The following is a 72,089-nucleotide window of genomic DNA, read 5'->3' as shown; positions in this document are numbered from 1 at the left end:
TTCCGCTTCCAGTGACCAGTCTGTTTGCAGTAGAAGCACTCAGTCTCAAGCTTAGGTCCAGACTTGGGTTTCTTCTCCTGAGCAGAAACTTGTTTGTTGTTCTTCTTGAAGTTCCCCTTCTTCTTCCCTTTACCCTTTTTCTTCAAACTGGTGGTCTTGTTGACCATCAACACTTGATGCTCCTTCTTGATTTCTACCTCCGTTGCCTTTAGCATTGCGAAGAGCTCGGGAATTGTCTTATTCATCCCTTGCAAATTATAGTTCATCACGAAGCTCTTGTAGCTTGGTGGCAGTGATTGAAGAACTATGTCAATGACACTATCAACAGGAAGATTAATTCCCAGTTGAGTCAACTGATTATGATACCCAGACATTTTGAGTATATGTTCACTGACAGAACTATTCTCCTCCATCTTGCAGCTATAGAACTTATTATAGACTTCATATCTCTCAATCCGGGCATTTGCTTGAAATATTAACTTCAACTCCTGGAACATCTCATTATGCTCCATGACATTCAAAACATTGTTGAAGTCCCGGTTCTAAGCCGTAAAGCATGGCACACTAAACTACGAGTAGTCATCAGCTTTACTCTGCCATACGTTCTTAACATCATCAGCAGCATCTGCAGTAGGCCTGGCACCCAGCGGTGCTTCCAGGACATAATTCTTCTGTGTAGCAATGAGGGTAATCCTCAAGTTACAGACCTAGTCTGTGTAATTGCTACCATCATCTTTCAACTTTGCTTTCTCAAAGAACGCATTAAAATTCAACGGAACAACAGCACGGGCCATCTATCTACAATCAACATAGACAAGCAAACTACTATCAGGTACTAAGTTCATGATAAATTTAAGTTCAATTAATCATATTACTTAAGAACTCCCACTTAGATAGACATCCCTCTAATCATCTAAGTGATCACGTGATCCATATCAACTAAACCATGTCCGATAATCATGTGAGATGGAGTAGTTTACAATGGTGAACTTTCGGTCTCAGTGTTCCAAGGCCATATCTGCATATGCTAGGCTCGTCAAGTTTAACCCGAGTATTCTGCGTGTGGAAAACTGGCTTGCACCCGTTGTAGATGAACGTAGAGCTTATCACACCCGGTCATCACGTGGTGTCTCGGCACGACGAACTTTGGCAACGGTGCATACTCAGGGAGAACACTTTTATCTTGAAATTTAGTGAGAGATCATCTTATAATGCTACCGTCAATCAAAGCAAAATAAGATGCATAAAAGATAAACGTCACATGCAATCAATATAAGTGATATGATATGGCCATCATCATCTTGTGCTTGTGATCTCCATCTCTCAAGCACTGTCATGATCACCATCGTCACCGGCGCGACACCTTGATCTCCATTGTAGCATCGTTGTCATCTCGCCAACTATTGCTTCTATGACTATCGCTACCGCTTAGTGATAAAGTAAAGCAATTACAGGGCGATTGCATTGCATACAATAAAGCGACAACCATATGGCTCCTGCCAGTTGCCGATAACTCTGTTACAAAACATGATCATCTCATACAATATATATAGCATCATGTATTGACCATATCACATCACAACATGCCCTATTAAAACAAGTTAGACGTCCTCTACTTTGTTGTTGCAAGTTTTACGTGGCTGCTATGGGCTTAGCAAGAACCGTTCTTACCTATGCATCAAAACCACAACGATAGTTCGTCAAGTTAGTGATGTTTTAACCTTCTCAAGGACCGGGCGTAGCCACACTCGGTTCAACTAAAGTTGGAGAAACTGACACCCGCCAGCCACCATGTGCAAAGCACGTCGGTAGAACTAGTCTCGCGTAAGCGTACGCGTAATGTCGGTCCGGGCCACTTCATCCAACAATACCGCCGAACCAAAGTGTGACATGCTGGTAAGCAGTATGACTTGTATCGCCCACAACTCACTTGTGTTCTACTCGTGCATATAACATCTATGCATAAAACCTGGCTCGGATGCCACTGTTGGGGAACGTAGTAATTTCAAAAAAAAATCCTACGCACACACAGGATCATGGTGATACATAGCAATGAGAGGGGAGAGTGTGTCCATGTACCCTCGTAGACCGAAAGCAGAAGCGTTAGCACAACGCGGTTGATGTAGTCGTACGTCTTCATGATCCGACCGATCCAAGTACCGAACGTACGGCACCTCCGAGTTTAGCACACGTTCAGCTCGATGATGTCCTGCTAACTCCGATCCAGCAGAGCTTCATGGGAGAGTTCCGTCGGCACGACAGCATGATGACGGTGATGATGTTGCTACCGACGCAGGGCTTCGCCTAAGCACCGCTACGATATACCCGAGGTGGAAAATGGTGGAGGGGGCACCGCACACAACAGGAATAGATCAACATATCAACTTGTTTGTTCTAGGGTGCCCCCTGCCCCCATATATAAAGGAGCAAGGGGGAGGCGGCCGGCCAGGAGGAGGGCGTGCCAAGGGGGAGTCGAGTAGGACTCCTCCTTTTCCTTGTTGGAGTATGAGAGGGGAGGAAGGGAGAGAGGAGAAGGAAAAAGGGGGGCGCCGCCCCCCCTCCTTGTCCAATTCGGACTAGAGGGGGAGGGGGCATGCGGCTGCCCTGGCCGCCCCTCCTCTTCTCCCACTAAGGCCCGTGAGGCCCAATTAACTCCCCGGGGGGTTCCGGTAACCCCCTAGTACTCCGGTTTTTATCCAGAACCACTCGGAACACTTCCGGTGTCCGAATATAGTCGTTCAATATATCGATCTTTACGTCTTGACCATTTCAAGACTCCTCGTCATGTCTGTGATCATATCTGAGACTCCGAACTACCTTCGGTACATCAAAACACAAAAACTCATAATACCGATCGTCACCAAACTTTAAGCATGCGGACCCTACGGGTTCGAGAACTATGTAGACATGACCGAGACACGTCTTCGGTCAATAACCAATAGTGGAACCTGGATGCTCATATTGGCTCCTACATATTCTATGAAGATCTTTATCGGTCAAACCGCATAACAACATACCTTGTTCCCTTTGTCATCGGTATGTTACTTTCCCGAGATTCGATCGTCGGTATCTCAATACCTAGTTTAATCTCGTTATCGGCAAGTCTCTTTACTCGTTCCGTAATGCATCATCCCACAACTAACTCATTAGTCACATTGCTTGTAAGGCTTATAGTGATGTGCATTACCGAGAGGGCCCAGTGACACCTCTCTGACAATCGGAGGGACAAATCCTAATCTCGAAATACGCCAACTCAACAAGTACCTTCGGAGACACCTGTAGAGCACCTTTATAATCACCCATTTACGTTGTGGCGTTTGGTAGCACACAAAGTGTTCCTCCGGTAAACGGGAGTTGCATAATCTCATAGTCATAGGAACATGTATAAGTCATGAAGAAAGCAATAGCAACATACTAAACGATCAAGTGCTAAGCTAACAGAATGGGTCAAGTCAATCACATCATTCTCCTAATGATGTGATCCCGTTAATCAAATGATAACTCATGTCTATGGCTAGGAAACATAACCATCTTTGATCAACGAGCTAGTCAAGTAGAGATATACTAGTGACACTCTGTTTGTCTATATATTCACACATGTATTATGTTTCTGGTTAATACAATTCTAGCATGAATAATAAACATTTATCATGATATAAGGAAATAAATAATAACTTAATTATTGCCTATAGGGCATATTTCCTTCACCAGGCTCGATCTCCTCCTGGGACGAGATGCATGACCGTTTCCTCGCCAAATTCCAGGGCACTCGCGACCGCCCACCGGCTGCGGGTGACCTGCGCCGCGTCAAGCAACAACCAGGAGAGACCCTCCAGAAGCACATCCAGCACTTCAACAACGTCCGTCTCAAGATCCCCAAGGTGACAGACGAGGCCATCATCTCTGCGTTCTCCAATGGCGTCCGAGACATCAAGATGAAGGAGGAGCACGCCATCCACGAGGAATTGTGTACGTCCCTGGAGCAGTTCAACCTGGCGACCAAGTGCGCAAGAGTTGAGGAGGGGCGCCTCTCCCTCCTCGAGCTCCCGGCTGCGGACCCGGAGGAGAAGAAAGCCAAGGCCAAAGACGTGAAGCACAAGGGAGCAGCCGTGCTCGCGGCGGAGCCGGACACAAAGCGCAGCAGGGACCAGCCCGAGTCATCCAAGAGCAGCCGACCGTTCTGCGCCTTCCATAACCAGCATAGCCACAACACCAGCGACTGTCAAGAGCTCAGAGCCATTCGATAAGGACGCTTCGGTCAACGCCTCGAGCACAACGACCGGGGCTACGGCCGAGGAGGAGGACGTGGTGGTGGACGCTGGGATGACCGTGTGATACGTTGGATAATTTTTTATTGTTCCATGCTATATTATATACTGTTTTGGACATTATTGGGCTTTATTATACACTTTTATATTATTTTTGGGACTAGCCTATTAACCGGAGGCCCAGCCCAGAATTGCTATTTTTTGCCTATTTCAGAGTTTCGCAGAAAAAGAATATCAAACGGAGTCCAAACAGAATGAAACCTTCGGGAACGTGATTTTCAGAATGAACATGATCGAGAGGACTTGGACCCTACGTCAAGAAAGCAACCAGGAGGGCACGAGGTAGGGGGCGCGCCTACCCTCGTGGGGCCCATGTTGCTCCAACGACGTACTTCTTCATCCTATATATACCTACATACCCCCAAACTACCAGATACGGAGCCAAAACCCTAATTCCACTGCCGTAACTTTCTATACTCGTGAGATCCCATCTTGGGGCCTTTTCCGAAGCTCCATCGGAGGGGGCATCGATCACAGAGGGCTTCTACATCAAGACCATAGCCTCTCCAATGAAGCGTGAGTAGTTTACTTCAGACCTTCGGGTCCATAGTTATTAGCTAGATGGCTTCTTCTCTCTTTTTGGATCTCAATACAAAGTTCTCCCCCTCTGTTGTGGAGATCTACTCAATGTAATCTTCTTTTGCGGTGTGTTTGTTGAGACCGATGAATTGTGGGTTTATGATCAAGTTTATCTATGAACAGTATTTGAATCTTCTCTGAATTCTTTTATGTATGATTGGTTATCTTTGCAAGGCTCTTCGAATTATCAGTTTGGTTTGGCCTACTAGATTGATCTTTCTTGCAATGGGAGAAGTGCTTAGCTTTGGGTTCAATCTTGCGGTGTCCTTCCCCAGTGACAGTAGGGGCAGCAAGGCATGTATTGTATTGTTGCCATCGAGGATAACAAGATGGGGTTTATATCATATTGCATGAGTTTATCCCTCTACATCATGTCATCTTGCTTAAAGCGTTACTCTATTCTTTTGAACTTAATACTCTAGATGCATGCTGGATAGCGGTCGATGTGTGGAGTAATAGTAGTAGATGCAGGCAGGAGTCGGTCTACTTCTCTTGGACGGGATGCCTATATACATGATCATACCTAGATATTCTCACAACTATGCTCAATTATGTCAATTGCTCAACAGTAATTTGTTTACCCGCCGTAATACTTATGCTCTCGAGAGAAGCCACTAGTGAAACCTATGGCCCCCGGGTCTATTTTCCATCATATTAATCTTCCTTCAACAAGCTATTTCCTTTTCCGTTTATTTTGCTTTCTTTACTTTGCACCTTTATCATAAAAATACCAAAAATATTATCTTATCATATCTATCAGATCTCACTTTTGTAAGTGACCGTGAAGGGATTGACAACCACTTTATTGCGTTGGTTGCGAGTATTTTATTTGTTTGTGTAGGTGCGAGGGACTCGCGCGTGGCCTCCTACTGGATTGATACCTTGGTTCTCAAAAAATGGGGGAAATACTTACGCTACTTTGCTGCATCACCCTTTCCTCTTCAAGGGAAAACCAATGCAGTGCTCAAGAGGTAGCAATAAGGATTTCTGGCGCCGTTGCCGGGGAGTCTACGCAAAAGTCAACATACCAAGTACCCATCACAAACCCTTATCTGCCACATTACATTATTTGCCGTTTTCCTCTCGTTTTCCTCTCCCCCACTTCACCCTTGTCGTTTTATTTGCCCTCTCTCTCCGTCCTCCTTCTCTTTCTCTTTTTGCCCGTCTCTTGTTTGCTTGTCTGTTGGATTGCTTGCTTGTCACGATGGCTCAACATAATACCAAATTGTGTGACTTTACTAATACCAACAACAACGATTTTATTATCACTCCGATTGCTCCTCTTACCAATGCTGAATCTTGAGAAATTAATGCTGCTTTGCTGAATCTTGTCATGAAAGATCAGTTTTCCGGCCTTCCTAGTGAAGATGCCGCTACCCATCTAAACAACTTTGTTGATTTGTGTGATATGCAAAATAAGAAAGATGTGGACAATGATATTGTTAAATTGAAGCTATTTCCTTTTTTGCTTAGAGATCGTGCTAAAGCTTGGTTTTCGTCTTTGCCTAAAAGATAGTATTGATTCATGAAATAAGTGCAAAGATGCTTTTATCTCTAAGTATTTTCCTCCCGCTAAGATCATCTCTCTTAGAAACGATATCATGAATTTTAAGCAACTTGATCATGAACATGTTGCACAAGCTTGGGAGAGGATGAAATTAATGATACGTAATTGCCCTACACATGGTTTGAATTTATGGATGATTATACGAAAAATTTATGCCGGATTGAATTTTGCTTCCAGAAATCTTTTAGATTCGGCCATGGGAGGCACTTTTATGGAAATCACTTTAGGAGAAGCTACTAAAGTCCTAGATAATATTATGGTTAATTATTCACAATGGCACACTGAAAGATCTACTAATAAGAAAGTGCATGCGATAGAAGAAATTAATGTTTTGAGTGGAAAGATGGATGAACTTATGAAATTATTTGCTAATAAAAGTGTTTCTTCTGATCCTAATGATATGCCTTTGTCTACTTTAATTGAGAATAATAATGAATCTATGGATGTGAATTTTGTTGGTAGGAATAATTTTGGTAACAACGCGTATAGAGGAAACTTTAATCCTAGGCCGTATCCTAGTAATTCCTCTAATAATTATGGTAATTCCTACAACAATTCTTATGGAAATTTTAATAAGATACCCTCCAATTTTGAATCTAATATTAAAGAATTTATTACTTTGCAAAAGAATTTCAATGCTTTGATTGAAGAAAAATTGCTTAAGATTGATGAGTTGGCTAGGAGCGTTGATAGAATTTCTCTTGATATTGAATCTTTGAAAATTAGATCTATTCCACCTAAGCATGATATCAATGAGTCTCTCAAAGCCATGAGAATTTCCATTGATGAGTGCAAAGAAAGAACCGCTAGGTGATAGCCCACAAGTATAGGGGATCACAACAATTTTCGAGGGTAGAGTATTCAACCCAAATTTATTGATTCGACACAAGGGGAGCCAAAGAATATTCTCAAGTATTAGCAGCTGAGTTGTCAATTCAACCACACCTGGAAACTTAATATCTGCAGCAAAGTATTTAGTAGCAAAGTAATATGATAGTAGTGGTAACGGTAGCAAAAGGTAATAGTAGCAAAAGTAATGTTTTTGGTATTTTGTAGTGATGATAGCAATAGCAACGGAAAAGTAAATAAGCGAAGAACAATATATGGAAAGCTCGTAGGCAATGGATCAGTGATGGAGAATTATGCCGGATGCGGTTCATCATGTAACAGTCATAACATAGGGTGACACAGAACTAGCTCCAATTCATCAATGTAATGTAGGCATGTATTCCGAATATAGTCATACATGCTTATGGAAAAGAACTTGCATGACATCTTTTGTCCTACCCTCCCGTGGTAGCGGGGTCCTAATGGGAACTAAGGGATATTAAGGCCTCCTTTTAATAGAGTACCAAAACAAAGCATTAGCACATAGTGAATACATGAACTCCTCAAACTATGGTCATCACCGGTAAGTATCCCAATTATTGTCACTTCGGGGTTAACGGATCATAACACATAATAGGTGACTATAGACTTGCAAGATAGGATCAAGAACTCTCATATATTGATGAAAACATAATAGGTTCAGATCTGAAATCATGCACTCGGGCCCTAGTGACAAGCATTAAGCATAGCAAAGTCATAGCAACATCAATCTCAGAACATAGTGGATACTAGGGATCAAGCCCTAACAAAACTAACTCGATTACATGATAGATCTCATCCAACCCATCACCGTCCAGCAAGCCTACAATGGAATTACTCACGCACGGCGGTGAGAATCATGAAATTGGTGATGGAGGATGGTTGACGATGACGATGGCGACGGATTCCCCTCTCCGGAGCCCCGAACGGACTCCAGATCAACCCTCCCGAGAGGTTTTAGGGCTTGGCGGTGGCTCCGTATCATAAAATGCGATGAATTCTTCTCTCCGGTTTTTTTCTCCCCGAAAGCAAATATATAGAGTTGGAGTTAAGGTCGAAGGAGCTCCAGGGGGCCCACGAGGTAGGGGGAGCGCCCCCCACCCTCGTGGGAAGGTGGTGGGCCCCTGGTCTTCATCTTTTTCAAGGATTTTTTATTATTTTTGAATAGATGTTCCGTGAAGTTTCAGGTCATTCCGAGAACTTTTGTTTCTGCACATAAATAACACCATAGCAATTCTGCTGAAAATAGCGTCGGTCCGGGTTAGTTCCATTCAAATCATGCAAGTTAGAGTCCAACATTTACAAACTCTGTTTGCTCTTGTTGTTGTAAATATGTAAAGCCAGCATTCAAGTTTTCAGCAAAGATTATGACTAACCACATTCACAATAACGCTTAGGTCTCAAGTTTACTCATATCAATGGCATAATCAACTAGCGAGCAATAATAATAAATCTCGGATGACAACACTTTCTCAAAACAATCATAGTATGATATAACAAGATGGTATCTCGCTAGCCCTTTCTGAGACCGCAAAACCTAAATGCAGAGCACCTTTAAAGATCAAGGACTGACTAGACATTGTAATTCATGGTAAAAGAGATCCAGTCAAGTCATACTCAATGTAAACTAACAGTAATGAATGCAAATGACAATGGTGCTCTCCAACTGGTGCTTTTTAATAAGAGGATGATGACTCAGCATAAAAGTAAATAGATAGGCCCTTCACAGAGGGAAGCCGGGATTTGTAGAGGTGCCAGAGCTCGGTTTTGAAATAGAGATGAATAATATTTTGAGCGGTATACTTTCATTGTCAACATAACAACCAAGAGATGGCAATATCTTCCATGCTACACACATTATAGGCGGTTCCCAAACAGAATGGTAAAGTTATACTCCCCCTCCACCAACAAGCATCAATCCATGGCTTGCTCGAAACAACGAGTGCCTCCAACTAACAAGAGTCCCAGGGGGTTTTGTTTGCAATTATTTTGATTTGATTTGCATAAAGCATGGGACTGGTCATCCCGGTGACCAGCCACTTTCTCGTGAGTGAGGAGCGGAGTCCACTCCTCTTGAGAATAACCCGCCTAACATGGAAGATACGGACAGCCCTAGTTGATACATGAGCTATTCGAGCATACCAAACAGGATATTTATTTGAAGGTTTAGAGTTTGGTACATACAAATTTACTTGGAACGGCAGGTAGATACCGTATATAGGTAGGTATGGTGGACTCATACGGAATAACTTTGGGGTTTATGGAGTTGGATGCACAAGCAGCATTCCCGCTTAGTACAGGTGAAGGCTAGCAAAAGACTGGGAAGCGACCAGCTAGAGAGTGACAACGGTCATGAACATGCATTAAAATTAATCAACACAAAATGCAAGCATGAGTAGGATATAATCCACCATGAACATAAATATCGTGAAGGCTATGTTGATTTTGTTTCAACTACATGCGTGAACATGCGCCAAGTAAAGTCAGTTAAATCATTCAGAGGAGGATACCACCCTATCATACCACATCACAACCATTTTAATAGCATGTTGGCACGCAAGGTAAACCATTATAAGCTCCTAGCTAATCAAGCATGGCACAAGAAACTATGATCTCTAGTTGTCATTGCAAACATGTTTATTCATAATAGGTTGAATCAGGAGCAATGAACTAATCATATTTACAAAAACAAGAGAGGTCGAGTTCATACCAGCTTTTCTCATCTCAGTCAGTCCATCATATATCGTCATAATTGCCTTTCACTTGCACGACCGAACGATGTGGATAATAATAATAGTGCACGTGCATTGGACTAAGCTGGAATCTGCAAGCATTCAATAAACAGGAGAAGACAAGGCAATATGGGCTCTTTTGTCAGATCAACAATAATGCATATAAGAGCCACTACAACAATTTAATTATGGTCTTCTCCTATCGACCCCAAAGAAAAGAAATAAAACTATTTACACGGGAAAGCTCCCAACAAGCAAAAGAAGAACATGCAATCTTTTTGGGTTTTCTTTTTAATTACTACTACAAGCATGAAAAGTAAACTAATTAAAAGCTACAACTAATTTTTTGTTTTTTCTTAAGGTTTATTAAGCACACAAGAAGAAAGCATAAAAAGGAAATAAACTAGCATGGATGATACAATGAAAAGGTATGAGCACTGACATCTAGCAATGAGTGTGTGAACATGAATGTATTGTCGGTGAGAAATACGTACTCCCCCAAGCTTAGGATTTTGGCCTAAGTTGGTCTATGGCCACGGTTGGCCTGGCGGATATCCATAATAATAGTTGGGGTCGTACTGCGATGAAGAAGACTCTGACTGCCACTGGTTGGCAATCATCTCCGGATCCCAATTGTAATTAGACTGTCATGGAGGATCAACTTGTGGTTCTGACTCTGGCTCTATGGCTGGTGCAGGGTTCCAGTAGGCGTGAATGTCCTCGGTGAGACGAGGTACTGGCCTGCAGATAAATCAAACAAGGAAGGAGCAGGCAAGGTAATAGTCTCCGGATGATGTTTATCAAATAACAATTTGTATTTAAGCTCCCCTTCCCTATTCTTTATAATGAAATCATGTGCTACCATACTCTTATAATCTAAATAAACACGAGGCAGGAATTTTTCTTCCTTCTCATAATGCCTAATAGGTATGTTAAAATGTGTAGCTAGGCGTGAAGCACAGATACCACCAAAGATGGGGCCCTTTGTACGGTTCAGACTCAACCGTTTAGCAATAATACCGCACATACTCACGGAGTTATCACAAAATAACCCGTGGAACAATACAATAATATCAGGAACACTAAGGTTTCCACAGTTTCCACAACCAATTAAGCAACGACTAGCAAATATTGCAAAGTAGCGTAAAACAGGAAAATGTATGCTAGTGATTCGTGCATTGGAAACCTTCCTCGTTTCCCCTACGGTGATGGTATCGATAAACCCATCCACATCGTCACGATGTGGTTCCTCTATTTTGCACTCGAAAGGGATCAAACAAACCCGACAAAAAAAATCATAAAGTGACATCTTCTTAGCCACATCATATAAATGAAACTCTACTGAAGGAGGTGATTCCCTAGGATAATAGTAGAAGTTTTGCACAAAAGTATTGGTGAGTAAGAGATACTGTTCACGCTAGTCGTGGAGGAAGTCGGTGAGGCCTGCATTCATAGCCAATTCATAAAAATCCTCATAAATCCCGGTTACTCTCAAGAAATCAGGAGGGCCATTCACATGGACTAACCTTCGCGGTGCGAGGCAAATTATATTTGGGCTTCATTGCTTCTTCATTTTGCTTTTCCTTCGAGCTTCGGCTCGATGAACCCCTCAAAAATCTCTTCATTATTCTCTGAAAAATTCTGAAATTTTTAGTAACTTCAAAATAAAAGTAAACCAAACTCAATAATATTGGTAGCAACTACTCATACAAGTGCCTAGAGCCTATATCATGCATCAAAACTACTTGGAACCATATAAATTTGACATGCAAGCTCAAGAACATGGTCACCTAAGCAGCACAAATTTGCAATGAATAAAGCACTAGAACAAAAACTAATTGGACCAATGGAGGAGTCACATACCAAGGAACAATCTCCCCAAGTAGTTTTGTGAGAGGTGCTTTGAGCAAGGAGATCGAAAATGGTAGAAAAATGAGCTTGGACTCGGGTTTGAGCTGGATATTCGTGTTTGTGGGAGGAAAAAGTGTGTGGGTGCAGGAATAAGTGGAGGAGGGCCACCGTGGGCCCATGAGGCAGGGAGCGCGCCTAGGGGGGTAAGCGCGCCCCTGACCCTCGTGGCTAGGTGCCAGCTCCTCCTGTTGTGTTCTCAGTGCCAAATATTCTCGAATATTCTAGAAAAAATCATATTTAAATTTCAGGGCATTTGGAGAACTTTTATTTTCGGGGTATTTTTATATTGCACGGATAATTCAGATAACAGACAGAAAAAAATACTTTTTTATTTTATTTAATATAAATAACAGAAAGTAAAAGGAGGGTACAGAAGGTTGTGCCTTCTAGTTTCATCCATCTCATGCTCATCAGAAGAAATCCACTAACAAGGTTGATCAAGTCTTGTTAACGAACTCATTCCGAATAGCATGGAACCGGAGAAATTTCGAATAACACTATGTTACCTCAACGGGGATATGCACATCCTCAATAATAAGAATATCATGTTTCTTCTTGACAGTAGGAAGAGGAAATTCAAAACCTCCAAATATAATCGATGGATTTTTTCCAATAGAGTTGATACTATGAACTTGAGGTTGTTTCCTCGGGAAGTGTACCGTATGCTCATTACCATTAACATGAAAAGTGACATTGCCTTTAATGCAATCAATAACAGCCCCTGCAGTATTCAAAAAGGGTCTTCCAAGAATAATAGATATACTATCGTCCTCGGGAATATCAAGAATAACAAAGTCCGTTAAAATAGTAACGTTTGCAACTACAACAGGCACATCCTCACAAATACCGACAGGTATAGCAGTTCATTTATCAGCCATTTGCAAAGATATTTCAGTAGGTGTCAACTTATTCAAATCAAGTCTACGATATGAAGAGAGAGGCATAACACTAACACCGGCTCCAAGATCACATAAAGCAGTTTTAACATAATTTCTTTTAATGGAACATGGTATAGAGGGTACTCCTGTATCTCCCAGTTTCTTTGGTATTCCACCCTTACAAGTATAATTAGCAAGCATGGTGGAAATTTCAGCTTCCGGTATCTTCCTTTTATTTGTAACAATATCTTTCATATACTTAGCATAAGGATTTATTTTGAGCATATCAGTTAATCGCATACGCAAAAAGATAGGTCTAATCATTTCAGCAAAGCGCTCAAAATCCTCATCATCCTTTTTCTTGGATGGTTTGGGAGGAAAAGGCATGGATTTCTGAACCCAAGGCTCTCTTTCTTTACTGTGTTTCCTAGCAACAAAGTCTTTTTTATCATAACGTTGATTCTTTGATTGTGGGTTATCAAGATCAACAGCAGGTTCAGTTTCTATATCATTATCATTACTAGGTTGAGCATCATCATGAACATTATCATTAACATTATCACTAGTTTCAGGTACATTACCAGATTGTGTTTCAGCATCAGAGATAGAAATATCATTTGGATTCTCAGGTGTTTCAGTAATAGGTTTACTAGAAGCATGCAAAGTCCTATCATTTTTCTTTTTCTTCCTATTAGAAGGACTAGGTGCATCTACATTATTTTTCTGAGAATCTTGCTCAATTCTCTTAGGGTGGCCTTCAGGATACAAAGGTTCCTGAGTCATTCTACCAGTTCTAGTAGCCACTCTAACAGTATTATCATTATTCTTACTATTCAATTCATTGAGCAAATCATTTTGAGCTTTAAGTACTTGTTCTACTTGAGTGGTAACCATAGAAGCATGTTTACTAATAATTTTAAGTTCACCTTTAACATTAGCCATATAATCACCCAAGTGTTCAAGCATATTTGAATTGTATTTCAATTGTCTACCAAAATAAGCATTGAAGTCTTCTTGCTTAGCCATAAATTTATCAAACTCATCTAAGCATGGGCTAGCAAACTTAGTAAATGGGATTTTAACTTTATCATGTCTATAGAGAGAATTTACCTTTACTACCTGTGTCGGGTTATCAAGACCATGTATTTCTTCAATAGGACGTAAATTCTTAACATATTTGGCTTTAATACCTTTTTCTTTCATAGATTTCTTTGCCTCTTGCATATCTTCAGGACTGAGGAATATAACACCCCTCTTCCGGAGTTGGTTTAGGAATAGGCTCAGGAGTTGGTTCAGGAACTGGTTCAGGAAGTGTCCAATTATTTTCATTTGTCAACATATTATTCAATAGAATTTCAGCTTCATCCGGCATTCTTTCCTTGAAAACAGAACCAGCACAACTATCCAGGTAATCTCTGGAGGCATCGGTTAGTCCATTATAAAAGATATCAAGTATTTCATTTTTCTTAAGAGGATGATCAGGCAAAGCATTAAGTAACTTGAGAAGCCTCCCCCAAGCTTGTGGGAGACTCTCTTCTTCAATTTGCACAAAATTATATATATATCCCTTAAGGCAGCTTGTTTCTTATGAGCAGGGAAATATTTAGCAGAGAAGTAATAAATCATATCCTGGGGACTACGCACACAACCAGGATCAAGAGAATTAAACCATATCTTAGCATCACCGTTTAATAAGAACGGAAATATTTTAAGGATATAAAAGTAACGAGTTCTCTCATCATTAGTGAACAGGGTAGCTATATCATTTAATTTAGTAAGATGTGCCACAACACTTTCAGATTCATAGACATGAAAAGGATCAGATTCAACCAAAGTAATTATATCAGGATCAACATAGAATTCATAATCCTTATCAGCAACACAGATAGGTGAAGTAGCAAAAGCAGGGTCAGGTTTCATCCTAGCATTTAGAGATTGCTTATTCCATTTAGCTAATAACCTCTTAAGTTTGTATCTATCTTTGCAAGCTAAAATAGCTAGAGCAGCTTCTTTTTCAAAAACATAACCCTCAGGAATAACAGGTGAGTCTTCATCATCACTTTCATCAATATTATCATATTCAATATTTTCATTCTCTCTAACCCTAGCAAGTTGTTCATCAAGAAATTCACCAAGTGGCATAGTAGTATCAAGCATAGAAGTAGTTTCATCATAAGTATCATGCATAGCAGAAGTGGCATCATCAATAACATGTGACATATCAGAACGAATAGCAGAAGCAGTTTTAGGCGTCGCAAGCTTACTCAAAACAGAAGGTGAATCAAGTGCAAACCTAGATGGCAATTCCTTACCTCCCCTCGTAGTTGAGGGATAAATCTTGGTTTTTGGATCTCTCAAGTTCTTCATAATGATAAGCAGATATGAATCCCAAGTGACTCAAAGAATAGAGCTATGCTCCCCGGGAACGGCGCCAGAAAATAGTCTTGATAACCCACAAGTATAGGGGATCGCAACAATTTTCGAGGGTAGAGTATTCAACCCAAATTTATTGATTCAACACAAGGGGAGCCAAAGAATATTCTCAAGTATTAGCAGCTGAGTTGTCAATTCAACCACACCTGGAAACTTAATATCTGCAGCAAAGTATTTAGTAGCAAAGTAATATGATAGTAGTGGTAACGGTAGCAAAAGGTAATAGTAGCAAAAGTAATGTTTTTGATATTTTGTAGTGATGATAGCAATAGCAACAGAAAAGTAAATAAGCGAAGAACAATATATGGAAAGCTCGTAGGCAATGGATCAGTGATGGAGAATTATGCCGGATGCGGTTCATCATGTAACAGTCATAACATAGGGTGACACAGAACTAGCTCCAATTCATCAATGTAATGTAGGCATGTATTCCGAATATAGTCATACGTGCTTATGCAAAAGAACTTGCATGACATCTTTTGTCCTACCCTCCCGTGGCAGCGGGGTCCTAATGGAAACTAAGGGATATTAAGGCCTCCTTTTAATAGAGTACCGGAACAAAGCATTAGCACATAGTGAATACATGAACTCCTCAAACTATGGTCATCACCAGTAAGTATCCCGATTATTGTCACTTCGGGGTTACCGGATCATAACACATAATAGGTGACTATAGACTTGCAAGATAGGATCAAGAACTCTCATATATTGATGAAAACATAATAGGTTCATATCTGAAATCATGGCACTCGGGCCCTAGTGACAAGCATTAAGCATAGCAAAGTCATAGCAACATCAATCTCAGAACATAGTGGATACTAGGGATCAAACCCTAACAAAACTAACTCAATTACATGATAGATCTCATCCAACCCATCACCGTCCAGCAAGCCTACGATGGAATTACTCACGCACGGCGGTGAGCATCATGAAATTGGTGATGGAGGATGGTTGATGATGACGATGGCAACGGATTCCCCTCTCCGGAGCCCCAAACGGACTTGAGATCAGCCCTCCCGAGAGGTTTTAGGGCTTGGCGGCGGCTTCGTATCGTAAAACGCGATGAATTCTTCTCTTTGATTTTTTTCTCCCTGAAAGCAAATATATAGATTTGGAGTTGAGGTCGGAGGAGCTCCAGGGGGGCCGCGAGGTAGGGGGGCACGCCCCCACCCTCGTGGATAGGTGGTGGGCCCCCTGGTCTTCATCTTTTGCAAGGGTTTTTTATTACTTCCGAATAGATGTTCTGTGAGGTTTCAGGTCATTCCGAGAACTTCTGTTTTTGCACATAAATAACACCATAGCAATTCTGCTGAAAATAGCGTCAGTCCGGATTAGTTCCATTCAAATCATGCAAGTTAGAGTACAAAACAAGGGTAAAAGTGTTTGGAAAAGTAGATACGACGGAGATGTATCACTAGGATGCGTGCTAAGAAAGATTGCTTTTATAAAAGCGTGTTCTTCTAGTTTCCATTATAATAAAGATGAAGATCTAAAAGTTATTGATGTGTCCCCTATTAAATATTTGTTTTGCAATATGAATCTTGCTAATGATGGGACTGAATATGATCCACCCTTTACCTAGAAGACGTTCCAAAAATTTGGAGTCTTTAGATGTTGATGCTAAAATTGTTAAAAGTGGGATTGAAGAAGTCAAAACTTTAAATATCAATGAACCCACTATTTTGGATCTCAAGGAATTTAATTATGATAATTGCTCTTTGATAGATTGTATTTCCTTGTTGCAATCCGTGCTAAATTCTACTCATGCTTATAGTCAAAATAAAGCCTTTACCAAACATATCGTTGATGATTTGATGCAATCTTATGAAGAAAAACTTGAGTTGGAAGTTTCTATCCCTAGAAAACTTTATGATGAGTGGGAACCTACTATTAAAATTAAAGATCATGAATGCTATGCTTTGTGTGATTTGGGTGCTAGTGTTTCCATGATTCCAAAGGCTTTGTGTGATTTGCTAGGTTTCCGTGATTTTGATGATTGCTCTTTAAACTTGCACCTTGCGGATTCAACTATTAAGAAACCTATGGGAAGAATCAATGATGTTCTTATTGTTGCAAATAGGAATTATGTGCCCGTAGATTTTATTGTTCTTGACATAGATTGCAATCCTTCATGTCCTATTATTCTTGGTAGACCTTTCCTTAGAACGATTGGTGCAATTATTGATATGAAGGAAGGGAATATTAGATTCCAATTTCTGTTAAAGAAAGGCATGGAACACTTCCCAAGAAAGAAAATTAAATTACCATATGAATCTATTATGAGAGCCACTTATGGATTGCCTACCAAAGATGGCAATACCTAGATCTATCCTTGCTTTTATGCCTAGCTAGGGGCGTTAAACGATAGTGCTTGTTGGGAGGCAACCCAATTTTATTTTTATTCCTTTCTTTTTGCTCCTGTTTAGTAATAAATAATTTATCTAGCATCTATTTTGGTTGTGTTTTTTGTGTTTAATTAGTGTTTGTGCCAAGTAGAACCGTTGGGAAGACTTGAGGAAAGACTTTTTAATCTTGCTGTAAAAAACAGAAACTTTAGCGCTCGCGATAATTGCTGCCATTTTTATTTGGAAATTTATATTTAGTTAATTACTTTTGCAGGTGATTAATAGATAAATTCCTCACATCCAGCAATTTATTTTAGAATTTTTGGGGTTCCAGAACTTGCGTTAGCTACAGATTACTACAGACTGTTCTGTTTTTGACAAATTCTGTTTTTTCGTGTGTTGTTTGCTTATTTTTGATGAATATATGCCTAGTAAAATAGTTTATAAACCATAGAGAAGTTGGAATACAGTAGGTTTAACACCAATATAAATAAGGAATGAGTTCATTATAGTACCTTGAAGTGGTGTTTTGTTTTCTTTCGCTAACGGAGCTCACGAGATTTTCTACTTTAAGTTTTGTGTTGTGAAGTTTTCAAGTTTTGGGTGAAAGATTTGATGGATTATGGAACAAGGAGTGGAAAGATCCTAAGCTTGGGGATGCCCATGGCACCCCAAGATAATCTAAGGACACCTAAAAGCCCAAGCTTGGGGATGCCCCGGAAGGCACCCCCTCTTTTGTCTACTTCCATCGGTAACTTTACTTGGAGTTATATTTTTATTTACCACATGATATGTGTTTTGCTTGGAGCGTCTTGTATTATTTGAGTCTTTATTTGTTAGTTTTCCACAATCATCCTTGCTGTACACACCTTTTGAGAGAGACACACATTATTCGGAAATTGTTAGAATACTCTATGTGCTTCACTTATATCTTTTGAGTTATATAGTTTTTGCTCTAGTGCTTCACTTCTGTCTTTTAGGGCACGGTGGTGGATTTGTTTTATAGAAACTATTGTTCTCTCATGCTTCACTTAGATTATTTTGAGAGTCCTACAAAACAGCGTGGTAATTTTCTTTAATTATGTTAGGCATTCAAGATTAATAAAAAAATTCTTATGAGTGTGTTGAATACTATGAGAAGTTTGATACTTGATAATTGTTTTGAGATATGGAGATGGTGATATTAGAGTCGTGCTAGTTGAGTAGTTGTGAATTTTAGAAATGCTTGTGTTGAAGTTTGTGATTCCCATAGCATGCACGTATGGTGAACCGTTATGTGAAGAAGTTGGAGCATGATTTATTTATTGATTGTCTTCCTTATGAGTGGCGGTCGGGGATGAGCGATGGTCTTTTTCTACCAATCTATCCCCCTAGGAGCATGCACGTAGTACTTTGCTTCTATAACTAATAGATTTTTGCAATAAGTATGTGAGTTCTTTATGACTAATGTTGAGTCCATGGATTATACGCACTCTCAGCCTTCCACCATTGCTAGCCTCTCTAATACCGCGCACCTTTCGCCGGTATCATACACCCACTATATACCTTCCTCAAAACAGCCACCATACCTACCTATCATGGCATTTCCATAGCCATTCCGAGATATATTGCCATGCAACTTTCCACTGTTCCATTTACTATGACACGCTTCATCATTGTCATATTGCTTTGCATGATCATGTAGTTGACATTTTAGTTGTGGCAAAGCCACCGTTCATAATTCTTTCGTACAAGTCACTCATGCATCATTACTATCTCGGTATACCGCCGAAGGCATTCATATAGAGTCATACTTTGTTCTAGTATCGAGTTGTAATCATTGAGTTGTAAATAAATAGAAGTGTGATGATCATCATTCATAGAGTATTGTCCCAAAAAAAGAAAAAGAAAAAGGCCAAAAAAAAGAAGTCCCAAAAAAATAATAATAAAAAGGGACAATACTACTATCCTTTTTCCACACTTGTGCTTCAAAGTAGCACCATGATCTTCATGATAGAGAGTCTCCTATGTTATCACTTTCATATACTAGTGGGAATTTTTCATTATAGAACTTGGCTTGTATATTCCAATAATGGGCTTCCTCAAAATGCCCTAGGTCTTCGTGAGCAAGCGAGTTGGATGCACACCCACTTAGTTCTTTTTGTTGAGCTTTCATATACTTATAGCTCTAGTGCATCCGTTGCATGGCAATCCCTACTCACTCACATTGATATCTATTAATGGGCATCTCCATAGCCCGTTGAGATGCCTAGTTGATGTGAGACTATCTTCTCCCTTTTTTTCTTCTCCACAACCACCATTCTATTCCACATATAGTGCTATGTCCATGGCTCACGCTCATGTATTGCGTGAAGATTGAAAAAGTTTGAGAACACCAAAAGTATGAAACAATTGCTTGGCTTGTCATCGGGGTTGTGCATGATTTAAATACTTTGTGTGGTGAAAATGGAGCATAGCCACACTATATGATATTGTAGGGATAACTTTCTTTGGCCATGTTATTTTGAAGAGACATAATTGCTTAGTTAGTATGCTTGAAGTATTATTATTTCTATGTCAATATTTAACTTTTGTCTTGAATCTTTCGGATCTGAATATTCATACCACAATTAAGAGAATTACATTGAAATTATGCCAAATAGCATTCCACATCAAAAATTTTGTTTTTATCATTTACGTACTCGAGGACGAGCACGAATTAAGCTTGGGGATGCTTGATACGTCTCCAACGTATCTATAATTTTTTATTGTTCCATGTTATATTATATCCTGTTTTGGACATTATTGGGCTTTATTATACACTTTTATATTATTTTTGGGACTAACCTATTAACCGGAGGCCCAGCCCAGAATTGTTGTTTTTTTGCCTATTTCAGAGTTTCGCAGAAAAAGAATATCAAATGGAGTCCAAACGGAATGAAACCTTCGAGAACATGATTTTCGGAATGAACATGATCCAGAGGACTTGGACCCTACGTCAAGAAAGCAACCAGGAGGGCACGAGGTAGGGGGCGCACCTACCCCCCCCCCCCCCAGGCGCGCCCTCCAACCTCGTGGGGCCCATGTTGCTCCACCGACGTACTTCTTCCTCCTATATATACCTACGTACCCCCAAACTACCAGGTACGGAGCCAAAACCCTAATTCCACCACCGTAACTTTCTGTACCTGTGAGATCCCATCTTGGGGCCTTTTCCGGATCTCCGCCGGAGGGGGCATCGATCATGGAGGGCTTCTACATCAACACCATAGCCTCTCCGATGAAGTGTGAGTAGTTTACTTCAGACCTTCGGGTCCATAGTTATTAGCTAGATGGCTTCTTCTCTCTTTTTGGATCTCAATACAAAGTTCTCCCCCTCTCTTGTGGAGATCTATTTGATGTAATCTTCTTTTGTGGTGTGTTTGTTGAGACCGATGAATTGTGGGTTTATGATCAAGTTTTTCTATGAACAATATTTGAATCTTCTCTGAATTCTTTTATGTATGATTGGTTATCTTTGCAAGTCTCTTCGAATTATCAGTTTGGTTTGGCCAACTAGATTGATCTTTCTTGCAATGAGAGAAGTGCTTAGCTTTGGGTTCAATCTTGCGGTGTCCTTTCCCAGTGACAGTAGGGGCAGCAAGGCACGTATTGTATTGTTGCCATCGAGGATAACAAGATGGGGTTTATATCATATTGCATGAGTTTATCCCTCTACATCATGTCATCTTGCTTAAAGCGTTACTCTGTTCTTTTGAACTTAATACTCTAGATGCATGCTGGATAGCGGTCGATGTGTGGAGTAATAGTAGTAGATGCAGGCAGGAGTCGGTCTACTTGTCTCGGATGTGATGCCTATATACATGATCATACCTAGATATTCTCATAACTATGCTCAATTCTATCAATTGCTCAACAATAATTTGTTTACCCACTGTAATACTTATGCTCTCGAGAGAAGCCACTAGTGAAACCTATGGCCCCCGGGTCTATTTTCCATCATATTAATCTTCCTTCAACAAGCTATTTCCTTTTCCGTTTATTTTGCTTTCTTTACTTTGCATCTTTAGCATAAAAATACCAAAAATATTATCTTATCATATCTATCAGATCTCACTTTTGTAAGTGACCGTGAAGGCATTGACAACCCCTTTATTGTGTTGGTTGCGAGGATTTTATTTGTTTGTGTAGGTGCGAGGGACTCGCGCGTGGCCTCCTACTGGATTGATACCTTGGTTCTCAAAAACTGAGGGAAATTCTTACGCTACTTTGTTGCATCACCATTTCCTCTTCAAGGGAAAACCAATGCAATGCTCAAGAGGTAGCACCGTGGCCCGCGCCAGGAGTGGCGTGACCGGCCTCGTGAGGACCACTGGCAGGATCAGCCTCGCGAGGGCGCCTGGAGGGATCAGCCTTGTGAGGATCGTCCTCGGGTCAACGCCGGTCTCCCTCCACTACCGCCACCACCAAGAAAGAATGACAACCACCACCAAGATGAGGGGGCTGGGGGCTTCCAGGAGCCGTGTGCCATCACGTGCATCTTGGGCGGAGCTCAAGCCCCAGCCTCGCAACGTATCTTTAAGAAGTTTGCTCGCAAGGTGAACGCAATCCTCCCCAAGCTCGAGGCCACGCGCCCGCTCAGGTGGTCCCAGTGTGCCATCACATTCAGCTCAGCAGACCAACTCAAGTGCGCGGCTACCATCGGCGTCCTCCCGATGCTTTGTTCACCAGTCATCAGCAACGTACAAGTCACCAAGACCCTCATCGACGGCGGTGCAGGGCTCAACGTCCTGTCCGTCGAGACGTTCGACAGCCTCCAAGTGTTGTATGATCAGCTTCAGCCCACCAAGCCTTTCTTAGGAGTGACCGGCGGCTCCACCACGCCGATCGGTCAGGTCCGCCTCCCAGTCACCTTCGGACAGCGCGCAACAACTACCACACCGAGCTCATCGACTTCGATGTAGCCCACATTCGTCTGCCATACAATTCCATCCTCGGGTATTCGGCCCTGACCAAGTTCATGGCCGTGACGCACCACGGCTACAACGTCCTCAAGATGCCAGGAAGCGGCGGGATCATCACAGTCCCCTGCTGTGACACCCCGAGACCGTTGCGCCAGGTGTCTTCCAATTATTCGCTGTTGTTGCCTTGCCATTTGCTTGCGTGTCGCATCTTGTCATGTCATCATCCGCATTGCATCTGCATGTTTTCAAAACTTGCATCCGTCCGGGTTCCCCCAGTTCTATCCGTTGTCCGTTCTGAGCCCAGACACACTTGCATGCGCCCGCGGCATGTCCGAAATAGTATTTTATAAGTGGCCGGAAAATGTTCTCGGATTGGGTTGAAAGTTGGCATGTGGTGTTGTTTTAGTGTTAGTAGGTTGCCTGCCAAGTTTCATCGCTTTTGGAGATCGTTTGATGCCCCAACGGATAACTATAGCGGCAAATAGTAGCCGGTCTATCGTCGGACGTTTTCGGTCTCCCGAAACGGTTGCCGGGTTGCTTTCCTCCTCTCTCTTCTAAGTCCAACCGCACCTTGACCTTGTCCGTCTAACCCTCTCTGCACAGTGCATCGACCCCCCTCGCGCGCGTCCGAAAGTTGTCCCGAACCCGACCCAGACAGTCGTCACCGTTGGATCCGGATCAACCCCAAACATCTACAAAACATCTCCGTTTTGTTAATTGGACTTCCTAACATATTTTTTCCGTCCGTCCGATTATGATCGGAGGGACGAGATAGCCCCTAGCCTAACCTACCCGCTATATATACTAGTCTAAACCGAGACCAAATCCCTAATTTCTAGGGATCCTACCTAGCGCCGCCGCCACTCTCTCGGGATTCCCCGATCCACCAACCAGCAAGCACCACCAGCAGGACCAGCCCCGCGCCGCAGCCTCCTTCTCCCCGTTCCCGATGGCCACCTCCTCCCATGTCCAGGAGCTCGCAGCCGCGAAGCCCTGCGCCGCGAAGCTCCTCCCATGGCCGCCCTGCCGCCACGTCCAACCACCGCCAGGCGCCAACCGTTGCCGGCATGCAACAGCAGCCATCAGGACCCCTTGTCGTCTTTCTCTCCCTCCCTTCCTCCGTATTGCTTTTCTCCTCCTCTCACATCTCGATCTCTTTCTCGTTCTTTTCTTCTCTGTCAGGGAACGAATAGCACCACCAGAGTTCACCCAAAGCGCTGTAGCCGCCGAGTCCCGCTCATCTGCCTCCCCTGCCGCTGCCATGCCTTGCTTCATCTGAGGCCCTGCCCGTTTCAGCGCGAGTTGACCGCGCCTCCCTCTGATTCCCGCGTGGGACGACCCCAGCGCCAAGTCCCGTCTTCGCTGCCTCTTTCATTGCGTCACCATGAGCCACTTCTTCTGCGAGGACGACACGTCCGCCTGGGTTCCTCTCGCGCCAAGCCTGCTGCTGCAGTTCTTGCCGCTCGCTTCCTCTGCTTCGAACGAGAATACCAGCGCCGAGCCCTGCTTCCTCTGAATCGAAGACGAGCGCAGCCGCTCGCCCCGTTGACCGCGCCTCGCGCAAGCGCGCGCCTGGGCTGCCACCCCGCCAGCGCCTCTAGATCAGGCCCAGCAAGCGCCCCGGCCTGCTTCCTCTTCAACTCGGCCCAAGGCCACTAGGTGAGCAGACCCCTTCAGCGCCCTGCGCACTACTGGCCCAACATGCCTTAGATTCGGTCTGTTAGTTTTTTTCGGTCCTGGAGGTTTTCCTAATTATCCAGGAGTTTGCTGTTTTACAGAACAACCCTCATACTTCATGCATTTAATATCTCCACAACTGTGCATCGGACTAAAACAAACTTAATATGAAAGTTGCTTAGAATTTTGTGTAGTTTCATTATATGTCTTTTTCATCCATATCTAAAATGTTTAAAATGATGTTTTTTTAAATTTGCTTAGATAAGTTGCTAAAATGATTTAATTCATAACTATTTAACCATAACTCGGTTTGTCACAAACTTTATATGTACTTGGGGTAGAAAAATGCCTAGTTTAACATGGTGGCTTTACTTTGCATGTTTAAAAACTCTAAAATTGTGTTTAGGGCAGAACAGTACCAAACCTTAAAACATGCACATGAGGAGTTTCCGGACTTGTTGTTTTGTTGTTCCGGCCTCATTTAAACTTGCCTAGATAGATAGTTTCACTATGCTTCACCTCTTCCCTTGATAACAACATTTAATATTGTTGAGTACATAAACGAGATCGAACTAAATAAGTCATGTGGTGTTTCATCAATATGCAACGGAGTTGCATATTGAGCTCCACTTAATTTGTAGGATTGTTTGTGCACTTTGCCATGCCATACTTCATTAAACCGGACATGCATCATACTTGGTTGTGCATCATGCCATGTTATGTGATGGTTGTTTACTATGTTGTTTGCTCCTTTCCGGTGTTGCTTCTTCGGGTTAGTTTCGGTAACGTCGCGTTTGTGAGGATCCATTCAACTATGTCCATTTGTCTTCTTCATGGACTCGTTCTTCTTCCTTGCGGGATCTCAGGCAAGATGACCATACCCTCGAAATCACTTCTATCTTTGCTTGCTAGTTGCTCGCTCTATTGATATGCCTATGCTGCGATACCTACCACTTGCTTATCATGCCTCCCATATTGCCATGTCAAACCTCTAACCCACCTTGTCCTAGCAAACTGTTGTTTGGCTATGTTACCGCTTTGCTCAGCCCCTCTTATAGCGTTGTTAGTTGCAGGTGAAGATTGGAGTTTGTTCCTTGTTGGAACATGGATTGTTGTTGGGATATCACAATATCTCTTATTTTAATTAATGCATCTATATTTTTGGTAAAGGGTGGAAGGCTCGACCTTATGCCTGGTGTTTCGTTCGACTCTTGCCGCCCTAGTTTCCGTCATACCGGTGTTATGTTCCTTGATTTTGCGTTCCTTACACGGTTGGGTTATAATGGGAACCCCTTGATAGTTCGCCTTGAATAAAACTCCTCCAGCAAGGCCCAACCATGGTTTTACCATTTGCCACCTAGCCTTTTTCTTTCCCTTGGGTCGGCCAACCCAAGGGTCATCTTTATTTTAACCCCCCCCCGGGCCAGTGCTTCTCTAAGTGTTGGTCCAACCTGAGCGATGTCTGGCGCCCGCTCGGCAACCAGGGTCTATGCCAACCCGACGTCTGGCTCATCCGGTGTGCCCTGAGAACGAGATATGTGCAGCTCCTATCGGGATTTGTCGGCACATCTGGGTGGCTTTGCTGGTCTTGTTTTACCATTGTCGAAATGTCTTGTAACCGGGATTCCGAGCCTGATCGGGTCGTCCTGGGAGAAGGAATATCCTTCGTTGACCGTGAGAGCTTGTGATGGGCTAAGTTGGGACACCCCTGCGGGGATTTGAACTTTCAAAAGCCATGCCCGCGGTTATGGGCAGATGGGAATTTGTTAATGTCTGGTTGTAGAAAACCTGAAACTTATCTTAATTAAAATGCATCAACCACGTGTGTAGCCGTGATGGTCTCTTTCCGGCGGAGTTCGGGAAGTGAACGCAGTGTTGGAGTTATGCTTGAACGTAGGTTGTTTTAGGATCACTTCTTGATCATAGTTTATCGACCGTGCCTTTGCCTTCTCTTCTCGCTCTCTTTTGCGTAAGTTAGCCACCATATATGCTAGTGCTTGCTGCAGCTCCACCTCATACCTTTTCCCTACCTATAAGCTTAAATAGTCTTGATCGCGAGGGTGTGAGATTGCTGAGTCCCCGTGACTCACAGATTACTTCCAAAACCAGTTTGCGGGTGCTCGATGATACTGTGCAGGTGACGCAACCGAGCTCAGGGAGGAGCTCGATGAAGATCTCGTTCTTTGTGTTGTTCCGTTTCCAGTTGATCAGTAGTGGAGCCCAGTTGGGGCGATCGGAGATCTTTGCATTAGGGGTAGTCTTCTTTTATTTTGGTTCCGCAGTCGGACATTGTTTGTATTTGGATGATGTAATGCTTTATTCATGTTTTGTGTGAAGTGGCGATTGTAAGCCAACCCTGTATCTCTTTCTTATTCAGTACATGGGATGTGTAAAGATTACCCCTCTTGCGACATTGCCTACAATGCGGTTATGCCTCTAAGTCGTGCTCCGACACGTGGGAGATATAGCCGCATCATGGGTGTTACACCTGCGAAGAAAGAGATGCAGTGTGCTCCCTCGAGCGCGCCTTCCAAGCAGCGTCAATCGAAGACCCCGGCAGCAATGCAGCTCAGTACCCTCCTGAGGTCGCCCCCAAGAAGAAGAAGCAGCAACTCCGTACCAGACCTCAGGAGGGCAGCGCCGCGGGTGGCACCTCGTCAGGACCGGTGCCCGCACCTGGGGCGCCTCCCTCTATCGCATAGGAAGGCGCGCCCGGCTCCCTCCTCGGGCAGGGCTCGGGGGCTCTCTTCTGGAGGGCCTCTGACCTCACCAACGTCACGAGGGAGGCGCTCGGGAACCACTTGGAGGCGTGTTTCACGGCACGTCTCCTTCAGGAGGACACTGGGAAAGGAGCGCCCGGTGCTCAGGAGTTCATCACCAAGGTATCTCAGGAGCTTCAGGAAGCAAGAGCAATACGCGACGACCGCCTCCCACCTGGCACTGCTCCTCACCCAGGCGAGGGTGGTGAGTTGCGCGTCTGCATCGACATACCAGGGCTCAACCGAGCCGCATCTCAGGAGCGCTTCTGGCCTCCGCATGTCAGGCGCTACGAAGGTCCACCTCACAGCCATGTTCGCATGCCGTTCGGCCTGCCGAGCATGGCCGCTGCCTTCCAGCGCAACCTGCGGAGCGTCATGGCGGGTCAGGAGGCCAGGCACCACGCAGTCCTAGCGGAGATGGAGACGGTCCTCAAGGAACCGCCGAGACCCCCAGAGCCTCCCGAGGCTCAGGGCCCTGGTGGCTCGTGAAGGGCAATCCCTTTGCCACGTACCTTCAGCTACCTCAACACCCCTTCATCAACGGAACCAGGTGACACTTTCCAAAGTTCATTTAGCTGGGAGCGCCCAGGGGGTTGCATTATTCCCAGTCCACGTGGGTCCATCCCTGTGGCATGTATCTTTCCTTGTTTATGTCTTTAGCTTACCTTGCCGGGGGCACCCCTCGGGCTGCATCATCCCCAAGCCGCTCGGGCCAGACCCAGTGGTGCGTATCGTTATGCATTTATCGGAGCTAGTTTGCCTTTCATGCTTAATCTATCTATGACTATCACCTGCTCGATTGTCGCCCATCGCGGGAGCCACGCGCCGGTCGTCTTTCTTCAGGACCCTTCGCGTGAGAGGATTAGGCACGGCGTCTGTGCTTGCGCCCGTCCCTGCAGCGTCGATAAATCCAACGGCCGAGCTCTGTCTGGTGGGCCGGCCCCGTTCACATCACCTCTTGGGGCAGTTGGTGCTTGGCTTTCTCACGCGATAACCTCAGGAGATTCGTTCGGCGCAGGTTGTCTAACCACCTCGCAGGACCAAGACAGCGAACAAGAATCAAGACCAGGCGCAACCCGCCTTGAGGTAGGGCCTCGTGAGTCCCGTGATGGCTCACGAGTGCCCAGACACACCTCGTCTAGCCCTGTCGTGCAAGCCACGTGTTAGGGCGGGGCTGTACACGCCCCGAGGGCTCTCCGCAGTAGGGAGTCCCCTCCCACGTACCAGTGGAAGCACCATGCTCCGCGCTGGCAGTCGACACTGCCGAGGAGTGGCTATGCCCGTGCAAGTGTGGAAGCGCCATGGTCTGTCCTGGTGATAAACAACTGAGGGCGGCCTCACGGCCTTATCAACCTCAGGGAGCCTCCGGGCTTAGTGTCTGGCCTCAACGCAATGCCTCCCCTCGGGAGAGCCGCGCGAGGGGGCTGGGCACGGGGGCTGCGCTCGGGTCATGCCCAAGTGTACGCCACCCCGCTAGGTCCCTCGGACCTGGTCGTCGCGCGCCCTCCCAAGTGGAGCTAAGGTATGAAGGTCGTTTGAATGTCAAGGGGGACTCCTGAGCATCGTGACTCAGGAGCCTAACTGACCACATAGCCCCTCACTCCTTGGTCCGTCCTGGTCTCCGGTCGGCCCAACAGCGGTTGAGGTATGCGCGGGGTCGGGCCCTGCCCACGTAGAACACAAGACTAACCATTGCATCTCCTTTCCACAAGCTATTTGCACGTCAAGGGGGACTCCTTAGCATCGCGACTCAGGAGCCTAACTAGTCACGTAGCCCCTCACTCCTTGGGTCCGTCCTGGTCTCCGGTCGGTCCAACGGCGGTTGAGGTATGCGCGGGGCCAGGCTCTGCCGACGTATAACATAAAGCAAATAGGAAGAAAATCGCAAAATCTCAAAGCAAATATTACAAGACATATTGTTCTCCGAATACCAAATGCAAGTTTAAACGCCTCCATGAGGCACGCTACATGTTGCAGGAGTTTCAAACAGGAAAGAAGCTGTAAGCCAGTCATCCCTCGATACTGTCGGCACCTACAAGAGGTCGTGCCCCCTCCTGGGTGGCGTCGTCTTCACCTGCACCACCAGTCGAAGGCGCGGGGGCGAAGGCTTCGAACTTCTCTAGCAGGGCTTCCACCCGACCCTTCACGGCTGCGGCGGCAGCCGCGCAATGCTCCTCGTCCACAGGCTCTAGCAGCTTGTTAAGACGGGCGGTAGGGTCGCGAAGATGGGGGTGGCTGAAGACGCGCGTCAGCGCAGGTGAAGAAAGGACGCGAGCCTCTGCCTTCGCCATGGGGCCGATGCCACGCACGACTTCCTCAAGCGCATCGACCAAGTAGGGAAGCAGCTGGGCGGGGCCATCCTCATCGATGGACAATGGCTTCTCCAAGCCCTTCTCATAGAGTGATTTCAGGGCCTCGCAAGACCTCTTCTCCAGGAGTGCGAAGTCCGCACGGTCCTCGGCCAGAACCTTCGCCTTGGCGTCAAGACCGACCCCCTTCGCCTCCACCTTCCGCTCCAGCTCCTCTAGCCGGCTACGTTCAGTGGCCTGCGCCTTCGCCAACTCCCCAGCTCGGCGTCGCGGTCCTTGATGGCGTCCTCCCGGGCCTTCATCTCCTCCTCCTTCGCCTAACGGCCGTGAGCTTCCTCTGCGCACTCATCACGCAGACTCTTCAGCTCGCCTTCCAGCGCCCGGCAGCGTTCGTGGGCGGCTTCGGCGTCCTTCATCGCCGCCTCGCAATCGGCCGCAGCTTGGGCGACAGCCCGCTTCTCCTTCTCGGAGGTCATCGCGGCCTGCCTTAGCGCCGCTCGGACTGCTGCATTAGACTGAAGCCAGCCAGAGGCCAGCTACCAGGCGCGCATCCGCGCTCAGGAGATCTTCCCGTGGCTGAGTCATCTCTGAAAGGGCACGCTCCAAGACAGCAGAGGAGGCAGAAGAACCTGGGAGTAATGGCGCAGAAGGGGGAAGAGGCGTCGTCACCATGGCCTGAGAGGCATGAGGCTCCTGAGCCTCTTGGACCTCAGCACCCAAGCCAGACACCGGCACCTCCTGAGCCAGCAGCACTTCAGGGGCTGACTCCTCCCGAGGAGCACCTGGCCTCACGAGGATGGTCGTGCTGGAGAAGCATGAGCATCGTCCCCACCTTTGCTCATGGAGAGGGGCGCGGTCGCAGGAGGCAACCCGGACTCAAGAAGCACCACCTCGCTCTCCCTCCTCCTCTTCACCACATGCGTCGGCCTAGTTGCACAACAAGGAAAAAGAGTCAGAAACAAGCACCAACAACAAAGACAAGGGCGAAACATCAAAATGCAGCAGTATAAGCAAGAACAAGATGAAGCTCAAACACTTACTGTTCTACAGCAACGTAGTCCGCCCTCCGCTTGGTGATCTTGAAGCCGAAGAGCTTCACAACCTGAGGCGCGGGTGCGCCAGCTTCGGAAGCAAAAGCAGGAGTGGCGGTTGGGCCGGAAGCGGCTCCAGGCGGCATCGAAACAGAAGCAGCGTCCTGGGAGATCAATGTTGATCGGTCCCTCGTCAGGACAACGGGTGGCTCCCCCTCTCCAGGCTATCGCCGGCCTCGTCGTCGTCAGGAAAGGCATGGAGGATGTCAGCTTTACTCAAGGGGGAGGTCTCCCCCGTCCCTTCGGGGGTCACCTCCGAATCTTCCTCCTCCTCTTCTTCCTCCCCGCGGGACTCACCAGAAGACAGCTCCACCGGCGTTGGTGCCGCAGGGGCCCCGGTGAGCACCGGCGGCACCAGTCCACGCTCGTCAAAGGTCGGCTTGGAGGCCACGATCAGCGCCCCGTCCTTGTGGCGGAACAAGGGAGTGAAGACATTCGATGGATACTCCTGATCGTCCCCATCCAGGAGGCAGAGAGCTGCGGTCAGCTCCTCGTCGGACAAGGCCTCCGAGCTCAAGCAAACCTTGTCCTCTTCATCCCCAAGTTCCCACAAGTGGCGCGTGCGGGCTTGAAGCGGGGCCACGCGCAGTGCCAGGAATTCCCTCAGGAGCATGGCCCCTGTAATCTTCGCCGCCTTCGCGTTGCCAGGCTTTAGGTCGGACTTCATCTGCTCCAGCACCAACACCGCTCGCTCGTGGGTGAGCTTCGCACAGGACCACCCCTTGTTGGACTGGGCCTCTCCGTCGGTAGCGTCAAGCGTGGGTGGATGCATTTACCATCCATCATGGCCCACTTGCTCCGGAAGTCATCCGCTTTCTTCCCCATCTTCGAGATCGAGTTGGCCTTGCCGGCCACGATGAAATTGACACACCCGGAGGCGTGACCCTCCTTAGCGCGGAGGAAGAAGAAGTGGCGCAGAAGGGCCACAGACGGCATCATGCCAAAGTACGCCTCACAGTAGTAGGCGAAGATCGACAAGAGAAGAATAGAGTTGGGATGAAGATGCAGCGCCTGCAGCCCAAAGTGGTCAAGGACCTCGAAAAAGAAGTCTGAGAAAGGGGGAACCAGCCTGGCGGTGACACTGCTCGTGAAGAAGGGGTAGAAGGTGCTTCCCTCGGGCTCAGGCACGTCGGAGCTGGCCCGGAGTCTAGTCTTCCCCTTCTCGTTGCTTTCCCCCGCCGTCAGCAAGCGCGTGGCGGCGAGCTTCTTCTCCGTAACATTAGGCGCGTCGAGAGCCGGCTCTTACCAAGCCGGCGACGAGGCGGGCTCGACCCTCTGGGGCGCCATTGGTCGCCGATGCGGGAAGGATGTAGATCTGGAGATTTCGGAGGCAGGGGCAAGAAAGGGGATCTGAGCAAGGCGAATGGAAGCAGTGAAGGCAAGCGCTGTCTACGCCAACCTTTTTGACAGTCGGGCATTTGCCAAGGTAGCGTGGGGAAGCGGAGACACCCACGCCCAATCAACCGCCACGCATCGACCAAGGCCGCATGCTATTGGGGCCCGCGGCGCTCCGCACTTGCCCCCTTGGCTTTGCCTCGAAGCCAAGCCCGAGCGCGCCTTGGGCCTGGGGGCTACTATCGGTGTTCTGAGAACGAGGGTCCCCAGACTTGCCTACCTGCGACCCACGGCGTGGCTCTACGAGCGGGCCCGTACATCCCATCTTCACCAGCAAGGACTCAAGACCCTTGCGAGGGGCCAAGCCTCGTGAGGCGGACGACACAAGACCTCCTCGGGAGCGGCCTCACCAGGATGGCTCACGAGGGGTGGAGAGATCAAGGCCAGGCAAACCTCGCGAGGTTCTAGTGACGTGATCCATGAAGACCAAGGCCAAGCGAGCGCGAGGCGGGCGCCAGCGCACACAGTGTCCTTGTTTCCTCTTTGGTGCTAAGGAAGCAGGCGCAGGCGCGGAGTACCGAGGTGTCAAGCAAAGGTTTCCGTATCAGTGCAACAAGACCGAGACTAGAAGGACAGCAAGACGGAGGTCACCATGGAGCCCAAGATAGCGTCACCACCAGAGCCTTTGGCAGGCGAAGACTGCTTTTGTCAGGATAAGTTGTACTAGTTGTCCCCTTTCGAATTGGCCGTTGTTGGCTCCCTTCCCGCTCAATATTTGGGGAGAGGACCAGGGCCTCTATAAATAAGACTAGCCACCACCGTAGCTAGGGGAGGAGAGATCGAGAGAGACCAGAACAACCACAAGTTCACCGAGCGCAAGAACACCTCTCCCCAGGAGGTTGTTCTTCCCCTTGTACTATTCACCCTCAGCCCAAGAGGCAATCGACCACACCACACTGGAGTAGGGTATTACACCACAACGGTGGCCAGAACCAGTATAAACCTTCTGTCCTTTGTGTTGTGAGTTCGTCGAGTTAGTTCGTAAGATCTTAGCTGAGCTAGGACGTGGATTGGTAGGGGGGAGATCTTCGCGTGCATCCCAGTGTTCGGACCTTGAGGGTTTTGCCGGAACCCGTGATCCGACAAATATGTCACTCACATATACTTATCAGAAAAGTTGTAGTGCTCCCACTCACTTTCTTGTAAATACAAGTTTCACCGCAAGTCTGTATAAAACTATATGCTTTGATCACACTATCAAAGCGCATATTCCAACTCCGAGAGGCCTGCACCAGTCCATAAATGGATCGTTGGAGCGTGCACACGTTGTTAGTACCTTTAGGATTGACAAAACCTTCTAGTTGCATCATATACAACTCTTCTTTAATAAATCCATTAAGGAACACAATTTTGATATACATTTGCTAGATTTCATAAAATGCGGCAACTGCTAACATGATTCAAACAGACTTTTAAGCATCGATACGAGTGAGAAAATCTCATTGTAGTCAACACTTTGAACTTGTCAAAAACCTTTTTGCGACAATTCGAGCTTTGTAGATAGTAACACTACTATCAGCGTCCATCTTCCTCTTGAAGATCCATTTATTCTCAATGGCTCGCCGATCATCGGGCAAGTCAATCAAAGTCCATACTTTGTTCTTTTACATGGATCCCATCTCAGATTTCATGGCCTTAAGCCATTTCGCGGAATCTGGGCTCATAATCGCTTCCTCATAGTTCGTAGGTACGTCATGGTCTAGTAACATGACTTCCAGAAAGGATTACCGTACCACTCTGGTGCAGACCATACTCTGGTTGACCTACGAGGTTCAGTAGTAACTTGATCTGAAGTTTCATGATCATCATCATTAACTTCCTCACTAATTGGTGTAGGAATCACTAGAACTGATTTCAGTGATGAACTACTTTCCAATTTGGGAGAAGGTACAATTACCTCATCAATTTCTACTTTCCTCCCACTCACTTCTTTCGAGAGGAAGTCCTTCTCTAGAAAGGATCCACTCTTAGCAACAAAGATCTTGCCTTTGGATCTGTGATAGAAGGTGTACCCAACAGTTTCTTTTGGGTATCCTATGAAGACGCACTTCTCCGATTTGGGTTTGAGCTTATGAGGTTGAAACTTTTTCACATAAGCATCGCAACCCCAAACTTTAAGAAATGACAGTTTAGGTTTCTTGCTAAACCACAGTTCATATGGTGTCGTCTCAGCGGATTTTTAGACGGTGCCCTATTTAACGTGAATGCAGTTGTCTCTAATGTATAACCCCAAAACAATAGTGGTAATTCGGTAAGAGACATCATAGATTGCACCATATCTAATAAAGTACGGTTATGACGCTCGGGCACACCATTACATTGTGGTGTTCCAGGTGGCGTGAGTTGCGAAACTATTCCACATTGTTTCAAATGAAGACCAAACTCGTAACTCAAATATTTGTTTCCGCGATCAGATCATAGAAACTTTATTTTCTTGTTACGATGATTTTCCACTTCACTCTGAAATTCTTTGAATTTTTCAAATGTTTCAGACTTATGTTTTATCAAGTAGATATACCCATATCTGCTCAAATCATCTGTGAAGGTCAGAAAATAATGATACCCGTCGCGAGCCTCAACACTCATTGGACCGCTCACATCAGTATGTATTATTTCCAACAAGTCTGTTGCTCGCTCCATTGTTCCGAAGAATTGAGTCTTACTCATCTTGCCCATGAGGCATGGTTCGCAAGCATCAAGTGATTCATAATCAAGTGATTCCAAAAGTCCATCAACATGGAGTTTCTTCATGCGCTTTACACCAATATGACCTAAACGGTAGTGCCACATATAAGTTGCACTATCATTATTAACTTTGCATCTTTTGGCTTCAATATTATGAATATGTGTATCACTACGATCGAGATTCAATAAACCATTTATATTGAGTGTATGACCATAGAAGGTTTTATTCATGTAAATATAACAACGATTATTCTTTGATTTAAATGAATAACTATATTGCAATAAACATGATCCAATCATATTTATGCTCAACGCAAACACCAAATAACATTTATTTTAGGTTCAACACTAATCCCGAAGGTAAGGGAGTGTGCGATGGTGATATTATCAACCTTGGAATCACTTCCAACTCACATCATCACCTCGCCCTTAACTAGTCTCTTTTATTTTGCAATTCCCATTTCGATTTACTACTCTTAGCAATTGAACCAGTATTAAATACCGAGGGGTTGCTATAAACACTAGTAAAGTACACATCAATAACATGTATATCAAATATACCTTTGTTCACTTTGCCATCCTTCTTATCCGCCAAGTATCTAGGGCAGTTCCACTTCCAGTGACCATTTCCTTTGCAGTAGAAGCACTCAGTTTCAGGCTTGGGTCTTTGGGCTTCTTCATGGGAGTGGCAACTTGCTTGACATTCTTCTTGAAGTTCCCTTTCTTTCCCTTGCCCTTTTACTTGAAACTAGTGGTCTTGTCAACCATCAACACTTGATGCTTTTCTTGATTACTACCTTCGCCGATTTCAGCATCGCGAAGAGCTCGGGGAATCGTTTTCGTCATCTCTTGCATATTATAGTTCATCACGAAGTTCTAGTAACTTGGTGACAGTGACTATAGAACTCTGTCAATCACTATCATATCTAGAAGATTAACTCCCACTTGATTCAAGCGATTGTAGTACTCAGACATTCTGAGCACATGCTCACAGGTTGAGCTATTCTCCTCCATCTTGTAGGCAAAATACTTGTCAGAGGTCTCATACCTCTCGACTCGGGCATGAGTCTGAAATACAAATTTCAGCTCTTGGAACATCTTATATGCTCCATTGCGTTTCAAAATGTTTTTGAAGTCTAGGTTCTAAGCCGTAAAGCATGGTGCACTAAACTATCAAGTAGTCATCATACCAAGCTTTGCCAAACGTTCATAATGTCTGCATCTGCTCCTGCAATAGGTCCATCACCTAGCAGTGCATCAAGGACATAATTCTTCTGTGCAGCAATGAGGATAATCCTCAAATCACGGAGCTAGTCCGCATCATTGCTGCTAACATCTTTCAACATAGTTTTCTCTAGGAACATATCATAAATAAAACAGGGAAGCTATATGCGAGCAATTGATCTACAACATAGATATGCAAATACTATCAAGACTAAGTTCATGATAAATTAAAGTTCAATTAATCATATTACTTGAGAACTCCCACTTAGATAGACACCCCTCTAATCATCTAAGTGATCACGTGATCCATATCAACTAAACCATGTCCGATCATCACATGAGATGGAGTAGCTTTCAATGGTGAACATCACTATGTTGATCATATCTACTATATGATCCACGCTCGACCTTTCGATCTCAGTGTTCCGAGGCCATATCTGCATATGCTAGGCTCGTCAAGTTTAACCCGAGTATTCTGTGTGTGCAAAACTGGCTTGCACCCGTTGTATGTGAACGTAGAGCTTATCACACCCGATCATCACGTGGTATCTCGGCACGACGAACTGTCGCAATGGTGCATACTTAGGGAGAACACTTCTACCTTGAAATTTAGTGAGAGATCATCTTATAATGCTACCGCCGTACTAAGCAAAATAAGAAGCATAAAAGATAAACATCACATGTAATCAAAATATGTGACATGATATGGCCATCATCATTTTGTGCCTTTGATCTCCATCTCCAAAGTACTGTCATGATCTCCATCGTCACCGGCATGACACCATGATCTCCATCATCTTGATCTTTTATCAATGTGTCGTCACATGGTCGTCTCGCCAACTATTGCTTTTGCAACTATTGCTATCGTATAGCGATAAAGTAAAGCAATTACATGGCGCTTGCATATTATGCAATAATGAGACAACCATAAGGCTCTTGTCAGTTGCCGATAACTTCAACAAAACATGATCATTGCATACAACAATTTATATCTCATCATGTCTCGACCATATCACATCACAACATGCCCTACAAAAACAAGTTAGACGTCCTCTACTTTGTTGTTGCAAGTTTTACGTGGCTGATACGGGCTTAGCTAGAACCGTTCTTACCTACGCATCAAAAACCACAACGCGGTATAGTGATTGCTTTTTGATCTTCAGAAAGAACCTTGTTCATTGAATCCGATTCAACTATAGTTGGAGAAACTGACACCCACTAGCCACCTGTGTGCGAAGCACGTCGGTCGAACCAGTCTCGCGTAAGCATATGCGTAATGTCGGTCTGAGCCGCTTCATCCAACAATGCCGCTGAATAAAGAATCAACTAGTGACGACAAGCAATATGTATATACCCACGCCCACAACTCCTTTGTGTTCTACTCGTGCATATAGCATCTACACATAGACCTGGCTCGGATGCCACTATTGGGGAACGCAGTAATTTCAAAAAAAATCCTACGCACATGCAAGATCCATCTAGGTGATGCATAGAAACGAGTGGGGATAGAGTGTTGTCCATGTACCCTCATAGACCGTAACCGGAAGTGTTATGACAACATGTTTGATGTAGTCGTACGTCTTCATGATCCGACCGATCCTAGCACCGAAGGTACGGCACCTCCGAGATCTGCACACGTTCAGATCGGTGACGTCCCACGAACTCTAGATCCAGCTGAGGTCGAGGGAGAGCTTCGTCAGCACGACAGCGTGATGACGGTGATGATGAAGTTACCGATGCAGGGCTTCGCCTAAGCACTACAACGATATGACCGAGGTGGAAATATATGGAGGGGGGCACCGCACACGACTAAGAGATCAACTTGTGTGTCTTTGGGGTGCCCCCCTCCCCGTGTATAAAGGAGTGGAGGAGGGGAAGGGCCGGCCCCTCTATGGCGCGCCCAAGGGGAGTCCTATTCCCACCGGGAGTAGGATTCCCCCCTTCCCTAGTTGGATTAGGAGAGGAAAGAAGGGGGAGAGAGGGAGGAGGAAAGGGGGGGGGCACCCAATTCGGATTGGGCTTGGGGGGCGCGCCCCCTCCTAGGCTCCCTTCTCCTCTCTCCCACTATGGCCCAATAAGGCCCATATACTTTCCGGGGGGGTTCCGGTAACCTCCCGGTACTCCAGTATATGCCCGAACTCACCTGGAACCATTCCGATGTCCAAACATAGGCTTCCAATATATTGATCTTTATGTCTCGACCATTCCGAGACTCCTCGTCATGTCCGTGATCTCATCCGGGACTCCGAACAACCTTCGGTACATCAAATCACATAACTCATAATACAAATCGTCATCGAACGTTAAGCGTGCGGACCCTACGGGTTCGAGAACTATGTAGACATGACCGAGACACATCTCTGGTCAATAACCAATAGCGGAACCTGGATGCTCATATTGGCTCCTACATATTCTATGAAGATCTTTATCGGTCAAACCGCATAACAACATACGTTGTTCCCTTTGTCATCGGTATGTTACTTGCCCGAGATTCGATCGTCGGTATCTTAATACCTAGTTCAATCTCATTACCAGTAAGTCTCTTTACTCGTTCCGTAATGCAACATCCCGCAACTAACTCATTACTCACATTGCTTGCAAGGCTTATAGTGATGTGCATTACCGAGAGGGCCCAGAGATACCTCTCCGATACACGAAGTGTCAAATCCTAATCTCGATCTATGCCAACTCAATAAACACCATTGGAGACACCTTTAGAGCATCTTTATAGTCACTCAGTTACGTTGTGACGTTTGATAGCACACTAAGTGTTCCTCCGGTATTCGGGAGTTGCATATTCTTATAGTCATAGGAACATGTATAAGTTATGGAGAAAGCAGTAGCAGTAAACTAAACAATCAAAGTGCTAAGCTAACAGATGGGTCAAAGTCAATCACACCATTCTCTAATGATGTGACCCCGTTCATCAAATGACAACTCTTGTCCATGGCTAGGAAACTTAACCATCTTTGAGTAATGAACTAGTCAAGTAGAGACATACTAGTGACACTCAGTTTGTCTATGTATTCACACATGTACTAAGTTTCCGGTTAATACAATTCTAGCATGAATAATAAACATTTATCATGATATAAGGAAACAAATAATAACTTTATTATTGCCTCCAGGGCATATTTCCTTTAGTGCCCACCCAGGTGCCCCCCCCCTCAGGTGGCTCTTGGCTCCAGAAATTCTCTTTATTGATATAAAAAATCCTTGCAAAGTTTCGTTCCATTCCGAGAACTTTTATTTCTACACAAAACAACACCATGGTAGTTCTGCTGAAAACATCGTTAGTCCGGGGTTAGTTTCATTAAAATCATGCAAATTAGAGTCCAAAACAAGAGGAAAAGCGTTAGGAAAAGTAGATACATTGGAGACGTATCAATAACCCACAAGTATGAGGGATCGTTTGTAGCCTTGTTTGATAAATAAGAGTGTCGAACCCAACGAGGAGCTAAAGGCAGAGCAAATATTCCCTCAAGTTCTATCGACCACTGATACAACTCTACGCACACTTGATGTTTGCTTTACCTAAAACAAGTATGAAACTATTTTGCAAGAATAAAACTACGAGTACTTTGCAAGAATAAAACTATGAATAAATTGCAAGGTAATAAAAGTGGATAGCTTTTGTCAACAGGAAAGTCATTTTGTCCCTAGAAAATCGATAACAAGTACCAGTAATCATTCTTGTAATTTTATATGAGGGAGAGACATGAGCTAGCATACTTTCTCTACTTGGATCATATGCACTTATGATTGGACCCCTAGCAAGCATCCGCAACTATTAAAGATCATTAAGGTCGTGAAACCCAACCATAGCATTAAGTATAAAGTCCTCTTTACTCCCATACGCCATAACCCACTTACTCGGGGTTTAAACTTCTGTCACTCTCGCAACCCACCATAAGAGAACCATGAACATATTGCAACACCCTACAGCAAGGATCCCTCCATTTGCACGAACTGGAGGGCACTGTAGGACAACACCATAAATAAAATATACAATCATACCAACCAAGATCATGATTAACCCATATGACAAAATAGATCTACTCAAACATCATAGGATAACCATAGATCATTGAGAAATAATATATGGAGTTGAGCGCCATTTTTAAGTAGAGATTACAGCGGGGAGAAGGGATGTTACACCGCTGCATAGAGGGGGAGGTAGTTGGTGTTGACGGTAGCAAGATTGTTGATGTAGATCGTCGTCATGATCCTTGCCCCAGCAGCACTCTGGCGCCATCGGGAGAGAGAGAGGGGGGAGAGTGTTGGAAATATGCCCTAGAGGCAATAATAAAAGCATTATTATTATATTTCTTTGTTCATGATAATTGTCTTTATTCATGCTATAATTGTATTATCCGGAAATCGTAATACATGTGTGAATAATAGACACCAACATGTCCCTCGTAAGCCTCTAGTTGACTAGCTCGTTGATCAACAGATAGTCATGGTTTCCTGACTATGGACATTGGATGTCATTGATAATGAGATCACATCATTAGGAGAATGATGTGATGGACAAGACCCAATCCTAAACATAGCACAAGATCGTATAGTTCGTTTGCTAGAGTTTTCCAATGTCAAGTATCTTTTCCTTAGACCATGAGATCGTGTAACTCCCGGATACCGTAGGAGTGCTTTGGGTGTGCCAAACGTCACAACGTAACTGGGTGACTATAAAGGTATACTACGGGTATCTCCGAAAGTGTCTGTTGGGTTGACACGGATCAAGACTGGGATTTGTCACTCCGTATGACGGAGAGGTATCACTGGGCCCACTCGGTAATGCATCATCATAATGAGCTCAAAGTAACCAAGTGTCTGGTCACGGGATCATGCATTACGGTACGAGTAAAGTGACTTGCCGGTAACGAGATTGAACGAGGTATTGGGATACCGACGATCAAATCTCGGGCAAGTAACATACCGATTGACGAAGGGAATTGTATACGGGGTTGCTTGAATCCTCGACATCGTGGTTCATCCGATGAGATCATCGAGGAGCATGTGGGAGCCAACATGGGTATCCAGTTCCCGCTGTTGGTTATTGACCAGAGAGTCGTCTCGGTCATGTCTACATGTCTCCCGAACCCGTAGGGTCTACACACTTAAGGTTCGGTGATGCTAGGGTTGTAGGGATATGTATATGCAGTAACCCGAATGTTGTTCGGAGTCCCAGATGAGATCCCAGACGTCATGAGGAGTTCCGGAATGGTCCGGAGGTAAAGAATTATATATAGGAAGTACTATTTCGGGCATCGGGACAAGTTTTGGGGTCACCGGTATTGTACCGGGACCACCGGAAGGGTCCCGGGGGTCCACCGGGTGGGGCCACCTGTCCCGGGGGGCCACATGGGCTGTAGGGGGTGCGCCTTGGCCTACATGGGCCAAGGGCACCAGCCCCAAGAGGCCCATGCGCCTAGGGTTTCAAGGAGGGAAGAGTCCTAGGAGGGGAAGGCACCTCCTAGGTGCCTTGGGGAGGAGGGATTCCTCCCCTTGGTCGCACCCCCTAGGAGATTAGATCTCCTAGGGCCGGCGCCCCCCTCTTGGCCCTCCTATATATAGTGGGGAGATGGAGGACTTCTTACCCCGGCCTTTGGTGCCTCCCTCTCCCTCTCCAACACCTCCTCCTCCTCCATAGCGCTTGGCGAAGCCCTGCTGGAGTACTGCAGCCCCATCACCACCACGCCGTCGTGCTGCTGCTGGAGCCATCTTCCTCATCCTCTCCTTCCCCCTTGCTGGATCAAGAAGAAGGAGACGTTACGCTGACTGTACGTGTGTTGAACGCGGAGGTGCCGTCCGTTCGGCGCTAGGTCTTCGGTGATTTGGATCATGTCGTGTACGACTTCCTCATCCCCGTTCTTTGAACGCTTCCGCGCGTGATCTACAAAGGTATGTAGATGCAATCCAATCACTCGTTGCTAGATGAACTCATAGATGGATCTTGGTGAAACCGTAGGAAATTTTTTGTTTTCTGCAACGTTCCCCAACAGTGGCATCATGGGCTAGGTCTATGCGTAGTTCTTCTTGCGCGAGTAGAACACAATTTGTTGTGGGCGTAGATGTTGTCAACTTTCTTGCCGCTACTAGTCTTATCTTGCTTCAACGGTATTGTGGGATGAAGCGGCCCGGACCAACCTTACACGTACGCTTACGTGAGACCGGTTCCACCGACTAACATGCACAAGTTGCATAAAGGTGGCTGGCGGGTGTCTGTCTCTCCCACTTTAGTTGGAGCGGATTCGATGAAAAGGGTCCTTATGAAGGGTAAATAGAAGTTGACAAATCACGTTGTGGCTTTCATGTAGGTAAGAAAACATTCTTGCTAGAACCCTACTTCAGCCACGTAAAACTTGCAACAACAATTAGAGGACGTCTAACTTGCTTTTGCAGCAAGTGCTTTGTGATATGATATGGCCAAAGTTGTGATGAATGATGAATGATCTATATGTGATGTATGAGATGTTCATGCTATTGTAATAGGAATCACGACTTGCATGTCGATGAGTATGACAACCGGCAGGAGCCATAGGAGTTGTCTATATTTTTTGTATGACCTGCGTGTCATTGAGAAACGCCATGTAAATTACTTTACTTTATTGCTAAATGCGTTAGCCATAGTAGTAGAAGTAATAGTTGGCGAGCAACTTCATGGAGACACAATGATGGAGATCATGATGATGGAGATCATGGTGTCATGCCGGTGACAAGATGATCATGGAGCCCCAAGATGGAGATCAAAGGAGCTATGTGATATTGGCCATATCATGTCACTGTTATTATTTGATTGCATGTGATGTTTATCATGTTTTTCATCTTGTTTACTTAGAACGACGGTAGTAAATAAGATGATCCCTCATAATAATTTCAAGAAAGTGTTTCCCTAACTGTGCACCGTTGCGACAGTTCGTTGTTTCAAAGCACCACGTGATGATCGGGTGTTTGATTCAGACATTCACATACAACGGGTGTAAGACAGATTTACACATGCAAACACTTAGGTTGACTTGACGAGCCTAGCATGTACAGACATGGCCTCGGAACACAGAAGACCGAAAGGTCGAGCATGAGTCGTATAGAAGATACGATCAACATGAAGATGTTCACCGATGTTAACTAGACCGTCTCACGTGATGATCGGACACGGCCTAGTCAACTCGGATCATGTTATACTTAGATGACTGGAGAGATGTCTATCTAAGTGGGAGTTCATTGAATAATTTGATTAGATGAACTTTATTATCATGAACTTAGTCTAAAATCTTTACAATATGTCTTGTAGATCAAATGGCCAATGTAGTCCTCAACTTCAACGCGTTCCTAGAGAAAACCAAGCTGAAAGACGATGGCAGCAACTATACGGACTGGGTCCGGAACCTGAGGATCATCCTCATAGCTGCCAAGAAAGAATATGTCCTACAAGCACCGCTAGGTGACCCACCCGTTCCACAGAACCAAGACGTTATGAACGCTTGGCAGACACGTGCTGATGACTACTCCCTCGTTCAGTGTGGCATGCTTTACAGCTTAAAGCCGGGACTCCAAAAGCGTTTTGAGAGACATGGAGCATATGAGATGTTCGAAGAGCTGAAAATGGTTTTTCAAGCTCATGCCCGGGTCGAGAGATATGAAGTCTCCGACAAATTCTTCAGCTGTAAGATGGAGGAAAATAGTTCTGTCAGTGAGCACATACTCACTATGTCTGGGTTACATAACCGCTTGACTCAGCTGGGAGTTAATCTCCCGGATGATGCGGTCATTGACAGAATCCTCCAGTCGCTTCCACCAAGCTACAAGAGCTTTGTGATGAACTTCAATATGCAGGGGATGGAAAAGACCATTCCTGAGTTATTTTCAATGCTGAAATCAGCAGAGGTAGAAGTCAAGAAGGAACATCAAGTGTTGATGGTGAATAAAACCGCTAAGTTCAAGAAGGGCAAGGGTAAAAAGAACTTCAAGAAGGATGGCAAGGTAGTTGCCACGCCCAGCAAGCAAGCTGCCGGGAAGAAGCCAAAGAATGGACCCAAGCCCGAGACTGAGTGCTTTTATTGCAAGGGAAGTGGTCACTGGAAGCGGAACTGCCCCAAATACTTAGCGGACAAGAAGGCCGGCAAAACAAAAGGTATATGTGATATACATGTAATTGATGTGTACCTTACCAGTATCCGTAGTAGCTCCTGGGTATTTGATACCGGTGCAGTTGCTCACATTTGTAACTCAAAGCAGGGGCTGCGGAATAAGCGGAGATTGGCAAAGGACGAGGTGACGTTGTGCGTCGGGAATGGTTCCAAGGTCAATGTGATCGCCGTCGGCACGCTACCTCTACATTTACCTTCGGGATTAGTATTAAACCTTAATAATTGTTATTTAGTGCCAGCTTTGAGCATGAACATTGTATCGGGATCTCGTTTAATTCGAGATGGCTACTCATTTAAATCTGAGAATAATGGTTGTTCTATTTATATGAGAGATATGTTTTATGGTCATGCTCCGATGGTGAATGGTTTATTCTTAATGAATCTCGAGCGTAATGCTACACATGTTCATAGTGTGAGTGCCAAAAGATGTAAGGTTGATAATGATAGTCCCACATACTTGTGGCACTGCCGCCTTGGTCACATAGGTGTCAGACGCATGAAGAAGCTCCATGCAGATGGACTTTTAGAGTCTCTTGATTATGAATCATTTGACACGTGCGAACCATGCCTCATGGGTAAAATGACCAAGACTCCGTTCTCAGGAACAATGGAGCGAGCAACCAACTTATTGGAAATCATACATACTGATGTGTGCGGTCCAATGAGTGTTGAGGATCGCGGTGGCTATCGTTATGTTCTCACCCTCACTGATGATTTGAGTAGATATGGGTATGTCTACTTAATGAAACACAAGTCTGAAACCTTTGAAAAGTTCAAAGAATTTCAGAGTGAGGTTGAGAATCAACGTGACAGGAAAATCAAGTTTTTGCGATCAGATCGTGGAGGAGAATACTTGAGTCACGAATTTGGCACACACTTAAGAAAATGTGGAATAGTTTCACAACTCACGCCGCCTGGAACACCTCAGCGTAATGGTGTGTCCGAACGTCGTAATCGCACTCTACTAGATATGGTGCGATCTATGATGTCTCTTACCGATTTACCGCTTTCTTTTTGGGGCTATGCTTTAGAGACTGCCGCATTCACTTTAAATAGGGCTCCATCGAAATCCGTTGAGACGACACCGTATGAATTATGGTTTGGGAAGAAACCTAAGCTGTCGTTTCTAAAAGTTTGGGGATGCGATGCTTATGTCAAGAAACTTCAACCTGAAAAGCTCGAACCCAAGTCGGAAAAATGCGTCTTCATAGGATACCCTAAAGAAACTATTGGGTATACCTTCTACCTCAGATCCGAAGGCAAGATCTTTGTTGCCAAGAATGGATCCTTTCTAGAGAAAGAGTTTCTCTCGAAAGAAGTAAGTGGGAGGAAAGTAGAACTTGATGAAGTATTACCTCTTGAACCGGAAAAGGGCGCAACTCAAGAAAATGTTCCTGAGGTGCCTGCACCGACTAGAGAGGAAGTTAATGATGATGATCAAGATACTTCTGATCAAGCTCCTACTGAAATTCGTAGGTCCACAAGGACACGTTCCGCACCAGAGTGGTACGGCAACCCTGTCTTGGAAATCATGTTGTTAGACAACGGTGAACCTTCAAACTATGAAGAAGCGATGGCGGGCCCGGATTCCGACAAATGGCTGGAAGCCATGAAATCCGAGATAGGATCCATGTATGAAAACGAAGTATGGACTTTGACTGACTTGCCCGTAGAGCGGCGAGCCATAGAAAATAAATGGATCTTTAAGAAGAATATAGACGCGGATGGTAATGTGACCATCTATAAAGCTCGGCTTGTCGCTAAGGGTTATCGACAAGTTCAAGGGGTTGACTACGATGAGACTTTCTCACCGGTAGCGAAGCTGAAGTCCGTCCGAATCATGTTAGCGATTGCCGCATTCTATGATTATGAAATATGGCAAATGGACGTCAAAACGGCATTCCTTAATGGTTTCCTTAAGGAAGAATTGTATATGATGCAGCCGGAAGGTTTTGTCGATCCTAAGAATGCTAACAAGGTGTGCAAGCTCCAACGCTCGATTTATGGGTTGGTGCAAGCATCTCGGAGTTGGAACATTCGCTTTGATGAGATGATCAAAGCGTTTGGGTTTACACAGACTTATGGAGAAGCCTGTGTTTACAAGAAAGTGAGTGGGAGCTCTGTAGCATTTCTCATATTATATGTAGATGACATACTTTTGATGGGAAATGATATAGAACTCTTGGACAGCATCAAGGCCTACTTGAATAAGAGTTTTTCAATGAAGGACCTTGGAGAAGCTGCATATATATTAGGCATCAAGATCTATAGAGATAGATCGAGACGCCTCATAGGTCTTTCACAAAGCACATACCTTGATAAGATATTGAAGAAGTTCAATATGGATCAGTCTAAGAAGGGGTTCTTGCCTGTGTTGCAAGGTGTGAAATTGAGCTCAGCTCAATGTCCGACCACGGCAAAAGATATAGAAGAGATGAGTGTCATCCCCTATGCCTCAGCCATAGGTTCTATTATGTATGCCATGCTGTGTACCAGACCTGATGTAAACCTTGCCGTAAGTTTGGTAGGAAGGTACCAAAGTAATCCCGGCAAGGAACACTGGACAGCGGTCAAGAATATCCTGAAGTACCTGAAAAGGACTAAGGAAATGTTTCTCGTTTATGGAGGTGACGAAGAGCTCGTCGTAAAGGGTTACGTCGACGCTAGCTTCGACACAGATCTGGATGACTCAAAGTCACAAACCGGATACGTGTATATTTTGAATGGTGGGGCAGTAAGCTGGTGCAGTTGCAAGCAGAGCGTCGTGGCGGGATCTACATGTGAAGCGGAGTACATGGCAGCCTCGGAGGCAGCGCATGAAGCAATTTGGGTGAAGGAGTTCATCACCGACCTAGGAGTCATACCCAATGCGTCGGGGCCGATCAAGATCTTCTGTGACAACACTGGAACTATTGCACTTGCCAAGGAGCCCAGGTTTCACAAGAAGACAAGGCACATCAAGCATCGCTTCAACTCCATTCATGAAAATGTTCAAGATGGAGACATAGAGATTTGTAAAGTACATACGGACCTGAATGTAGCAGATCCGTTGACTAAACCTCTCCCTAGAGCAAAACATGATCAACACCAGAATTCCATGGGTGTTCGATTCATCACAATGTAACTATATTATTGACTCTAGTGCAAGTGGGAGACTGTTGGAAATATGCCCTAGAGGCAATAATAAAAGCATTATTATTATATTTCTTTGTTCATGATAATTGTCTTTATTCATGCTATAATTGTATTATCCGGAAATCATAATACATGTGTGAATAATAGACACCAACATGTCCCTCGTAAGCCTCTAGTTGACTAGCTCGTTGATCAACAGATAGTCATGGTTTCCTGACTATGGACATTGGATGTCATTGATAACGAGATCACATCATTAGGAGAATGATGTGATGGACAAGACCCAATCCTAAACATAGCACAAGATCGTATAGTTCGTTTGCTAGAGTTTTCCAATGTCAAGTATCTTTTCCTTAGACCATGAGATCGTGTAACTCCCGGATACCGTAGGAGTGCTTTGGGTGTGCCAAACGTCACAACGTAACTGGGTGACTATAAAGGTATACTACGGGTATCTCCGAAAGTGTCTGTTGGGTTGACACGGATCAAGACTGGGATTTGTCACTCCGTATGACGAAGAGGTATCACTGGGCCCACTCGGTAATGCATCATCATAATGAGCTCAAAGTAACCAAGTGTCTGGTCACGGGATCATGCATTACGGTACGAGTAAAGTGACTTGCCGGTAACGAGATTGAACGAGGTATTGGGATACCGACGATCAAATCTCGGGCAAGTAACATACCGATTGACGAAGGGAATTGTATACGGGGTTGCTTGAATCCTCGACATCGTGGTTCATCCGATGAGATCATCGAGGAGCATGTGGGAGCCAACATGGGTATCCAGATCCCGCTGTTGGTTATTGACCAGAGAGTCGTCTCGGTCATGTCTACATGTCTCCCGAACCCGTAGGGTCTACACACTTAAGGTTCGGTGATGCTAGGGTTGTAGGGATATGTATATGCAGTAATCCGAATGTTGTTCGGAGTCCCGGATGAGATCCCGGACGTCACGAGGAGTTCCGGAATGGTCTGGAGGTAAAGAATTATATATAGGAAGTACTATTTCGGGCATCGGGACAAGTTTCGGGGTCACCGGTATTGTACCGGGACCACCAGAAGGGTCCCGGGGGTCCACCGGGTGGGGCCACCTGTCCCGGGGGGCCACATGGGCTGTAGGGGGTGCGCCTTGGCCTACATGGGCCAAGGGCACCAGCCCCAAGAGGCCCATGCGCCTAGGGTTTCAAGGAGGGAAGAGTCCTAGGAGGGGAAGGCACCTCCTAGGTGCCTTGGGGAGGAGGGATTCCTCCCCTTGGCCGCACCCCCCTAGGAGATTAGATCTCCTAGGGCCGGCGCCCTCCCCCCCTTGGCCCTCCTATATATAGTGGGGAGATGGAGGACTTCTTACCCCGGCCTTTGGTGCCTCCCTCTCCCTCTCCAACACCTCCTCCTCCTCCATAGCGCTTGGCGAAGCCCTGCCGGAGTACTGCAGCTCCATCACCACCACGCCGTCGTGCTGCTGCTGGAGCCATCTTCCTCAACCTCTCCTTCCCCCTTGCTGGATCAAGAAGAAGGAGACGTTACGCTGACTGTACGTGTGTTGAACGTGGAGGTGCCGTCCGTTCGGCGCTAGGTCTTCGGTGATTTGGATCACGTCGTGTACGACTTCCTCATCCCCGTTCTTTGAACGCTTCTGCGCGTGATCTACAAAGGTATGTAAATGCAATCCAATCACTCGTTGCTAGATGAACTCATAGATGGATCTTGGTGAAACCGTAGGAAAATTTTTGTTTTCTGCAACGTTCCCCAACAGAGAGCCCCCCTCTTCTTCTTCTTCCTTGGCCTCCCTCCCCCCTAGATGGGAGGAGAGTTCCCCCTCTGGTCCATGGCCTCCATGGTGGCGGAGGGGCTCCCGCCCCTCCGAGATTGGATCTCCCCCTCTGTTCTGTTTTGCGCTCCCCAGATCTGGCCCAAACCCGTTTCTTATATTTTGGGAGATCCGTAACTCCGATTGCGCTGAGATTTTTAACATGATTTTTTTCCAGATATAAGCTTCCCTGCGCCCGAAGTAGGGCCCCAACCGACATCCGATGAGGGCACAACCCACCAGGGCACGCCTGGCCCCTGGGCGTGCCCTGGTGTCTTGTGGGGGCTGTGTGCCCCCGTTTGCGTTGATTCCAAGTCCCAAAAATCACATATATTCCAAAATAATTCTTTGTAAATTTTTATCGCGTTTGGACTTCGTTTGATATGGATTTTCTACAAAACAAAAAACATGCAAAAAATAGGAACTGGCACTGGACACTGGATCAATAGGTTAGTCCAATAAATCATACAAAATGTTGCCAAAAGTATGTGAAAGTTGTATAATATTGGCATGAAACAATAAAAAATTATAGAAACGACGGATACATATCAATACCCTACCCATGCATTTTGCGGGTATGGATACCCATTACCCATGGGTATGAACTGGTAGAAAGTCTCACCAGTGCCCACTGTTTTTGGGTAGGGTACCCGCAGGTACCCATACCCATGGGCAAAACTGCCATCCCTAGTTAGAGGCGTGCATGATATGTCTCCAACGTATCTATAAATTTCGATTGTTCCATGCTATTATAGTATCAATCTTGGATGTTTTATATGCATTATTATATTATTTTTTGAGAGTAACCTATTAACTTAGTGCCAAGTGTCGGTCGCCGGGAGGGGGGAGGCGTGCCCTAGTACCTTGTGGTCCCCTGGATCCGTTTGACCTAATTCTGTCTCTATAAATTCTCTAAAATAAAAAAAAACCAACAAAGAGCCACCCAAAATACTTTTTTGTGCCTCCGCAAGTTCCCGTTCTTCGAGATCTCATCCGGAGGCCTTTTTCGGCACCCTATCTAAAGGGGAATAGATCATGTAGGGCTTTTACATCAACCTTGCTGCCCTTCTAATGATGTGTAAGTAGTTTATTACACACATACGGGTCCATAGCTAGTAGCTAGATGGCTTCTTCTCTCTCTTTGATCTTCAATACAATGTTTTCTCGATGTTTTTGGAGATCTATTTGATGTAATCTTTTTTGCGGTGTGTTTGTTGGGATCCGATGAATTGTGGGTTTATGATCAGATTATTCATAAATATTATTTAAGTGGAGCGAGGGGTGTGGAGTTTTTCTTCTCCCACTCCACCGATGGCAAGAATAATAGATAGTGGGAGATAACTATTTAGTAAGTATATAATATAACATACTCCTATACCATACACACGTAACAAAGCAAGCAAGTCCCTTAATCACATGTTTTGATGAAAAATTGTGAAAATTATAATTTCGTATAAAAACACACAAGTGAAAAGAAAATCCAAGTCAGTTCACAATTCAGTCCGTTAAATGTTCAAACCACGAACACCCAAACATCACGCCCCTGGAGAACACCAAGAGTACCTCCTACAACAATCAAAGTCAGACGTCTAAGCACCTTTCCTCCTCCACAAGAGAAGACCTTAGCCTTTTCTTTGCCTCCCGTCGGCGCCGCGCTGGTCCGCCCCATCTCCGATGGCCTTTGGCCATGGAGGTGCGGAGGATCTCGCCCCCCCCCCCTCGACGGGATGGACCCCATTCCCGTTCTTGTTAGATTAGGCGTCTTTGTTGGGGCTATGTGGCGGCGGTGATTTAATGTCTCCTACATTCCATCCCCGCCCCAATGGTGCGTCTAGCCTCATTGGAGGGCTCGTGAAGGTGTGTCTACATCGGATCCTGCAGGATTTGACCAGTGCTGGTTTTTGGTAGATCTGTTTGGATCCGATCTTTGTTTGGGTGTTTACAGGTTTGATCCTTCTGATCTACGTCTTTATTCATCAATGCTGGTTGTTGCTCTGGTGTGTTGGTCCTATGAGGACTTAGCACGACGACTTCCCGACTGTCTACTACAACAAGGTTTGCCTAGCTCCGGTGAGGGAGCAGCGATGCTGGTGGCGCGCCTTCGGTTCACTCCAGTGCTTATAGTCGTCGTTAGGTGGTCCATGGACCCGGTTGTAATTTGTATTACTTCTAGTGTTCTTTGTACTGCCAAGATTCAAGATGAATGAAGTTTCTCCCTAAAAAATAGAGTCACGACGTAGTCATAATTCACAATTCTAAAAGTACTGAAAAAGATTGCGTTTTGTCTGTTTAAAATGTCCCATTTTGTTTTTTTACAATTGTTTGAAGTTGGATCCAGATGCTTTCCATTTCAACATATGTGGAACTGGTATTTGTATCCATGTTTCCCTAGTTGGCTCCGGTTCTTGTTTGAATTGGATCCGAACTGGCGAAATCCAGCGCACAACAGTCCACAAAGTATAAGCGAAAGGCCCCAAATGAAGCGCAACTCAAAACCTCACTAAACCCTACTACGATACCTCCTCGGCCCCCCTCCCCTCCATGGCCTGATTCTTTCTGCCTCACCGCCGCCGGAGGCGGTCAAACGATGCTACCCCTCCCCCTGCGCCGCCACTTCCTCTCCTTCTACTCTCGCCGGAACCCTAGCTTCATCCCCTTCTCTATCCGCGCCACCGCCATCTCCACCCTCCCAACCGACTCCTCCTCCTCCTCCTCCTCCGCCGCCGCCGCCACTCCAATCTCCGACCGCCTCCGCCTCCTCCAGTCGCTCCAAGCCGTCCCCGCCAACCTCCTCCTCTCTCATCCCCTCCCCTCCTCCGCCCACCTCTGCATCGCGGCCCACCTCCTCGCCCGCGCCCGCCTCTTCCCCCATTCCCGCAGCCTCCTCTCCCGCCTTCTCGCCCCCGGTCACCGGCCCCACCTCGCCGCCTCCCTCGTCGACCTCCTCCATCGCGCGGCTCTCGCACTGGGGCCTCGCCGCAGCGCCCTGCCCTCCGTCGTCGACACCCTCCTCTCCCTCCTCGCCGACCGCGGCTTCCTCGACGGCGCCGTTCTCGCCCTTGGCCGTGTGCGGGAGCTGCGGGTGCCCCCTAACACCCGCACCTGCAACCACATCCTCCTCCGCCTAGCCCGTGAGCGCCGCGGTGCGCTCGTCCGGCGGCTATTTGAGCAGGTGCCTGCCCCCAACGTGTTCACGTTCAACATCGTGATCGATTTCCTGTGCAAGGAAGGGGAGCTCGCTGAGGCGAGAGCATTGTTCTCGAGGATGAAGGCAATAGGTTGCCCACCAGATGTTGTCACATACAATTCGCTCATTGATGGGTGTGGCAAATGCGGGGAGTTGGAAGAGGTGGAGCAGCTCGTCGGGGAGATGAGGGGGTGTGGATGCACACCAGATGTTGTGACATACAATGCATTAGTCAACTGCTTTTGCAAGTTTTGGAGGATGGAAAGGGCATACAGCTACTTTGCTGAGATGAAGAGGGAAGGAGTGATAGCAAATGTAAGGACTTATAGCACCTTTGTAGATGCGTTCTGCAAGGAGGGGATGGTAAGGGAGGCTATGAAGCTGTTTGCGCAAATGAGGATCAGGGGGATGGCACCGAATGAGGTGACATATACATGTTTGGTTGATGGGACCTTTAAGGCAGGTAGGCTTGATGATGCCTTTGTTTTGATTGATGAAATGGTGCAGCAAGGTGTGCCATTGAATGTGGTCACATATACTGTGCAAGTTGATGGCCTTTGTAAAGAGGGGAAGGTTGCAGAAGCGGAGGATGTTTTTAGGCTGATGGAGAAAGCTGGCGTCAGAGCCAACGAGTTGTTGTACACCACACTAATTCATGGGCATTTTGTGAATAAAAATAGTGAGAGAGCGCTGGATTTGTTGAGTGAGATGAAGGATAAAGGGATGGAGCTTGATGTTTCGCTTTATGGTGCCCTCATTTGGGGACTTTGTAATCTTCAGAAGGTGGATGAGGCTAAGAGTTTGTTAAATAAAATGGATGAATGTGGTCTGAAACCCAATAATATCATCTATACGAATATAATGGATGCCTGCTTTAAAGAAGGAAAAGAGTCAGAGGCCATTGCCCTGTTCCACAAGATGCAGGATTCCGGGTTCCAGCCTAATGTTGTGACATATTCTGCATTGGTTGATGGTTTGTGCAAATCAGGATCAGTTGATGAGGCAGTCTCACATTTTAACAAAATGAGAGACCTAGGGTTAGAGCCTAATGTACATACTTACACCGCTTTAATTGATGGTTTGTGCAAGAGTGGGTGCTTAACCAAGGCTGTGGGGTTGTTGGATGAAATGGTTGACAAGGGTTTGTCTTTGGACAAAGTTGTGTATACATCTCTTATGGATGGGTACCTGAAGCAGGGAAATCTTCAGGATGCCTTTGCACTCAAGGCCGAGATGATCAATAGTGGTTTGCAGCTAGATCTCTATGGGTACACTTGTTTTCTATGGGGATTTTGTAATTTAAATATGATGCAAGAAGCTAGAGAAGTTCTTTCAGAAATGATTGGAAATGGTATTACTCCTGATACGGTAATTTACAACTGTCTGATAAGCAAATACATGAAATTGGGGAATATTGAGGAGGCAGCTAGTCTTCAGAATGAAATGGAAAGTGTGCTACCCTCTTTTACAAATGGTGATACTGCTCCTGGTTCTGACGGTTAAACTTGAGCATCTGCTTGTGAGCAGGTAGGAGTAAAATAAATAAATAAATAAACACCATCACTTCTGGAACTTTACTATAAGATGTTACTAACTTGTTACTTTCCATACAGCATAGCAGCAAAAGCCACTAAATTAAAACACCTCTCCTGGTTTTCTGACTGGGTTCAAACTAGTCAAGAAACTACATTTGATGCCAAATTTGAGAAGACATGCGAAAAATACCAATTATCTGGAAACAGGCCCCAACAGACAGAAAAATGACTCTGTTTCTCTATTAAGTTGGGAGAGTGAGAAGGAACTCCCAAATTTCGAAATGTTCCATAGGTAAGGTCTCAACGCATTTCTTACTTTCCAGTATATTATGTGCAAACACATTACTTTGTTGTGTATTTTTCCTTGGCCTCTCCATTTAGAAAGAATGATAGTCTTGTTTCTACCAATATATGCTAGACTGTATTTGATAAGATTTGTATTCGTGTTACAGATACCATCTGCCATGCTTCCACCAATATTGATGCCAATAACAGATCCATGAGCGGATAAACCAAGTAAGTTTTTGCATGCATTTCCTCTTGATTGAGTTTAATTATTCACAAGTTATTGGTCATTAGTTTCTACGTAGTTAGTACTGGAATAGTTTGGTATGTTCACTATGAATCAGTTGATTCTTACTGGCATTAGAACACACACGTATCTTTCCGAGTTTTCTTTTTTGTTTTGATCTGACTTTCCTAGTTGTTCTAGTAATGGAACAAGCAAGCAAATGCCACTCTTACGACTGTTTTTTTCCTTGCATGTTTCTTATAATCCACATCCTTACATTGAGCAATCATATTTTTACCTTTGTGACTAATTCTTCTAGAGATTAGTACGTGTGAGTAACAGGACAGTGCAAACTTATTACCATCACTTAGTTTCAGGGGCGGAGCTAGCATGGGGCTATGCCTAGGGCTAAGCTAGCTTGAGTGATGCACATTAGTGATTTTTTGTATTTTGTAAGCATTTACCAAGACTATTGTCACTGGACCTAGGGCTATAGCCCCATTTGCCCTAGCCTTGTCTCTACCTCTGCTTAGTTTGCAGGTCTTGTATAATACTCCTAGACGGAGCCTTATCCCCTCCTTCTACGTCAATCCTGTGAGGCATAGGGTGGAACCCAAGCGCGCTGCCGCCTACCTCCCCCTCTTCTCCCCTCCTCCCCCGCTACCGCCAGAGGGCGTGGCCGGGCGAAGCCTGGCCGGCGTCGGCGGCCGCGGGGCTTCCTTGTCTCCCCTCCCGGTGGATCTGGCGTGGGCCGGCGATCTAGATCGGGTTGTGGCGCTGATGGTGGCGTGTTCGTGGTACGACAGGCTGGGTGGTGGTGCGGCAGGCTGGTTGTGGCTGCGGGCTGCAAGCGGCGGGGGCGCCCTTCTCTTCTCTCCGGTGTCGCGGGTTGCGGACGGCTTGTACCGCGACCAGCTACCATTCCCGTCGCTGGTTACTAGTGGTGGTTTTGTGCGTCCGGTGTCCATTCCCTCGCTGCGCTTGGGCTGCACCGAAGTGCTGGACCTCTCCCAGCGGATGTCCACCGTTGAGGGATGTTTTCGTCGCCGGGAGGGCCATGGAATCATCCTTGCCCCCCGTCTGGTGGCGGTGCGCCATCGGGGAGCTCGTTCTTTGCCCGGCCGCCTACCTCCCCCTTTTCTTCCCTCGTTCTTTGCGTCGGCGGCTAAGGGACTTCCTTGTCTCCCCTCCCGGTGGATCTGACACGGGCCGGCGCTCTGGATCGGGTTGTGGCGCTGGCCCACGGCAAGGTGGTGCGCTGGCGTGTATGTGGTACGACGGGCTGGGTGGTGGCAATGGGCCGGGTGTGGCTGGGGGCTGCAAGTGGCGGGGGCGGTCTGCTCCTCTCCGGCGTCGCCGGCTGCGGCTTGGGCTGCGATTGGCTACTGTTGGCGTGGCTGGTTGTTGTTGTTGGTGGCGGCGGCGCTGTGGTGGTGTTGTGCGTCCGACGTCCATTCCCTCCCTGCGCTTGGGTGGGATGCACCGAAGGGTTGGACCTCTCCCAGCGGATGTCCACTGTTGAGGGATGTTTCCGTCATTGGGAGGGCCATGGAATCATCATTGCCTCCCGTCTGGTGGCGGTGCGCCATCGGGGAGCTCGTTCTTTGCCCGGCCGAGGCAAGGCAGAGCGATGGAGGCCAGATCTGGCCGGCCCAGGGGTGCGTGGACCTGGGGTAGTCCAGGGGCGGGAAAGAAGGTGCATTCCCACCCGTCTCTTTGGCCGTCATGGCTGCAAGCCTGGGTGGGGATGGAGTCAGAGCCTTGGTTGCCATGGCGGCCCTAAAGGTGGGAGCCACGGTGCTCGTGGCTCGGGTGTGGGCGGCTTGGTGGTTAGTGTGCGACGGTTAGAGGCAATGGTGCGGCAGGCATTCTCATCGCTTGTTGTTCTACGTCTCGAAGACAAAGAGGGCTTGCCGGGTGAAAATCCGTTCTGGCTCCTCCAGTGGCTCCTCCAGGCCACAACGGTGTGGCCATGGTTCCTCTTTATCCTCCATGTTGCTCCGGGGGAAACCTTGATCCCTCGATTGAGCGGTGGTAGTGCTCCAATGTCGTGCCTTCCTGAAGGTGCCGCCTTGGAGTACTCGGTTTGTCGTGCATAACTTCGTCTCTTCGTGGTGACTTGCTCATGGTCGAAGCCTCTAAAGGCTTCAAGCGGTGCCCTCTTGATCCTACCCAAAGTTCAAAAAAGGGCTAGGCGTTAATTATGTGTTTGGGCACCTACTTGCGCTTTTCTAGCTTAGGCGTGATTAGGCTAAATTAGGCGCAATTAGGCGTTAGTACTGTAACATGAAGAAATAAGTTAGATGGGCTGGCCTAGCCCATTAAACCACAGGCCCATCTTCATATCCTCCTACTAAAGCTCTCGTCTGGTGCAGTTGATAGGAAATTTAGGTTTCCTCCTCACGCTGCCTCCCCCCCACGTCCTCTGTCTTGCTGCAAGAGGCTGCCTCTCTCCCTCTTCCTCTGTCCCTCGCTGGAGAAGCTCGATCCCTCGCCGGAGAATCTCAATCCCTCGCTGGAGAAGCTCGATTTGTCGTCGGGACAGTTGAATCCCTCATCGGCGAGGATGAATCCTCACAGGGGAGGTCGAATCCTCGCCGGGGAGACAGATTTCTCGCCTGAGAAACATGATTCCTCGCCGGAGAGGCTGATTTCTCGCCGGAGGACCTTGCCGGCTGCTTTTTTGAGCGCCTAAGGCCAAAGCAAGGCGCTATGCCAACGCCCAGCGCTTAAGCACGCCTAGGCGAGCGCCTAATAACGCTTTTTTCAACAGTGATCCTACCTGTAGTTTGCTTGAAGTGGATGGAGGTAGTCTAGCTGTTCTTAAACACCCTTGTATCTTGCCTTGAGCGTGTGTGGTGTGGTGTCGTGTTGTCTGGGTTGGATTGTATATTGGTCGTTGCTTTAGGGCCAGTTCTTTTGGCGGCTTAACAAATAAGCCGCCTCCTCCCTAGCTTTTGTCATAAGCCCCCTCCCTTATTTATTGGGGCTTCTGAACTAGTTATGGGATTACTAATCTAGAAGCCTGCATGAATTTTGGGAGCGGCTTATTTTTTAAGCTGGGGAGAGGCAGCTTATTTTTTAAGCCGCCCAAAAGAACTGGCCCTTATATATGAAGCGGGGCGCTAGCCTTTTTCGGTTGATCACTTAGTTTGCAATATTCCATCTTGGTGGAAAACACATCAGTGATTTTACAGCCACTGAGAATCTGGCACATTCTAAGCTGTTATCTGATTCGAGTCTCCTCATTGTTCTCTTATTTAAAACCACTAACAGTACAGGTCCTATTTAGCCAAGGAATCTATGATACTGGCATAACTGTTTGGTTGCTAATTCAGGTTTCGTGTGGCCATGAAGAACTCACCGTCATTTTGCCCAAACAACAGATGCCAGAGATTCATGAAGCGCAACACATGATATTTTCCTCATGTTGCTGCAGAAGTTTTGCATAAACCTAAGAGCAGTAGATGTTGCACCTCTTTTATCTCGTGCCGTCTGTCGTTTTTAGCAGCGGGATTTCTTACTCATAGTCGAATAGTGGATAATGGGGTGAAGACAACATCGTATTCTTCCAGGTATTGACCTGCTGAATATTGTGAGTCCATACAATCTGATGCCTTCATGTCAGTCAGCAGGTTCTGTCACACAGTAGTCAGGTCAAATTGTGCTCCAAGCACCTCTGCGATTACCTTCATGAGGTGATAGTTTTCTTTGTGGTCTATGCTGAAACACTGTTGATGTTGGTAACGTTCGCAGAAGAGAAGACATACTTTGAAGTATGGCAGGATGATTTGCATTCACTTGCTTCTGATGACATCACATGAGAAACATTGGAGACATAACTCTGTTTTGAAAACCAAGATTTGCCACTTGTACCTACTGCCATTCTTCAAAGTTCAGTATCATCAGGGATGCAGTGATCAACATGGCGTAGAATGAGTATTATGTTTACAAGCTAAGCCAGCAGAAATCTACGGGGAAAACATTGTAAGAGGGCTGCACTAACTGGTTCGTCTTGATGTTGGGCTTGGGCGTATTTGGCCTGATTAACTGGACGGAGCCCTTCCTGCCAAACATCAGGTGAGAAATTTACCAGTGGGTGTGTCCAGTTGTTGCTGCCTCTAGCAGTGCTCTCGAGTTTTCATTGGTCCCCTCTTGCCTAGGTTGTGATTGAGATGGAGTGCTGTTTTATGTTTATGATCCATTGCACACCTTATGGATACAACCTTCTGCTTGGCCAGCAAAGAGGTGGTACTTACAGTGAAAAGTGATAGGAGTCTCTCAGGTGATGGTGATCAAAGAACTGGAGATGATACGGATATCTGTTGGTTTGGTGGACAAGAATAAGATGGCTGGGCATTTTCTGGCCATCGTAACAATCATTATTTTGGTGGAGGCATGACGTATCGGAATCCTGCAAGGTGCAGAATATGCTGGAACTGTCCTTTTTCCTAGTCCAGCATCTCGCCTCAGACCCTCAAGTTAATTGGATACATTGAATAGCAGCTGTACACTACATGAAACACCTAAACAAAGGTTAAAATGGATAGGTTTATGTTTCTCTTTTGCACAGTTTTTGGTTCTTCAAACAGTGTTTATCTAACTATTGATTATTTTTTCCCAAGTGACCTTGCAATTTGGGCATTGAGTTTGTTTTATTGCTTATTTGTCGGCTCATTCACGATGTATGCACAATTCAGTATCATGATTTTTTGCCTAATATACCACTGATTGTTGAAGCCCCAAATCAGGCCTCTTGGCTGTTTACTGGTAATATACCCAATGTTTTCAAATAGTTTGGATTGGTTACCACATATGTCACGTGGTGGAATATACACGACCTATGTTGTCGCCATGGTGACATGTTGTCTCAAGGGATTCTTTGTGTGTGATAACATAGATATTGAAGCACTACTAGTGTTATTATTCTTGAAGTGCGTTTCCTTTTTAGCTCTACCTGTTATAATCTCTCAAACAGTCAAGTTGCAACGTGATTGAATTTCTAACTTGTGACAGTTTGATTCCACACTGTCCTCGGTTGTTCCAGGAATAGCTTTTCTTGTACATATTCGAGCGGCAAAGCTGGGGCAACGCTGTCCATGATATACGCTGATTTTATGCCACATGGCTTCCGAGCAGCAGAACTCCTCGGAAGATCATCATCCATGGCCAAGCCTCTCGATGGCCCTGAGCTTGACGCCGTGCTTGAAGCCGAGCACGATCCCGAACTGGAACTCCGGCGGCGACTCCATCCGCGGCGACCGGCGGAAGACGTAGCGGCGGTAGAGGTGCACCATGGCCAGCTTCACCTCCTGCAGCGCGAACCGCTGCCCGACGCACGCCCGCGGGCCCAGCCCGAACGGCACGTGCGCGTACGGGTGCCGCCGCCGCTCCTCCTCGCACCCGACCTCGAACCGCTCCGGCCGGAACGCGCCGGGCTCCGGGAACTGCGCCGCGTCCCTCGCCAGCACCCCCGGCGCCAGCCACAGCCACGTGCCCTTCGGGAGCGCGTGCCCCCCGACCTCCACCCGCCGCGACGTCTCCCTCGCGACCAGCGGCGACACCGTGTAGAACCGCATCGCCTCCTTTATCACCTGGTCGAGGTAGGGGAAGTTGCGCTGGAGATCGTCGGCCGTCGGCGGCGTGGCGCCGGACCGGTCGACCTCGGCGAGCAGCTTGGCCTCGACCTCCGGGTGGCCGGCGACGAGGTACACGGCGGAGGCCAGCGTGAAGGACGTGGTGGCCGACCCGGCGAGGAGGTGCTCGTAGGTGAGCGCGCCCACGTACTCCGGCGTCAGCACCTCCCTCATCTTGTCGCCGCCGCCGTCCCGGGCGTTGAGCAGCGCCGACAGGAAGTCCCGCTGCCCTCTCCTCTTGTCGCGGTCGCGCTCCCTGCTCGCCACGATCTCCTCCACCCTCGCCCGCAGCCGCTCGTTGGTCCGCGCGATCCTCCGGTCCGCCGTCCCGGGGAGCCGCCGGAGAAGCCCTCGTGCCGGCCCCTGCAGCGCCGGCGCGACGAGGCCCAGCACGATGGAGAGGGACGCCGACAGGTCCATCTTGAGCGAGGTGGTGGAGTGGACGTGCTCGGCGATGAACTCCGCGGCCTCGCGTCCGCCGTGCTCGCGCGGCGCCGAGAGCGCGAAGTCCACGCCGAAGGCCGCCTGGCCGATGACGTCGGTGGCCAGCTTGAGGGCGAGGTCGGAGAAGTCGATGTCAACGTCGACGTTGCCGTTCAACTGTATGGTGTCGGCGGCGCGCTCGATGCAGCGTTGCATGGTGGGGACGAGTCCGGCGAGGTGCGACGGCTGGTAGAGCGAGATAATGGTGTTGCGCATGGCGGACCACCTCTCGTCCCTCGTGAAGAAGAGGCCCTTCTGGTGCAGAGCGGAGCCGGCGATCGGCGACGGCAGGCTCCGGTTGGGGATGCTCTTGAACTGCCGGACCCCGACCTCCTTGCACAGCTCCGGGTCGGCCACGATCACCAGAGGCTGCCTCCCCAGATGGAACCTGAAGACGGGGCCGTATTTCCTGGCGAGGGCGCCGAAGACGTCGGGGCCGTGGAGGGCGAGCAGCGGCAGGTGGCCGACGACCGGCAGCGCCGGAGGGCCCGGCACGCCGCGGACTCCCCAGTAGGGCGCGTAGAAGTAGAGCGCGAAGCCGAGGAGGCAGGACGCCAGCGTGGAGACGCACGGCAGCCATTCCCCTGCTTCCGCCATTGCTCTTCGAGCTCAGCTGGGGTGCTTGTGTGCTGGAGCTTGCACACTTGAGAAATGATGCATGCCGTGGATGGTTAATTGTAGCCGTCGGTGGTGCTGTGTGAGGTCGGAGGCAAAAGAAGAGATGGGATGGGTGGAACTGACTGACGGCCATTGTCGCGCATGCTCCACATTCCTGTTTCTGCAAGTGGGGAGGAGGGCAGCAGAGGCTGAATCATTTTTTCCTTTTGAGTTGGGGCTGAATCATCCTTGCCATGATATATATTGATATAAATCGATGAAAATGTCACCAGCCGTTCAAGGGAAGAATCGTGGAATCCAGTCATCTACTGCTTTTTGGACAGTTCTGTTCAACACACAGTAGGTTTTTTTCGTAACTCCTAAAAGAAAAGGAAAAAAAAAAGAGCAGTTATGATACCCCAGAGCGCTCCGGAGCATCTTGTAATCAGCAATTCAATCACCCAGAGCGCTAACACTGTTTTTCATCAAAAAGAATATCTACCGGTCATCCGGAGCGCTGCTGGTTCCGTCATAAAGAATATCTCGATCATGTCTTGCGAACTACTTCGATCTACCGGGGAATTTGTCTCGCCAATTCGAATTACAAGTGGAGTTCAGGCTGCAGAAATGGAGATAAGGCTGCCGTATCCATCCATCTGGTCCTTGCTTCGGCATCTCCAGCCATTGGCCCCCCAGGAAGGGCAAAAAATCGCCTCCGGGGACGCACCGGCGCTAAACCGCGCACTGGGGGCGTGATGCCCCCCAGTCGCGGCGCCCACGGTTAGTCAAAAAAATCAAATACGGTGTAAACATGACTCAAATTTAACGCAAACATCGACGAGTTCGTTCAAACTTAAACATATTTAAAAAAAAAAAACTACCGTGGGCTACCCCGCCGTCTCCCTCGCCGCCCGCCTCGCCGCCCGTCCACGCGGTTCTACATGCCGAGGAGGCTGTAGAACCGCGTGTAGTCCCCGCCGTCGTCATCGTCGTCGTCGTCGTCATCGCCGCCCCGCCTACGCCTTCGCCGTCCCTGCTGCATCCCCCCCGGTTGGCGCGGCGTGTTGGACGGTCCGGGGGTGTCGTCGTCGTCGTCGTCGTCGCTGTCGAGGACCACGACGCCGTGCTCGTCCTCGCGCCCACGCTTGCGGGCGGCGATCTCCTCCAGGGCCCGGCGCTGCCGGACCGTCTCGTCGCGGAGGTAGTCGTCCCGCGCCCACCGCAGGGCGTCCTTGTCGGAGAAGCCGCGCCGGGCTATCTCCTCATACTCCGTGGGGAGGCCGGGCTCCGGCTTGGGCTCGACGAGGACGAAGCGGCCGGTGGGTGGGGAGGCGTTGGCGCCGATGCGGACGCCGGAGCTGCGGGTGCGCGCGCTGACCGGCGTGCCCTGGGGCTCCGGCTTGACGGGGCGGAGGTGGAGGCAGGGGGAGCCGCCGGACGAGGAGGAGGACCCCCCGGTCTCCATGCGCCTCGAGGTCCAGGAGCTTCCCCGGCGGCGTGGGAAGGACGGGGGAGCGGGGTACTCGAGGCGCGGCTTGTTGCCGCCCTCGATGTACTTGAGGACGGCCTCCAACGTGCGCCCGGGCACGCCCCACCAACGACGCCGGTCGGCGGCGTTGAGCCTGCCGAAGGGCACGACGCCGTTGGTGGCCTCGAGTTGCTCCGCGTGACGACGGCGTACCGTGGCCCCTCCCTCGCCGCCCGCGGTAGGGACGAGCGGATGCGTGCGATCTCCGCACGCCGCGCCGCGCCGGTGGGTATCGGGGGCACCGGCGCGCCGCCGGCGCTGATCCGCCACGCCCCGGGCACTCGCATGTCCGACGGGACCGGGTACTCGGCCTCGAAAAGGAGGCGAGCCTCGTCCTCGTGAAGATGGCGGCGGCCGAAGTCGTTCGCCGCCGCGCCGTCTCCTGGGAAACGCTCAGCCATGGGTGTGATGAACTGGAGGTCGCCGAGGAGAGAGAGGAGAGGGAGGAACGACGACGGCGAGAGAGGGTGAGATCGCCGAGCGCGCTGGGGCGCGTCTTATATAGGCCGAGGCGCCGCCCTTGCGCGTGCCCGCCGTGTGTACGCGTGGCGGGCGAGGCAGGGCGAGGGACGCGCGTCGTCCGGCCTTCACTGCGCCGCCCGTGAGGCATCAATGGCGTAGGCTGACCGGCGCGGCAGCGCGGCAGCTTTGGCATTGATTCGCCGCGGGAAACGAGGCGATGAGGACGACGAAGGGCCGAGAAGGGAGCCGTGTCGCTGACGCGGCGGGCCCGCGGCTGTTTCGCGCCAAAACAGTTCGCCCCGGCGCCCCCGAGCGCCCCCAGCGCGCCGGGTTCGGGTTGGGTCCGCCGGCGCTGTTTTCAGCCCAGACCAGCGAAAATCGGGCTCCTGAGACACGACTGGACCGATTTTTCGATGCCGGCGCAAAAAAAATACACCTGAAAAGGCCTTCCCGAGGACGCGGCCGGAGATGCCCTAAGCCGGCGCGCGAGGAATCTGCTGTCGTAGAGATTGCAAGTCCTCCGATGAACGTTGTTGTAGTAGAACACAAGCTGGGGCGTGCAAGGTAGAAGTATCTGACAACAATGTCTACCGTACATCAGTAGATGAGATGGAACAAAAACGCTTGAGCTGCGAAACATGGAATGCATGATGTATTCGACTAGTATCAGGTAGCTCCAATTGGTATGCCATTTCAACAATTTTCTCCAGAATTTTCCTGCAAAAAAAACAATGTTCTCCAGAATTCAACAAGTGCCATAGAACTTGATTAGTTCGGCTTGGTCGTCCCTCTCGTCCCTCTAGTGTCGCGCCCTGCGCCGCCCTGCGCGGGCGACCGAGGAGCCCCAACCCTAGCCGCCGGTCCCCCTTCCTTCCCTTCCTCCCATTCGTCGTCGTTGGAGGTCGGCGCCGGATAAAGCCCGTGCATGCGATTGCGGCGGTGGAGGTAATACTGCCTCTCACTGGTCATCGGGTGGCGCCCTAACTCGTGAGGGTACAGCTCCGATCTGAACCATGGCAGCCGTCCGGCATCTCGGCGGTGGCTGTGACCGTGGGGCTAGCGCTGCTCCTCCTGATCTGTGGCAGAGGGTGATACGTCTCTAACGCATCTATAATTTTTTATTGTTCCATTCTATTATATTATCACTTTTGTATGCTTTACTAGCAACGTGTCTGTGCGTTGCAACGAATCCAAAGTAGAATAATACATATTCACAAATTTGAAAGAAAACAATCTAGTTTTGATATACATATATCACTGAAAATGTATTATGCTTCATTCAAAATATATTCCTTTGGCTGTTTTGATGAGATAAGGGAGGAATGTGGTTGGTTTCAAGATACTAAGGGGTTTTCTGTAAATTGGAGCAGAGAAGTGGGATATTATTGCAAAAAGGTCACAACTTACATCACGGTTGTTAGATGCAAATCTAATGGTCAGAAATAACGGATGACAAACACACCATCATCATCAACTAAGTCTTTTACAGGAGTAGAGACATGCCATTTTATATTATAAAGGACTAAACCTATTAACACATTGCCTAGTGTCAGTTCTTATTTTTTGCATGTCTTTTGTTTTGCAGAAAGATCATACCTACCGAAGTCCAAAGACAATGAAATTTTACGGTGATTTTTTTCTTAAACATAAGAGGCCCTAGAAGCTTCGGGGAGAGACCAGAAGACACAAAAAAGAGGGGGGGGGGGCACAAGCCCAGGTGGCGCGCCAGGGGGGGTGCAAGCTTGTGGTGTAACGCTCCGAGACCGATGTGCCAGGTGTCCTCCAGTTATTCATTGTTGTTGCCTTGTCATTGCTTGCGTGTCATGCATCTCATATCATGTCTTCATGTGCATCGCATTTGCATACATGTTCGTCTCATGCATCCGAGCATTTCCCCGTTGTCCATTTTGCAATCTGGCGCTCCTATGTCATCCGGTGTCCTTTTCTACCTCTTTTCGTGTGCGGGTGTTAAATGTTTTCGGATTGGACCGAGACTTGTCATGCGGCCTTGGTTTACTACCGGTAGACCGCCTGTCAAGTTTTGTGCCATTTGGACTTCGTTTGATACTCCAACGGTTAACCGAGGGATCGAAAAGGCCTCGTGTGTGTTGCAGCCCAACACCCCTCCAAAGTGGCCCAAAACCCACCTAAGACCTCTCCATCATCTCGGTCGTTCGATCACGATCGCGTGGCCGAAACTCGCACCTCATTTGGACTCTCCAAGCTCCCTCTACCTATATAAACACCCCCCTCCGAAATTCGCGGACGAAACCCTACCCTAACCTTCCCCGCGCCGCCGGACATTTCGTCCCGCGCGCGCCACGTCACCTCACCGGGTCTTCTCTCTCTCCTCCCTCCGCCGCGGCCTGCCCGGCCCGCGGGAGGCCCTCCCGGGCCCAGATCTGCGCCGCCCGCGCCCTTCCTCTCCTTCGCCGCACTGGCAGCCGTCGCCATTCGCCGGAACCTCGCCGCCAGGCAGCTCCGCCGGCCGCCCCCGCACTGGAGCCGCTCGTCACCGCCCGGAGCTCCGACCTGCGTCGCCGTGGTCGTGCGCCGGCGACCGCCGCCGCCTCCAAGCTCCCTCGCCGCCCTCGGGTTCCCGGAAAACGCCACCACCCGCCGCCTCTTCTCTGTTCCGGCAAGCTCGCGCCGCCGCCCTCGGTTCTCATGCGCCGGCTGCTACAGTAACGGCGAGATTCAGATATGTATCGGATCGTCTAAGGGTTGACTTCTTCGTCCCTAACCCTAATTTTTATGCAATCTTCATCATGCCATAACTCTGCATCTGTAGCTTCGATTCGTGCGTGTAGCATATCAAAATGTTCGCCTCGACGAGTACATCATTTCATCTCATTGCATCATTTTCATTCAAGCTCATCTTGATGCCCGAAATGCTGTCGGAAGAGGGCTATGTGATGAATTTGTCAGATCTGTTTCAGCAAATGGCCTTTTGTCATTTTTGCCATGATTAATGTATGCATGCTATGATCCTGAGCTCTACATGTGTTTTGATGTATGCCATGCCATCTTTACAGAGGTGTATGCCATGTATTTTTGTGATCTTTGTGGTGACTAGCACAAGCATGCAAAGTAGCTTACTCAATGATGCTAATTTCAGGGACTTAGAATTTCACTAAGTCCTTGTCCTGATTTTGTTTTTATGCTATATGTTCATGTTGTTTCCTAGTGATCCGTGCCTCTTTTGAGGATGATCAGTAAGGATGTTTTGTAGATATTCTGGTGCTCTATCCATCCATGTCTTTGTTTGCAATTTTGGAGCACCCTATCTTGAGTCAATCGAGCTCTACTTTTGCTATAAAATGTTCCTGGCAGGTTGTTAACATGTTTAGCGATTTTGCCGAGCTTGTTGTTGTTGATCTGTGCATGCTATGTTATTGTTCTTGCCATGTCTAGCTTCTATGCCATGTCTTCTTGATTGGTGTATGCTTAGTTTGTCATGCCATGCCTTTTAGTGAGTGCATCGAGCTCGTAAACATGCCTACTTGTTAACTGTTTTGCCATGCTCCAGTTTTTCACTAAGTCTGAATCTGTTTATGTTTTTGCCATGTTCGCATGCTTGTAATTGTATTTTCTGATCCCTTTTGGCTCAAGGTCACTAAGGGACTTTTGTTATATGCTTAGAGTAGCTTCATACCATGCCTTGCTTTGCCATGATATGTTCCTGTAGCTTGTAGTTTTCGTGCTCTAAACATTGCTTCCTGATGATAAATTCCTGCAATGTAGCTTATTTCACTAAGTCTGAAACCTGTTATCATTTGCACTTTTGCCATGCTTGTTTGAACCTGCTATTGAGTGAATTAGCCGTAGCTCAGTGTTCATATTTTGTCAAGCATCATGAGTGGATCCCTGCCATTTATTTTGTTGTCAGGTTTGAGTGCTGTAGCATATTTATCTTGATGCATTTAGTTGGTCACTTGCTGATTATCGCAGACCGGTGTCATATTTGTTTTGCTTGCCATTTCCAAACCGTGCATCCGATTCCGGTGTTCTTTATGTCGATTTCAACCGAAATCACCTCATCTTTGCAGTGGCACTCTTGGTTTTCCAAGTTGAGGCCAGGTTCAATCATTCCTTTTCAAATCATGCATATGCTTCACATAGCGCATCCCGCATATCATACCATGTTCATGTGTTGGTTGTTTACTATGTTGTGTGCTTCCTTCCGGTGTTGCTTCTTCGGGCTGGTTCCGATTACGACACGTTTGTGAGGACCCATTCGACTACGCCTGTTTGTCTTCTTCATGGACTCGTTCTTCTTCCTTGCGGGATTTCAGGCAAGATGACCATACCCTCGAAATCACTTCTATCTTTGCTTGCTAGTTGCTCGCTCTTTTGCTATGCCTATGCTGCGATACCTACCACTTGCTTATCATGCATCCCATATTGTTGAGCCAAGCCTCTAACCCACCTTGTCCTAGCAAACCATTGTTTGGCTATGTTACCGCTTTGCTCAGCCCCTCTTATAGCGTTGTTAGTTGCAGGTGAAGATTGGAGCTTGTTCCATGTTTGGAACATGGTTATTTGTTGGGATATCTCAATATCTCTTATTTAATTAATGCATCTATATACTTGGTAAAGAGTGGAAGGCTGGCCTTATGCCTGGTGTTTTGTTCCACTCTTGCCGCCCTAGTTTCCGTCATATCGGTGTTATGTTCTCGGATTTTGCGTTCCTTACACGGTTGGATTATAATGGGAACCCCTTGACAGTTCGCCTTGAATAAAACTCCTCCAGCAAGGCCCAACCTTGGTTTTACCATTCACCACCTAGCCTTTTCTTTCCCTTGGGTCGGCCAGCCCAAGGGTCATCTTTATTAACCCCCCCGGCGAGTGCTTGTCTAAGTGTTGGTCCAACCCAGAGCACCGTGCGGGGCCGTCCCTTGGCAACTTGGGTTACGTTGGCTCCCGTACGCTTAGCTTATCCGGTGTGCCCCAAGAACGAGATATGTGCATCTCCTATCGGGATTTGTCGGCACATCGGGTGGTCTTGCTGGACTTGTTTTACCATTGTCGAGGATGTCTTGTAACCAGGATTCCGAGTATGATCGGTTTGTCTTGGGAGAAGGAATATCCTTCGTTGACCGTGAGAGCTTGTGATGGGCTAAGTTGGGACACCCCTGCAGGGTTATGAACTTTCGAAAGCCTTGCCCGCGGTTATGGGCAGATGGGAATTTGTTAATGTCCGGTTGTAGAAAACCTGAAGTTGATCTTAACTAAAATACCTCAACCGCGTGTGTAACCGTGATGGTCTCTTGTCGGCGGTGTCCGGGAAGTGAACACGGTGTTGGAGTTATGCTTGACGTAGGTTGTTCTAGGATCACTTCTTGATCATAGTTGTTCGTCCGTGCTTTTGCCTTCTCTTCTCGCTCTCATTTGCGTATATGTTAGCCACCAAATATGCTAGTCGCTTGCTGCAGCTCCACCTCATACCTTTTACCCTTCCTATAAGCTTAAATAGTCTTGATCGCGAGGATGTGAGATTGCTGAGTCCCCGTGACTCATAGATACTTCCAAAACCAGTTTGCAGGTGCCGATGAAACCGTGCAGGTGACGCAACCAAGCTCAAGGAGGAGCTCATTGAAGATCGTGTTCGTTATGTTGTTCCGTTTCCAGTTGATCAGTAATGGAGCCCAGTCGGGACGATCGGGGATCTGTGTAGCGTTTGGGGTAGTCTTCTTTTATTTTGGTTCTGTAGTCGGACCTTGAGTGTATCTGGATGATGTAATGCTTTATTCATGTAATTGTGTGAAGTGGCGATTGTAAGCCAACTATGTATCTCTTTCCCTTATGTATTACATGGGTTGTGTGAAGATTACCTCACTTGCGACATTGCTTTCAATGCGGTTATGCCTCTAAGTCGTGCTTCGACACGTGGGAGATATAGCCGCATCGAGGGCGTTACAAGTTGGTAATCAGAGCCTTCCCCGACCTTAGGAGCCCCCTGCTTGATCGAATCGCTGGCGTTGTTGAGTCTAGAAAAAATGTTTTGAGTCATTTAGGATTATATATATCAGAGAGTTAGGAATTCTTTTTACTCCTCAGTCCCTTCGTCGCTCTGGTGAGGCATCCTGACGTAGAGTTTTGACTCTTCTCTTCTGAAACTGCACTAATTTTTTTAGGATCACGCGGGTATCTTGGAATCGTTCCGATGGTTTTGTGACGAGAACATTGTTCTTGGTGCCTCCTGAAATTTAGGGGTTGTGGCAGTGTCCCGGGGAGTTGAGCTCCGAGGTGTTGTCGTCACAATTTTATCATTGCAGTTCTAGAATACCTGAGTTCGCCGACATCGAAAATCTCTTTTATGCAGTTGTTGGTGAGATAACCTCGACGCCACCCAGTACTGGGGCGGGAGTTCGGGAGTATTTCCATAACTCCTATAACGGATGCTTTTCGAAGGTTGAGGTAAACGATTTCCGAAGGTTTCTTGATTATGTGTTGAAGGATGGATACAGCTGGATGTAGGATTTGCTAGCTTTGGGTGAGATATTATGCTTCCTATGTATCCCCAACACCTGATTGCATAACCAGAAAATTTCGGGAGTTTATAAGTGGGAATTCAAGTAGCTCTTAGGATATCTTTTCGACAGATGTATGATATGAAATTGGGGTTCGACGTCTAGTGGTCCGCCTATTCACGGTTGGTTTTACAGTGGTCTCGTTGTGTCTTAAAGAGTCCTTGGTTATGCCGACTCGGGGACGCTTCGTATGTCATGTGCACTGCCTTGTACATGATGGTGCTGTACGATCGAGCCCGTGTAGGTCCCACCACGAAAACTTCGGACGAAATCTCTATCATATGTTTGTTCCGGCTTATTTCGCAAGCCAATCCTTTGTTTTGTTTGAGTTGTGGTATTCGAGTTGCTTCAATGTCAAGTGTTGATTCCATACCTTCCCCAAATGGTGTGTAACGCCCTCGATACGGCTATAGCTCCCACGTGTCGAGGCACGACTTAGAGACATAACCGCATTGAAAGCAATGTCGCAAGTTAGGCAATCATCACAACATCCCATGTAATTTAAATAATAAAGCGGAGAAACATAGTTGGCTTACACTTGCCACGTCAATCAAAGTGCATAAATAACATTACAACATTCAAACACTCATGGCCCGACTACGGCGCCAAAATAAAAGATAACCCAACATGCGACACGGTCCCGATCACCCCCAACTAGGCACCACTACTGATCATCAGGGAAAGACACGTAGTATCGTTGAGAGTCCTCGTCGAACTCCCACTTGAGCTCAAGCGCGTCACCTGGAGCGGAATCATCAGGCCCTGCATCTGGTTTGGAAGTAATCTGTGAGCCACAGGGACTCAGCAATCTCGCACCCTCGCGATCAAGACTATTTAAGCTTATAGGTAAGGCAAGGTAAAATATGTGGAGCTGCAGCAAGCGACTAGCATATATGGTGGCTATCCTGTTCGCAAAAGAGAGCGAGAAGAGGAGGCAAAGCGCGAGTGAGAAACTAGAGGAAAACCTGCGCAAGCATTACTCCAACACCGTGTTCACTTCCCGGACTCCGCCGAGAAGATACCATCACGGTAACTCACACTGTTGATTCATTTTTAATTAAGTTAAGGTTCAAGTTATCTACAACCGGACATTAACAAATTCCCATCTGCCCATAACTGCGGGCACGGCTTTCGAAAGTTCAAATCCCTGCAGGGGAGTCCCAACTTAGCCCATGACAAGCTCTCATGGTCAACGAAGGAATAGACCTTCTCCCGAGACATTCCGATCAGACTCGGTACCTCGGTTCTTCAAGACACTTCGACAGGTTAAAAGAAATCCAGCAACACCGCCCGAATGTGCCGACAAATCCCGATAGGAGCTGCACATATCTCGTTCTCAGGGCACACTCAGATGAACACTACGTACAACTAAAACCAACCCTCGAGTTGCCCCGAGGTGGCGCTGCAAGTGGCTCTATTTGGACCAACACTCAGAGGAGCACTGGCCCGGGGGGGTTTAAATAAGATGACCCTCGGGCTCCGGAAACCCAAGGGAAAAAAAGGCTAGGTGGCAAATGGTAAAACCAAGGTTGGGCATTGCTGGAAAAGCTTTAATCAAGACGAACTATCAAGGGGTTCCCATTATAACCCAACCACGTAAAGAATGCAAAATCCGGGAACATAACACCGATATGACGGAAACTAGGGCGGCAAGAGTGGAACAAAACACTAGGCGAGAGGCCGAGCCTTCCACCCTTTACCAAGTATATAGATGCATTAAGATAACATGGCAATATAATGATATCCCAACAAGTAAATAATGTTCCAAACAAGGAACGGTGTCCAATCTTCACCTGCAACTAGCAACGCTATAAGAGGGGCTGAGCAAAGTGGTAACATAGCCAATCAACGGTTTGCTAGGACATGGTGGGTTAGAGGTTTGACATGGCAATTTGGGAGGCATGATAAGAAAGTGGTAGGCATCGTAGCATAGGCATAGCAAAAGAGCGAGCATCTAGCAAAGCAAAGATAGTAGTGATTTCGAGGGTATGATCATCTTGCCTGCAAAGTTGTCAGAGTTGACTGGATCCTCGAAAGCAAACTCAACGGGATCCTCGTTAGCGAACTCGTCTCCCGGCTCTAACCAAACAAGACAAACAAGCAACAAGGACACAATCAACCACGTGCAAGGCTCAAACAATATGATGCAAGGATGGTATACTATGCGGGATGCGATGCGGGATGCATATGCAAGATGTGACAAGGAAAGCATGAACCTGGACTCAACTTGGAAAACTAAGTGTGCCACTGGAAAGATGAGATGAAATCGCTTGAAAAAGATATAAAGAATGCCGGAATCGGAGTTACGGTTTGGAAATGGCAAGCAATTCAAATATGACAACGTTCTGCGATTTACAGCAAGTAGCCATCTAAATGCAACAAGATGAACATGCTACAGCACCCAAACATGGCATCAAAATACATGGAAGGAATCCATTCATGAAGCTTAAGAAAGTCTAGCACTGAGCTACGACCAATTCATCCATTAACAGGTTCAAACAAGCATGGCAAAAATGCATTTGACAAACAGATTTCAGACTTAGTGAAATTAACACTTGTCTGGAATTTCAGATCAGATAGCACTCTTCGGAGCATGAAAACAATATGCTACAGGACCTGAACATGGCAAAGTAAAGCATGGCATGGATCTACTCAAAGAGGTTAACAAAAGTCCCTTAGTGACCTTGAGCCAAAAGGGATCAGAAAATACAATTGCAAGCATGTGAACATGGCAAAAACATAATCAGATCACAGACTTAGTGAAAACTGGAGCATGCTGAAACAGATATCAAGTAGG

General features: G+C 47.1%; 1 protein-coding gene and 1 pseudogene across 2 annotated transcripts; one reads left to right on the top strand and one right to left on the bottom strand.

Annotated features, from left to right (window-relative positions):
* Positions 1-51,326: 51,326 nt before the first annotated feature.
* LOC125520603 (uncharacterized) lies at positions 51,327-58,829 on the top strand. 2 transcript variants are annotated; one of them, XM_048685561.2, is made up of 5 exons: positions 51,327-53,534; positions 53,621-53,834; positions 53,995-54,058; positions 57,392-57,628; positions 57,810-58,829. In XM_048685561.2, the coding sequence occupies exon 1, from the start codon at positions 51,408-51,410 to the stop codon at positions 53,508-53,510; it is 2,103 nt and encodes a 700-aa protein (XP_048541518.1). In that variant the 5' UTR covers positions 51,327-51,407; the 3' UTR covers positions 53,511-53,534; positions 53,621-53,834; positions 53,995-54,058; positions 57,392-57,628; positions 57,810-58,829. The 2 variants fall into 2 exon arrangements, with proteins under 2 accessions (XP_048541518.1, XP_048541517.1); XM_048685560.2 differs by having other exon boundaries at positions 57,392-58,829.
* Positions 58,830-59,047: 218 nt separating this feature from the next.
* On the bottom strand, positions 59,048-61,090 carry LOC125520604 (cytochrome P450 711A1 pseudogene; annotated as a pseudogene).
* Between the last annotated feature and the right edge of the window lie 10,999 nt (positions 61,091-72,089).

This window comes from Triticum urartu, chromosome 7A (genome assembly GCF_056163025.1).
Source record: "Triticum urartu cultivar PI428250 chromosome 7A, HENAU_Tu73, whole genome shotgun sequence".
Lineage (NCBI taxonomy): Eukaryota > Viridiplantae > Streptophyta > Magnoliopsida > Poales > Poaceae > Triticum > Triticum urartu.
Note: the sequence above shows the minus strand (reverse complement) of the source record. Positions and strands in the feature narration are given on the sequence as shown.

Excerpts from the sequence above, each read along its gene's own strand:
- LOC125520603 (XM_048685561.2), top strand. The coding sequence starts at position 51,408 with ATGCTACCCCTCCCCCTGCGCCGCCACTTCCTCTCCTTCTACTCTCGC.